Source organism: Orbicella faveolata, unplaced genomic scaffold, assembly GCF_042242905.1.
Source record: "Orbicella faveolata isolate gen_17 unplaced genomic scaffold, um_ofav_v1 contig_25, whole genome shotgun sequence".
NCBI lineage: Eukaryota > Metazoa > Cnidaria > Anthozoa > Scleractinia > Merulinidae > Orbicella > Orbicella faveolata.
Genome location: NW_028301553.1, coordinates 1780331 through 1849628, shown reverse-complemented (window position 1 = coordinate 1849628; position 69298 = coordinate 1780331). Strand labels below are relative to the sequence as shown.

The following is a 69298-nucleotide window of genomic DNA, read 5'->3' as shown; positions in this document are numbered from 1 at the left end:
TAACTAAAAGAATGCCAGGAATGGAAAGAGCGCATCAAAAATACCAAAATGGCCAAGTTTGAGGCCCCAGGAAAAAACGAGTAAGTTTATACCATAGTTTCAATTTTCGGAAAATTTAGAGGATTCGTATGGAAAATGTTGCTGGAGAGCAAGGTCTTGCTCTCCAGCAACATTTTTCCATACAAATCTTCTTGTTCTTTCAAAAATTCAGACCATCATAAAATCTCATTCTCTGATGATGGGGACCTCAAACTTGGCCATTTTGATATTTTCGACATGCTTTTTCCATTTCTGGCATTCGTTAAGTTATAGCCCATAATTTTATGAAAAGTAGGTCACGTGATGGCTTAGCTGCAAAGGGCCTATTCCCTGCTCTTTCCAGAAAGATAAGGGTATCTCTGCTTTGCAGGGTACAACAAGGTGTGCTTAGAGATCTGTTACTGCATTTATAGTCTCCATGGCTGCCAGTAAATCAAGCAATGCTTTTTATCCATAGAATTCTCAATTTTGATGCTTTATTTAATTTACATGTATTAATAGACAAGTCTGATTGCTTTTTGTCACTTTAGATGGTACAGATAATTCAGCCTGACAGACTGTTATATGTACAGGCAAGCAACACTGTTGAAGAAAGAGAATGGTAAGTAAAGAAGCAAAAAAAGCAAACAACAACGTATATATACTTAGCGAAATGTATAGCACATAGCTTAACCCTCAAAATCAGATTAAACAGTTGTCTTTTTGACCGAGAATTCAAAGAAAAACGCTGATAACTCAGGGAGACAATTTGTACCCTAAACGAGGAAAGGAAGTCAAAACGTGAACAGAAATTTTAATGTTTGATAGTTATGACCTGCACAGCCACACATTACCATTTCAGTTAACTATAAAAACAAAGTTATTGTCATATTTTCCAACTTCCTTACAATGGTAATATATTCTGTATTTTGTATTACTTTTGGCTACAACATGATGAGGCGTTGATGGAAATTTTAATAATGTGTTGTTTTATAGGACCCGTGCACTGCGTAAAGTGTGTCACAGCAATCCACACCGAGTTCATAAGTATCACCCTGAAGCCTTTGTATGTGGCAAGTGGCTATGGTAAGATGTATGAGTCTTAATCAAAAGATGTTTCCAGGTGCTGTTCAGTAGAGCCTTTCGTTAGGAATGTTTCCTCTGGCGCTAATTATCAACATCTGCATCTGCCTGTCGTGCTTACATATTTACGTATGCGCTCGTGAAAACAGGCCTTTATTTGAAAGTCTTCTACTCTTGGTGTCAATTATGAGGGTTTCTCTTCACCATTTTTGTCTGCAGGCAGATTATGAAAATGAAGACGATTAGGAAGTTATTGTGATTTACAAATTCATTATGAAATCATTGTAATCAATAGTAAATCAGAAACATGTAGGAAGCGGAAGAAGTACATGAAGTGTTTTTGTTTCTCTTGCAGCTGTAAAGAACGATCAGAGAAAGCCACAGGATGCACACCCATAACAGAGTACGTTCCTACTGCTGATACACGATTAATAATTGAACTTTCTATCATATATGAGTGTCAAAGTCTTATCAATTTACTCCTTAGCATCGGATTGTGAATGTGCAATCTTGGAACGTTTTAGGTTTTCTGAAAACTGGCGGATCTTTTGTTTTCCACTCTAGCGGATAATAAGGTGCTAGATTACTCAGCTGTGTCCTTGCCCACACCTTAGGCTTAAAATCAGTTATACAGTTTTATATAAGACAAGACTTTGGCCCGCAGAATAGGCTGTTTACAGCTAGGGCAGAATACACGAGTACAGAGTGACAAAAAACCTCTCAAGAATCGCTCGAGTCTCGCGCCCTGCATGTGCTTGCCGTTGCGCTTCACGCGCGTGCGCTACGTTAGGTGCTTTGTGCTGGTAAACAGCCTGTTCTTCGGGCTCCAAGATTTTGTCTGTAATGTGTGTCCTACTCAAACCCTGTGTTTTTTTGTTGTATTTAGAGTGCCTCAACCTAAATGCGTGAACGTAGCTATAGATTGTGATCGGGAGATTGAGAGAATACACTCCTTATTCTTAATAAACCTGGACAAGCTGGACGAGCTGCAAAGTAAGTTTTCCCCTTATTGTTTATTCAAAATACCGTACCTACCGGTACATATGAATGATACCCATTATTTTTAAAACTTAATTTCTTTATACCTCAGTTAAATGCGAAAGTCAATGTTTTCTTTTTATTCTTTCTTAAAAATAGTGTACCTTCATATTAACAATACCATTATATTAACATTACCATTATTTAAAACCTTATTTCTATATACCTCAGCTGAATGCGAAAGTCAATGTGAAAACTGTACAGTCGAAGGAACAACCCCGGAAATGTGGAAACAAAAGTTGGCGACGATTAATGATATCCGTTCACACATTATCAGCCTAGAGCAAGAGCACAAACAGCACCGTAAAATTACACATCGTCTTACAAGACATGGCAGCAAGTAAGTTGGAATCAGTGTACATCTGAAAGTTTTATTGATCAAATTACCAGGTTATAATTTATTTAAATGCTTGTCGGAATAAACAAGCAAAAAGGCAATGAAATTTGTAACTTGTCGTCGCCACGTTTGTCCTAACTCAAGTAGAAATTCAACCAGTCATATTTCTATCATCTTTTTGTGCCCAAGTTGACGTTAGATTTAGTAACTGTTTGTTGTCCCAAGTTTATCTCTCGAAATGTCCAGTCCACTGAACTGAGGTGGGGGAGGGGAGATAAATACCTAGTACATGGTGTAGTTTTCTGGCTTCAAATCGGCTTTTATAAATAATAGATGTTGTCTTCTTTTGTTGTTGTTTTCAGAAAATGTCCTTGGGGACCAACTCAAGAATCTCCTGATCCCTTTAGACGTCATTTAATCTTACAATAGTTTATGTATATATATATTAATAATGATGTAGAGGTGTCACATGTCTTTGTAGTATAGTTAATTGTCTGATAAAATAGTTCAAAGAACGTACAACTTAAGCAGGTAGAATAGAACCTTTACACCAAAAGTCATTGTAAATGCAAGGTTCAAAAAGGTGAAGCATAAACGTGCCATTTATTAATTCAATATAGTTACTTTTTAATTTTTACGTCAATGTCTCAAAGTGTTATTTTTTTATGTTGTGAAAGCTTTTTAATCTTTATAATATCGTAACCATTCGTTTGTGTTAAGGTAGTAGATTGAAGTGCTTGTAAAAAGAAAAATGTTCAAGGCAATGTCTACTTAATATTGAATTTTGGAATTGGAATTTATTGAAGCAGTCTAGATAGAAACTGAATTGGTTTTATCAGTCAATTACCGGGAACAACATAAATTAGAAATGTAGTTATACATTGAATGGGTATTTTAATGCAAGATATACACTCGGGAAAAAAGTGTAATATTTTATGATATTTGACTCACCAGGCAAATAACGACGAATATTTTCTTAGACTTTTCAAACCCATCAATTGCTTGGTGTATAAGCATTGTTTCTGGCAAGTGTTTGCAGTGTAAATGCTGTTGCTTCGCTCTCAATTAAACGCCTGCATGTTTCGAAAATATTCTGAAGTAACTCAAATAATTGTAGCAATGTTTCACGTCTTAAATTTTGAAGGTCTGTTGAAGAAAATTGCTTGTAAGTACACAGTTTTGTACTGTGGTAGTAAAGCAGTTTTCATCATCACGATCTGCAAAGCCTCGCTATAAAAATCCAATCCAGTCATGAAACCTGCAAATCAGTGAAGCGTACTACTTTTTGTTCTGTTTGTAGTGACATTAGTGCTTTCTTGGCCCCAAAGCAAATGTAAGGGCCTCGTTACTTCCGAGACTTTTCGGCATAATTCACGAAATAATTATAAGAAATAAGAGATTTGCTGATTTCAGCAATTCTCTGGGAATGACATTCTGAAAACGAAGTTCCTGCAGTTGCGCGACATATAAATGGTACTTGTTTGCCTTTTCCACAGTCCTTTATTTTAATTTCGTTTTACCTGCACTGTATTCTTACTGATTGGCAATGATTATGAATGGTAAGTGTTGCTTTATTATTTTTGTAATATAAGTTTCCTCTTTATGCTAAAACCATCGTGATGTAAATTAGTTGAAACTTTTGCGTATTTCAATGTAAATTATTTTGTTGGTTAGGGTGAGGATTACATGTATTTATTAAGGTCAGCTGGTCACACCAGATTGTTATTTAATTAGCTGATTATATACATTACATCTCATAGCAGAATCAGGCCTTGTGCATCCTGAATTTTCATGTACATAGCTATGTTAATGCTCTGTTATGCAGTGAATGTGATGTAACGAAACTTGTGCTTCATTGTACTTTAGATACCTTCAGCTTCTTGAGGAGAGTTGCACAATTCAGTGAATGCAAGCTTTTGGTTTTGGCAAACGCAGTTGTAGTTTGTAAAAACTGTTTGGTAAATCAAAAGCTCAGCCTGTGTATGTGGTGTTACTTCTGTTTGTGTTATGTTATGGTGTCAAGGGGAATCTTTTTGCACATTAGTTACCTCATTAGCGTAATCGCTTCGGTCCCTGACCCAGCTAAAAAACATACCAACTTGAGCCCAATTTATTAAACACGTTTTATGTGACGCGGGCTTCATAGCCTGCGTAGCAGGCGTATAAAGGGGAGGGAGTGGGAAAAAAAACGGAGGAGGGGGAGGGGGAGGGGAATTCTCTTCCTCCTCCCCTTTATAAGCCTGCTACGCAGGCTGCGGGTTTCAAAACTCAAAATTCCACAAATTAATGGCCTCATTAGCGCTTTTGCCGCTCAGAAATTTTGACCTTTTCTAATGCCAATATCATTACAACATGACACCCAAAGAGTTTCACAAGCTCTTTTAATGTTTGCAGCGTATATCCATCTCTACGCAAGACGTATACTAATCAGGTGAAATGTAAATATACCGTGAGCAAAGATTCCCCTGCGACACAACTCCCTTGTGCTACTCCTGAAGCCTCTTATTGTGGTGTTGATCGCCGCATTCAAAATGTTCAAGAAAAGAAGCCGAAGAACATGGCGTTTATTATAATTTACTTCAGTTGAGCTGGCGTGCTATTTCAGTTTTAAGTAGAATGTTAGTATTAAAAAATGTGAAATCAATTTTAGAAGCCCGTGTTGGGCAATTAAAAAAAACCAACAACGAACTGAGACAGAGTGATTCCCTTGAGCGATACCATCCTTTTAACTCATTTATTCGACTTGGGTACAGGCTAATAAAGAGAAAAAATATATATACGCCCACAAGCATTCACAGTTTTAGTCTACCTTACCCTGGTAAAAACCACACAGCAAAATGCGCAAATCACTGAAGGGATTATTTTTGTCATGGGTTTTGTTCGTCAGCGCGCTCTTTGGTTACACAACTCATCTGCTCATATAAAGCTCCAAACTCGGCTATCGCCATCGTGTGCCTCCTTTTCCGCTCTTACCACATTGTGATGTCATCTGTGATCTCTTACTGTACAGACGCACGGCAACATGGAATCTATTTGTTCAATTGTTTCGATATACTCCCAGAGAAGCTAGCCTTTCATGTTTTTCATGAAAAATATTAGATGGAGGGTTTCGACGCGGCTTTTACAGCGTTTACAGAAATGCAGTTTAGTCTATTCGACACTCACCAGCAGTATACTTTGGTAAACATGAAAATTGCTTATCAACAAAATCTGAAAATGGACAGAGGAAACAAAAACTACGCCGAACAATAGGCCTTTTGCACGATCCGGTCACATGGTACAAAATCACACGTGTTGGGACGCAAGTTGTACAGTGGGACTTCCAAAACAAAGGTAGGTCAAGGTGGACTAGTATGAGTTGCTTTGTTTTGGAGTCCTACGGTGCAACATTCGTGCCAGCATGTGTGATTTTGTACCAGGTGACCGGGTCGTGCAAAGGGCCTATTGAAATTCTCACTGTTAAACTTAGCACCTCCGTGTAACATTTTTCCAACTTTACGCAGAAAACGATGAAAATTTTATGTAACTAGCCGGGTTGAGTTTGTGACGGCATAAAATAGCCTTGAGCGACATTGGAAATTAAAACACCAGTCAGTTATTTCATAACCTACCGATTTTACTGCGTCTTTCAATAAAATGCGGACTCTTAAATTCAAAGCTCAACCGACAAATGCGTTTTTCGCTACCGTCAATCAAATGTTCGGCGGCTCGTCCCAGCTTCCGACTACTGCCGAGTGTGCGGTAATCAAATCGTTGAGCACAGTTCAGACAACGAAACAGTGCTCGGAAGTAGTTGGAAGCTGGGAGGAGCCGCCGAACATTTGATTGACGCTAGCGAAAAACGCATTTGTGGGTTAAGCTTTGAATTTAAGAGTCCGCATTTTATTGAAAGGGGCAGTAAGTCCGTCAGAGGTAAAGGTCAGACATTGAGCGACTCTGAAAGCATAAGTACTCCAGAGTTTGAACACTACGTTCACTGCCCCGAATTTGCTTCCCTATATCCGATGTTTTTCTATTTGCAAAACTCCGATAAACGAACATTGAGTCGGTCGTGATCAAAACGTGTCTCCTCCGGACTACAACGTCTGGCTGTATCAAAATACATGTTCTTGATTGTAAAAACTGCTTAGCTGGATGAATTTGTTACTGTAAACTGTGTACACATCAAACCAGGTTTTATGAGACCCTCGATCTGCAAACGACTTGCAAACTAGCCCAGTGGGACCCATTCCACCTTGTGTCAGACAGCTGCAGTGTTGTTTGTCCTTCGTAGTCGAATATGACCAAAGACATCTAGTTTGTTAATAAATTTCTACGGTGTGTCCGGAGGTGGCTGATGAGACCAATCCGGGCGAGGAAGCCTCTCCCACAGGTAGGGCAGAAGTGGGTAGGGGCTGTGCTGTTAGTGCTGGCGGCTCTTTCCTTGCGTACTGCTCGCTTCTCCTCGGCTCGTATCAAGGCACCAGGTTACGGAGTATTTGCACTGAATTGAACGTTTTTCTAGGTGTATTTCCAATAAATGTAGACGATGGAATTGAAAAACTTGTTGGGCATAAAAAGAAATAAAATGTTGGATCAATGTTTGTTATATATTCACAAGAGAAAACGTGTTTAACGTTTTCAGTCTTTCCTTGTACATTTGATCGGGTCGCACGTCATGAGAACCTGGACACGAGTTGTTCGACTTCCTAAAGGAATGAAGAGCCACTCCGGGAATGTTGGAACCTGGATCCAAGTTCTTTGGATTTCTGGATAACGGACTTCTTTTGCCCATCGCTCATTTTTGGCAAATTTAAATCTTGGTCCCTGTCAAATGGTCTTCTTTCTACAGGCTTGTCTTTATCTTCCTTCTGTCAAAACAAACAACAATTTAAGTTTGCGTTACATACAACCACTGACTGAAATACAGAAACTGTCTCCCAGACTTTACGAGTATAAACAAGTTTCACTTCTGCAAACTGCAAACAATGACGTTTTTTTCTTCGTTTAGCAGTAAATTTATCTGTTAACTTATTGTCCGGACGATTTATGATGGAAAAACAGAGCGTTCTTGTGATGTAATAGTATCTGAGACAACATTTCTTTGCATAAACTTGTAAGCCGGTTAAAAAGGAGAAGATTGAGAGAAACGTTAATATCACGACCTGAAAAAAGAGTCGACCATTTGCGTGTGGAAGAATTACAGTAAAGTTTTCTGGGATTCTATCATCGTGGAGACGTTTTCTCTTACATTAGATTCAGGATCGGAAACGAGCTCTGACGTTTTTGTACGATATAAAACAATTGAGAAAGTTTCGCATGACTTCATGATGGCCATGTTCCTTGGTGATTCCAGGCAAACTTTTGTTCCGTAGGTAGCTATTGAAGACGAAACACTGACAGCAGCTTGCCAGTTTTTCATACCTTTTGCTTTTCAAGTTTCTTGGTGTGCAGGTCCATTAGGGATTCTCCTCTGTGCCGCTTCTAAAGAGGAAAATTAGTTTAAATCCAATATTATACAAGGGGCAGTCAATAAGACATAGTGCTGATGCATACATGTAAAAAAACAGTAAAGCAGAACAAGGGAGGATGGTGTGGGCTATGCAAACATGTAAGGCCCAAAGCCACCTATTGTCCCCACCCCTACCCCCACCCCTTCCCCTTCTGAACACACCTGGATCCTCTACTAAAATAAGGCTTTCATCCTAAAGCTTCACAAAACACAGACCTAGAGCAACTGAACTCTGTCATGTGTCACAAGCGAATCAGTAAGTCAGTACTGTACAAGGCTTACTTCAGTTTTTGTTTTCCTTACATTGTAGTTTTCAACTTGGTGGCTCATATGTTGGTCTCTCGCTAACTCCCATGGAGTCCTGACTGGATCACTTTCATCAGCACTTCTTTTAGAACCTTTGCCACCTTCTTTTGACTGCAAGGGTGACAATCATATGAATACATCAACAACATTCTGCAATGAGTGCGTGCTCAAGATGGTCAACAATAATCTTGTTAATACCCCAACAAGTTGCATCAGAATGGAGTAAAATTATTACAGAGAAATCCCGAATCACTCTTGAAATCAAGTCTCACATTTTCAAGTTTATTCACATAGTAATCAATTTTTGCAATTGCCCATTTCCAAGTTGCCTTAAGCCTCTCTATCAAAGCAAGGTCTGGTGCACAACCATTCATTTGAAAATGAGTTTAATTTCCATGTGAATAAAATCTCATTTTCATATGAAAGGATGAGCACCAAGACTCACTTTGAGAACACGGCTAAAGGTAACTTGGAAATGGCCTATTGTTTATCATCTCCATTCCATAATCAAAATGGATTCCTTTCCTTGGCTGAGTATCAATTTACAACATCACCAGCACTACTGTTGTTAGCTTTCGTTTGAGTTACAAATGTTTTTATTAAGCTTCAAAAATTCCTGTTCTTGGCAAGGGTGTAAATATTCAGATATTTACCTTTCTGGCCTTGTCTGCAGGAGTGTTGGTCCACACTGACTGATCTCCAACTTCAACAGCACGAGCACGGAACTTACGTGGTCCAAGACCTGTCAAGTCACAAATCTACTAAGAAGTGCACAAACACTCACTGCGTGGTTTAAATTACAATGATGTCTGCCATGCTGCACTGCTACTCCAAAACCTTCGTTTTGTCTTTTATAATTGCAAAGTTCTAAAGAAACTTGTACTATTTACAGACATGATTAGTAGACTGTGCTGTTATAGGAACCTAACACACCAAGACTATAAAGTGCTGCAGGTGTAGGGTGTTGCAATATTGCATTGTCCCTATGCACTATCTTGAATGTAGAGTACCTGTAATCTGTATGATAACTTCTTGTATTTTGCATAGACTACAAGCTGGCAATATAGGTATGAAGTGTGTGCAGAGAGTGTTATGTAACTATCAAGGTTTTGTTGTGTACATAGAAAAGTAATTTTTTTTTGTGACCCGATAGTTATAAAATTTTGGTATGGCATGCACCATGGATGCTTTTATTGACGAATTCATATCAATTACAACTAAATTGTTCTTTTTCTTGATCCTTGATTTATAATCCTGCCCTGAATAAGCATCCCTTGAAGATAATATTTTACTACCACTTACCAAAGTTTTTGCTCAAATCTGGGGGAAGTTCTGTCATCCAAGATTCTCTTTTAGGCTTTGAGTCTTTCTATGAAATTGAGAAACTCAAAGTTCATTCAAAACAAGTTAACCAATTTATTTAGCAAGTTGTAATTTAGTCAGTAACTGTGTGCAGTCACTGCCTTGTTTAATCATACCTTGCCTGTCATTTGATCTTTCTTAGCCTTACTTCGAGCCTCTATGTCCATCTTGGTCCTTTCAAATCCAACATCCATCTCCTGCAGATTTTCACAAAAAATTTCTTTAAAATACTGTCTTAAAACCTATTAGTTAACCAAGGTCTGCATATATCAAGCTTTGAGAGACAGGGTGACCTTATACTTTAATTCAGAAGGCAAAGTGTTGGAGTCTCATTCAAGCATTGTAGATTTGAGCAAGATCCTTACCTTTCAAAGTGCCATTTTTCCACCCAGGAGAATTTATAAAATTTACCCTTTGTAAAACAATAGTATCTTTTTCTGTCTTGAGTTTTACAACCTGGATAAAGTTTGTTGATTTATGGGACCAATCAGCTTGTTTAGTATTTACCATTCTGAGTAGTTTTTGCCTATTGAAGCTATTTTATTCACTGTTTTGCTTATTTTCTTTATTTTTTGGCAAATAAATGACTGGTTGTTGTGCTGTCGTGTTGTGTTATAAAGTTCTTACTGCCTCAGCTGGTGGTGCCGGCCCAATGATATCTTCCTCTTCATCGCTGCTGACATTCTTTTCATCTACTGATTGTAAAATAAAGCAATAAATAAAAGATGCAGGCCAAACATGTTCATCTGACTGCCTACATTTTAATCTAGGCAACTCTGTAACTCTCTCCTCTGTAGAGACCTCTTTCATGCTACCTGGCTTGACCATGTAGGCTGGTAGTTCTGTGGCTGGGGAGAGGAAATAATGGAATTGCACCTTCCCACTCCCATTTCACTTCCCCTCCCTAGGGAGTCTGTGAGGAGAGACTGCGACTTGGCTATTATTAACAGCTCTCTATTTAGAAAACTAACAAATACAGTCACCCGTACAAAATGCAGACTACAGACTCGGTATAAAATGCAGACAACTCTGTAACAAGTGTCCCACAAAGAAATTGACAACCCATAGCCCAATCAAATAGAACCATGCATATTTAACTAAAGACTTATAAGCTTATATTTATAAGTTAGAGCTTGAATGATTGCGCAGCCAAGATTCCCTTCAACTGACAATTTTTTCGTACAAACCACTTGATGTGTATGCCCTGGGATGTTCAAACTGTGGAGGTCTCATGGGTCCGATGACTCTTGGTCTAGAAACACTTTCCTCTTTTCTCTGAAAGCCAGGAGGCAAAGCTGGTCCATAGCTATCACATTCATCACTGTCATTGCCTTCTGCTTGAACTAATTGAGATCGTTCATAATTCTCGTCTTCTTCATTAACATTTCCACTCTTTTTAACATCTGAGTTCAAGTTTTTGGCTAGATGTGGTGGTAGAATTGGACCAATCTCCATGAAAAAGATGTTTCCAGTTCAAATGAGTTCAAAAATGAAATGGAAAGGATATTATAGTCTCCTTATATCAAGTGGTAACCTTCCAATAGTGAGACCGCTGACAACAGAAAATGGTTCATATTTGTTCCCAGTCTCTCGCTTATCGGCATATTTGAAGATGGCGGCCTGATTAAGGGTTCAGATTGAGCGATCAGAACAGTCCATTATAGTCGGACATCAGCTGTAAAATGCCTCCTAAAAAAGGAAAGGGTGGTGGAAAACAAGATAAAGGAAAAGGAGCAGCAAAAGGCAAGTCTGTTTCATCGCTGGAGTAACAACAGAGTTAGATCCCTAAATGAAATGAAATGAAAACTTTATTAATTTAATTAACGTGTCGAAGAAGTCTAGCTGAGGCTAAAAACCCTCTACTAATAGGGGACACTTAAAGTAAACGAAATAAATTATTAAAATTTAAACACCTAAAACCTGACTATTTACAATACATGAAATTTAACTACCTCATTTACACTACATTAAAAGACTGAAATTTAACTACCATATTTAATAATCATCTTTGGACGAAACAGAGTCTAGAAAAGCTGTCTGATCTCTCAAATCACACGCTGTTAATACAAACAGTTAAAGAGTTTTTCTTTTTGTTTGGGACACTTTCATTCTGATTCTTTAGGGGGAGGGGGCGGTGAGGATGAGGGTGCAAGTGGAGGAAAGACAAAAAAAGGAGGAACAGCAGTTAAGGTAAGCTTATGTCAGCTCTAACAATGATATTTCAGAATCTTATTTCTCGTCACCATATCATCACAATTTCAAGCAAACAGGTGATGAGAATGATGAATATTATAAACTGGGGCTGTTGTCTTGATGTACATATACCACTAAATTATCAGAACTAAAAAAGGAAAAAGAAAGGAAAAGTAAAATTTCACTGACGTTCCCTTACCCTTGACACTCAGGTGCGGCATATTTTATGTGAAAAACACTCGAAAGTTATGGAAGCTATGGCAAAATTAAAGGATGGACAGAAGTTTAATGAAGTTGCTTCAGCATATAGTGAAGATAAAGCAAGGCAAGGGGTATGTACATGAGTTATTTGAACAAAGATGTGTACAATGTTCATGACTTCTTGGCTATAAGTCAAGTGGCTCACAGAACTGTTACTTTCACTAGTTTCCGTAGTCCTCCTTGGATTGGACGTTAGATCATTATTTACAAGTTATCTTTCTCAGCATACTGTCAGTTTCTACATTTACAGAGGCTTGACTGTCATACCAGGCACAGCGCAGTGATAAACAGTGACCACTTTCAATTTTTATGTGTGGGATATTATGTCTGGTACAGTGAAACTAAAAGTGTGACGCTAGCATTTTAAAGTTTGACCAAATCATTGTAATCCAGTTTTGTCCTTTCCACCATTAGTCACTCACCCTTCCTAAATATAGATTCCATAATCATTTACGAAAGTGAAGAATGATCATCACAGTTAATTTTCCAATTTAAGCAAATGGAAAGAAGAAGCCTGAAAAAAAAAAAAATCAGGGCTTCAACGGGATTCGAACCCGTGACCTCCGCGATACCGGTGCGATGCTCTACCAACTGAGCTATGAAGCCAGACATTGGGAGCGAGGTCAATTAGTTGAGTTCATATCTTCCCGTGAGGAGTGAAATGATGTGAAGTTGATATGAAATAATTCATATATGAACTGCGGTTGTAGATGAAAGTGAAGAATGATCATCGCAGTTAATTTTCCAATTTAAGCAATTGGAAAGAAGAAGCCTGAAAAAAATCAGGGCTTTTCATTTACAACTGCAGTTCATATGTGAATTATTTCATATCAACTTCACATCATTTCACTCCTCACGGGAAGATATGAACTCAACTAATTGACCTCGCTCCCAATGTCTGGTTTCATAGCTCAGTTGGTAGAGCATCGCACCGGTATCGTGGAGGTCACGGGTTCGAATCCCGTTGAAGTCCTAATTTTTTTTTCAGGCTTCTTCTTTCCAATTGCTTAAATTGGAAAATTAACTGCGTGATCATTCTTCACTTTCATCTACAACTGCAGTTCATATATGAATTATTTCATATCAACTTCACATCATAATCATTTACATTGAGATTACTCTAACCAAGGCCACATGACAAAATTTTCCGGAAATTTAATGAATAAAAATCTTGGATTTTAACAATAGTTTTCCAACAAATTATCCAGTAGTCAAGCTGTACATTACAAAGGCAACAGATTTGTGGTCATTTTGATTAGTAACCATTTTAAAACTTTCAAAATGCCAGTGGTCAATTTGCAAAGAATTTGCTTCAATGGGCTTGGTTGGGGTAGTTGAACAGTAAACCTCTGACAACTACTGACACTGTCAATTTTCTTTATAAAACTGTTGTGTGGTTGATTTTTGACTGAACTTTGTTTCATTGCCAATCAGGGTGATCTAGGATGGATGACAAGAGGATCCATGGTAAGAAACAAACGTCAGAATAATGCTTATCATTATTTTTAGACATGAATGTTACAAGTGCAACACTAAAATTTGCCAATTAGTGACATAACTTACAATATTTCCTCACAATTTACATTTACAGATATAATAATATACATGAAAAAATTACTCGATTCTGATTGGCTGAGAGCAGTGCAGTTCAAGTGTAACACCAGTGCAAAAAGTGTAACATTAGTGCAAAAAGTGTAACACCAGTGCAAATTATACATCGTAACTCTAGATTATGATTGGCTGAAAGAAAATAGGAAATTTTCTAAGCCAATGATATCATATAAAATGAGGACGAAAATTTAGTGCAGAAACTTTGAAAAAAGTTTTCTCGAAAGAGAAAAAATGGCTTCAAGAAAGGTCTACCGGTATTTCCTCCACACAAATTTTTTTTCATGTTTATATTATTAATAAGTAATCATACGGTTTTTCTCGTTCAATTTGGAATTAATTTGCACTTGTGAGTTTTTAAAAAAGCTGAAATTGCACTCGCCAAAGCGGCTAAGGCAATTTCAGCTTTTTGAAAAACTCACTCGTGCATATTAATTCCAAATTGAACTCGAAACCGTATGATTACCTATACAAATTACAGCTTTTTTATGTTTACAGTGTTGAAATAACATGTTTGGGAGTAGATTAAAGTTTTGACATAAGCATTCCCTCTCATCAGGATTTCGAGGAACCATTGTACAAGCTTAACCCGTTCACTCCCTGTGAACCTAAATTTAATTTTGATTTGTGAGTCCATTTTGTTTCTCATTTAATAGGTTGGTACATTTCAAGATGCAGCTTTTGCCCTGTCCCCGAGCTCGGTAGATAAGCCAGCTTATACAGACCCCCCAGTCAAGACACAGTTTGGTTATCACATTATTATGATTGAAGGAAAGAAATAACAACTGGATTTTACTCTTTCCTCAACAAAAATATTCTCTTAACATGGAAAAAGGCCAAGTTTTGAATTTGTTACTGCATCATTCAACCTTGAAAATGAACTGTCTTCCAATTTCGTGAAAGATGGAAACTCTTTGCATTTCTGACATGGATAGATTCCAAGTGTTTCCCATTGTCATCACCAAATCAAGGAAAAAAACAAACATACCCAAGGTGATACCGGGCAGTGAAGTAAATGGATGTTACCTTTTTATTTTTTGTTCAAGAACTGCCTGATGCACCACTAACAATTTTTTACTTACTTATGTTAAAGAGCACTTTTATAATGATGGACTTAAAACTAAAACCAAGAAAAAAAGTACTTACGTCGGAACCCATCACAGTTCTGGCAAATAGTTCAGTAACCTTTTCCCGCAGTCTGGTGAATGCGGGAAAATAGCGTGAACCACATCGCGGTTGGTTTTGTTCTAACGCCTGATTGGCTGTTTAGAGCAGAGCACGATTCGTCGGTCACTATCAACTAGCCAACACACAAAATCAAAACTATCGCTAGCAAAACGCTCTAGGTTTTTGGGCTCGTGTTGGAATTGCCGCGAAGTAAAAGACATCAATACAACAGACACCCTAGGGTACAACAGACACCCTAGGGTAGAATTAACTGTCCATTGTAGAGAAGTAGCCATTGCGGGCAGGTTTCAATAGCCATGAACAGTATGGATCAGAGCACAGTCGTGACGAAAAATCTTTGGCATTGTGGAGAGGTGGCCTTGTAGGGGAGATTCGACTTCAGTTTGTTGTATTCACTATTGTGAAACGTAGAAACTGTTGGAGCTCGTCTCATGAATTAATTAAATTCAATCTTGTCCGGTCTATCTTTTGAAACTCTGACGCCGTTTAGCTGTACCCTCTCTGTCCCCTTCCGTTCCATCCTTTCGCAGGCTGGTACAACTCATTTTAACTTCCACTGTAAAAGAACGGAACAACAAGGCTGCGAAATAAGAAGATTTTATCACTTGTTTTCCGCTTAAATTAAACCGGATGATCGGTGGCTGTGTGCTAGAAATGATTCTTATCGAATTCAATCTTGAGCAGAAATCACGAAAAGGAAATGAGCTGTTTCAGTCCCAGTGTAAAACATCGTTATTCAAATTAAGCCTCAACAGGAGTACTGAATAATTAGTTTCGAATTAGTTTATATCCTAGAGTTGGATTGAAACTTATTTCTTCGTATGCCTTCCGGGTATTTTGGTATACCGTAAGTTCTTCACTTAAGAGTAAATTTTTCTTTTTTGGTTACCATTCCACCTTTCTATTTTGCTGGGAACGAAAGAGCGTGGCGCATTGTTTGATGATATTTTATATTTCACCATAAATGTTATGTGCAGAAGAAACGTGCGCCTCGAAACACACAAATAGCCAAAGGGTTGAATCAGGGCGGAAAAAGGCCGGGTACATATAAGCGCCCTGGTTGAATCGGGCGCGTGGCGTGCGAGGAGTGTGCGCGAGCAGCTTGTTATTTTATCTCGGCTCGAGTTCTCAACGCACATTTTCCGCGCGTGCCACCTGGAACTCATTCTAAGTTCGTAATTGGTCACACGAAATTTAAATTTAATTGCAAACTTCTCGATTTTGCATTGATTGACGTGCTTACGATGCCCAATGTATATACAAAGTCCACAGGAAGTCATTTCTCGGTTGTGCTACTTTTTGACAATATTGATTTAGTTTACGTTAAAAGAATAATGTATACTGTTTAAAGTAAAAGCAATCTCCAAACATAAAAAGGCACAGAAAATAAGGATCAAATACTGCCTTCAAACAAATTGCAACTAATGGACCAAGCGTGATGTTTTTGGATAATTACTGTTCACTGCGTGCTTCGAATGCCGACCTAATCCAACGCAAGCAACGCAAGTGTCCATTTTTTAAGAAAAAAAAAACCAACACACGAGATGCATGTATGAAGTTGAACAGGAAAGTATACGTTTTTCGAAATTGTTCCCCAACTCTCCACACACTGATTTGATATTAGAGCTTCGGGTTAGAGCCAAGACCTTGTTCTTAGAAAAGGTACGTTACTCACCAATCAGTGCACATTATTCTTAAAGCATTTTAAATGGATTTGACAAGCTGCTGCTGGTCGAAAATTTCCGGAGGTCAACCTTAACCTGCTAGGAACAAGAATGCCATTAACGTAAAATAACAATATTTTTAGTGGTTTAAGACTTACACGCAAACTGTCCATAAAGAAGTTTTCGATGCATATGAACTCGCTTCTTACAAGGACGATAGCTGGAAAAAAATTATTTGACTTTTCGATAGACGGTTTAAAAAAGCTTTTTAATTACGTGTGTCTTGACATGTTCGTTGATTAAATCGCTATCTGATCAGTTTTCTCAGTCAGAGGACGTGATCTGGTTCAAAAATAAAAAGCAAAGAAAAGTCATTGCAATGTATTTCCTGTCACATTTCAATTTATTTGGTTACAAACAAAAACAAATATAAATTTTTAATTACCTAGCCTGTAGCAAGTTATTAAGTCTGAGCACGAACACAGTTTGAACTCATATTCAAGGAAACATAATCTTTAGTTTTCAGTTCCAGAATTAAAATAGGAAAAGAATAGTGTGGTTTAAGACTGCAGTGACATTCAACTTATGACCTGGCAATCAGGAGAAATCAGTTTTATTCCTTGTCTTCAACATTTCTGGCGAAAAAAGAATCTTTGCCAAAGGCCTTGTATTATCGAAGTTAAAGTGATATCTTATCCAGAACTCACGCGGCGAAGAAGAAAGAGAGGGAATTAGGTTGGAATATCACGACCTTCCTTTTGAAAAAACTCTTGAGGTGATTCTTATTTTTCTTGCCAGCGGAAATAACAAACTGAATCATCGTAACTAAAATCATGAACTTTCCACACTTCAAAGCTCCATGGTCCACGGTCAGCACAACCCTAGGCGGTAATCTTGCTACCAATTTTAACACTGATATATATATATATATTTTTTTCAAGTTCTTTTCATCTCCGTTTATTTTTGTATCAGAACCCGCGTCGACATTTCCATTTCGTTGTTAACATCGATTAGTTGTAAAATTATTACTGAAAGACTCTGGTGTGTTCTGTGCGACTGCGATAAGTCACTAATAAGTTTTCAAATTACCGCTGCAAGTTTTCTTCCTTTCTAAAAGAAAATTATTTATCTTCTTTGAGTAGCTTTTGCCTCCCTTTAATTGTTATGTTTTGTTAAATGAAATCACAAGTCGATTGCAGTCTCGCTTGGTTTCTAATTCTTTTTTTTTTTTTTTTTTTTTTTTTTGCTTTTGTCATCTTGTGAAATATAATGTAGCTTTTTTTATTTTTCTCGTCAAATACGCGATAATGATTCCATTCCGCGACAAAGAATTGAACCGAATACGCCTACACGAAACTCTATCCGGTGTGGCGGAAAGTCCACAATAACCAGCTGTTATCGCCTAGCTTATACCTCAAAGCCGGTGTTGAATGAAAACAAAACAAGCAATTAAAGTCGCATGATGCTTCGAACTTTCCATCTTTCTTCTCTCTTTCTAAGCTGCAGCAAACGGTCTGCTTTTACATATTCCTTGTACCTTTCATATGGCAATAACTTTGATGTTTTTATATACTTTTCTCAGGTACCCGTACTTTTCTCTTACTTTATTTAACCACGCACGCGAAAAAAAAAAAAAGACTTTAAAACAATGATCGATAGAAGATCTTGAAACTCGTAAATCGATATCTGTAAATTCTGTGAACATTGAAAATGTCAGTGTGTTTTATAGGATCAAATCAAACGCGGATACCAATTCATGGCTTGAAGATTGTGCGACTGATTAAAACCTCCAGTCGAATAAGTTTGGCAGATAATCGTCTTTGAGGCAAGGTATCAATGGCCATATTATTTTAAAATCCTGAGATACAGGCAAACAAGAGTGGAATTAACAACAAAATTCAGACGGATTTATTGATTCCGGCTATGTCCCTGTCATTTTAACTCGAAAAAGTTTCCTTCTGAAATTGACATCTACAGAACGAAAATAATGAGACTTAGGAACTATGTAAAACTAGGGTTGATTAGGGAGTCAGTATTTGCCATTCTAAAGCTTATTGCTCGATCTAGTCAGTTATTTTAAACCGATGTCAGCAGACCGTAATCCGCATTTTATGACTATCAAGGTAATGGGAAGCCAAGCGAGAGTTATCTTTAGGTTCCATGCAAGAAACGATAAAAATTTGAATTTGGAATTATCCTTTCAACCCCAATTTTTATTCCTCTTTTTCGTTAAGGCAAAATACTCTATTTAGGACAAGGGTGAACCACAGAAGAGTGTCAAAAACTGATTCATGAAAACGATATCTTTTTCCTTTATTCGAGGACGACAGACTTTATAAGGAAAAAAACTCGACTTGAAAATGAATGGAAAACAGTCAATCAACAAAATTGGCATATGCAGTTTTCGGAGGGGCCCTGCATACATAAAAAGCTAAAAGTTAAACCAAAGATAATTTTCGGTCACAAAAACAAAGATAATTTTCGGTCAAAGCTATTTTTTTTTTCATTTCACAGTTATACACCTCAGTTGGAAGCTACAGTTTTCCATTTATTTATTTAGTGTACCATTAACCTGAAATGACGCGAAAGTCAAGTATTAGATTTTATTCGTTGGACCACCATGTTTGTCTCAGATTTTAGCACTAATCATGCAGTTAAGGAATGACACAGAAATCTGTTTTATCCGGTATTACGTTTCCTTTATAATCTGAAACATCGTCATTCTGCAGTTAATCTGACCGATCTCAACTGGAGCTATATAGAGTCTAAAAAAGGAAATTTACTACTTTACAATCAGATATTAGCTTACACCGACACGGCTTTGAAAAAAAGGATTACGCTCCTAAAATAATTATAATTTTTCTATTATTTCCAAGAAACAGAGCCTCACCGGATGCCATGTGATGAAAGTGTATTATCAATTCACGAAGTTGAAATATTACAGGCGTAACTGAGAGCACCTGATCTAACTTCAAAAAATTCGAAAATAAAGTTCTTTAGGATATTCTTCTCGGTTTTCACTCTACAGAACGGATTCGAATTCTCTATTTCGCCGAGGAGAAAAAAAGCGTCTTTGATTCCTAACGCACTTGTGTTGCAATGTTGCATTTTCATGAACATTTAACAGTGTTCAATTAATCGTACCGCTCCAGCAAAACACATGAAGTAAGTCATTTTTTCAACCCGCTCTGTTTTTTGGCAGCTATCAATGATAGTCTATGATGAAAATAAAGAACTACATTGATTGTGTCTATGGGCACATAGACGAAATAAGGAACAAAAATTATGTTTAAGTACTCTTGCAATATTGAACAATAAGAAAGACAGTATTTTACAACTAATGCACCAAGTATTATGAAGTTTCTGAATAATTACCGTTCGGGATTTTTAAAGGCTTTGAAAGTAACCTTATTCATAAAAGTTCACTTAATGAGTTGAAAATAACTAATTGGAATTGTGTTCATTGCGCTAAAACACAACAAAACCCTCCATGCACGCTAACTAAAATCTTTACGGCACGATTAAAATCTAGAGATTTCTTGAAATGCGCGTGTAAGGTTTGTTTCATGATACTGCTTGGTGTGTGTGACGAGTCAAATTGACATATTCAAACAGGATCCTCTCTCAGTGACAAGAGAAACTGGGAAAGAAAATAAAAATTAACTTTCCCGCTGACAGTTCAGAGAAGCTTTGTAAATTTCAATCAAGTGTTCTGTCATATTGTTTGACCAAACCACTACAACTGCTCTATTGCAGAAAATTATGTTTTCTCTTTAAAATTTGTGCTTCGTGTAATGTAACTCTTTAGCTGGATAGCTCACCTTAACATATGCCTTTACGCGCACAAAATCGGTTGTTGAATATTCGCCAATAGAAATGACCAGTTAGAGGTAAGAAAAAAAGGGTGTATTTTGCGGGGGAGTTTGTTTCCGGGGATATTTCCAAGCGCTTTCTAAAATTTATAACACTATCCTGACAATCTCGTCACTGTTTCCCACAAATTTATTCACAAAAAGACAGCTCTTCCGGGGAACAAAACGAAATATGAAGAGAAAAGTATTTTTTAGTATTTTACACTCCGTCGAATGTAACTTACGCAACATTATGGCAATCGTGCTCTCTCTCCTATTTGAAAACAGCAAATCTGAACTTTGTCAGATGCAAATAAGAGTAAATTCTTGAAAGCTTTTTTCGTTTCACTTTCCCAAAATAGACGCGCGGGACCAATTTACAATTAAACAAAATAAATAAAATTGTTACAACACGAGGAGATAACCACGTACTCAATAGGAAAAAGATCAAAATATGGCGGGATGTGTCATTTTGAGGACTTTAACGCCCCGCAACCATTCCTCAGGAAAGTAACCTGTCACTGTTGCTATGGTTTCCGCGGTAAAGCTGCTGCATTAAAGGGTTTCCCACTAGACATCTTCATAAGAACAACTTTCCGGTCATTATAAAAAACACGTCAGAATACGTCGAAACTAACCAAACAGGACCATGGTGCTTGTTTGCACTAGAAGCACTCGTTTGTGGATAGCCAATCCCCTCTCCACACTTTCATTGGTGAATAATGTAAGTCCAGCAGGGATAATTAGCAAGTTTAGTTTTGAATTTTCCTGAAGCAAGTTTGAACCCCGAGAGCGCTAGAAAGGAAATGACCGAGAATCAAATCTCTTATCTGTTGAAATCATTATAAACTCGTTGCCAAACAGCTGTACTTCAAACATTTCACCGACTCATCACAATATAGAAACTCGATAATATACACAATTGGTACAAAAAGACGGTTTCTTTGTTTGATCAGACAGACAAAAAAGACTGAACAGGTCGAGGATATTAAGAGAGCTCGCTTTAGTGAAGACACAATTCTACTTCAAGATTGTCAGCCAGCCTTGTGAGGCCAAATCAACCCAATTAGAGAAGCAAACCGCACGAGTTTCCTTTGAAATTTTAACAAGACAAATTCGTTGGCTTTCTCCGATCTCAGCACCTTTCGATGCGGGCTTTCTCCCAACGTGCGAGGGAGAGCTGTTTTGGAGAGGAGCCTCGCTAATGCACGCCTAAGACAGCAACTACATTCCAGCTGAAACACTTCAAATTTACTTTAATCTCGCCGTGGGGTTTTGTTTTCTACGCAACCATCAGAGGAAGAAAGTTAAGGTAACTCTATTGTCAATTCTGAAGGATCCAAGAGTGTTTATTTTGTTTTAGTGGCTGATGTAGGCGTTTTTACGCGAAACGGCTCAGTTGGAGGCGAAACAAATAACGTTGTCTACCGATACATTAGTAAAAATTTCGATTTTAATTCACTTAATTGCGACACTAAACAAGAGAAGGCGCCGCGCTCTTGCCGACAGGCTAAAAGCCAGCGCTCAAGGATACAAACACTATCGCAGAAGATTGAATTGGTGAAAGCACAGTCCTTCCATCAACAGATGCTTAAAAAGTACTTCGTGAAAGAATTTAGCATTCTGTCATTGAGAAGATCAAGTTCCTGTTTCCTTGAGAAGAGTTAGTCATCTGGAGACGAGAACAAGTGTCACACAAAAAAAACAATTTTTCATTTTACACGCTGCCAACAGAGCCATCGTGTAAAACTTATCATTCAAACAAACTGAGACGACCTAAAACCTAAAGCTTGAGGGCTGAAGCCACGTCTAAACTATACGTTTTGCTTGTACTACTTTCCCTTGGTGAAAATCATCGCCTTTGGCAACTTCAAATATTGTATCGTGATTGCAGACGGCGGATTCGTTGATGTGAAGCAAGTTATCGCTGGCCTCAAAGATAACTCGACTGAATCAAACCTGCGACCACAATCGTGTTAATCGACACCACAGTTATAAGAGACACGTTGTTTTACGCCGCGCCAAAATGACGACGAGTTTGGTGAACAACGTCTCTTACTTCCCAAACACAACGGCTACACCTCCTTCTGTGTCCGGTGATGTCACAGCTGACACGTATTTCAACCCAGTGTTCGATGGGCTGTTGATTGTCCTAAGCGTGTTGGTTGTCGCCATAAATCTGCTGGTTATTTCTCTGTTCTTTCACAGAGAATATCTGCAGACAAAAACCAACAGTCTGCTTATCAGTCTGGCCGTGTCCGATCTCTTGGTTGGCTTACTGGGGATTCCACTGAACATTGCCTGCAACGCGTTCCTAGAGGAAGGAGTGTGCACCGCCGCTGCTCTCATCTACCGGTTCATTGCCGTCTCCACTATGTACCACATTCTCGTTGTAACTTTGGAGAGATACATCTATGTCATGTATCCCATGAAGTACATCAACATCGTGACAGGACCTCGGTTGCTTATGGCTATAGCTGGCCTTTGGCTCTTATCAATTTTCTTCTCGCTTATTCAACTCGCGTGGGAAGACCCAACGAAATTCTTCGAACCTCGCGACCAAGTCTGGCGAAACTATGCGCTGGGTTATAACATCTTCGGTATCGTGTTCACTTTTTTTCTTCCAGCTGTCTTCATGGCCATCAGCTATGTACGTATGTTCATGGTGATCCACCGGCAAATTAAAGAAATCCGTGGCCTTTACAACACGCGTAACGGAGTAACCGCAAACCAGCGAGCGCCGATCGCAACTGAAGCTCGTGCTCTGTTCATCTTTGCTCTGATGTTGACTGTCTTCATAGTTTGCTGGCTGTCTTTCTATGTGACCGGCTTTCTGATCTTTATGATGGACTTAAGGTCGCTACCCCATAAAGCGCTTATGGCGTTTGATTATATTCGTTTTGCAGTGGCGTTCGTGAATCCGATTTTGTACGCATTTCTCAAGCGAGATTTTTCCAGGGCTCTGAAATCTTTCTGCAGAAGAGATGGCGTGCAGCCCGGCGAGATGGCCTCGTCAAATTCAATCTCTCGCTTTCGCACTATCACGATCAACTTCTCACTGTCGAGATCTTCAGACATGTACAGAGATTAGAAATACTAAAGGGTGTTTTAGCATATCGGGCTCTTCCGCGCGAAGCCATGGTTTGGGTGGTCTCCAACCAGCAGAACTAAACGACTTTGAAGGAGACTTGTTGAATGATTTGTTTCCGGGAAGATTCACGACAGCACTTCAACGGAAAGTTGCGTCTGACGGAAAAAAATTAGCAAATACGAGAACGGAATAAAAACTGAACTGAAGCAGTACAAGCAGTAGTTTCACCTGATTAATACGAGCTTGTGTAACAAACACATTTTCCCCGTGTAGTTTCTCGTGTGCGGATGGGTGGTGATAATCGGCTTGCTTTTCTTTGGCTAGTTGATCAGCTCACGCACGGAACACTGAAACCACAAAATAAACTTTGACTGTGAACTTTGCAAAATGCGGGATCTCCGTTCGTTTCAAGTCATGCAATGCATATTGGTTTGACAAACATGAACGATTGTACCAGCCCCATTGCCGCGCGAAAATGGGCAAAAAAACTTTAATGAGGTAACGAAGTGTCCTCCGTCACAGCGGCGAAACATGGTGGTATGTGTGTTTTCTCATTCGCTCAGTGAAGGTCCACTATAGGAAACAAAAAAGAAACCTTTATAGTTCGCAGTTGTAAATTGATATCGTTCAGTGTTGAAAAGTGAATCCAATAAGACATCAGCATTTATGAACATTCTATAATATAGAGTTAAGGGTGCGAAAAACAGTTTAGATGTTTTCGATTTTTTGTGGTAGAGCACAAGGATAACATCAGACACAGTCGTAAAAACTGACCTAAATTTATTTGAAAAAATTTTCAGTGGCTACGGTTGTTAATTCCGGTTTCATTGTGCTAAGATAAAACAAGTTTTCTCTCTGAGGGATGAAAAATGACTTGTTTACGCTGTAAAGGTGTGATTATGTTACGGATATCGAGTTAATTTTTTGTGTTTTCCGGTAGTTTGCCGAAACCCCAACCGCGAAACACACAAAACAGAGCTGCAGGCAGCCAGCCTTTTCCATTATCAAAATTGACAAGTCATAAAACAGTACCAATTGCTGGCGTAATTCCTGCCTGAATTACTTTTTCAATGAAGAAATTCTTCAAAATAAAGGACCGCTTTCCTTTGCTTTTAACAGTTGAAACAAAACGCGTACAATGGCAAACATAACAGAAAGAACTAGAAAAAATATTGAATTGTTCTTAACTTTGCAAGGTGTGCGACGTGTGTTTGCCTATTCCTTGTTTTATTTTCGTGTTATTTGTTTTCCTTCTAACACAAATAGCAGATTTTTAAAAGCTTGCAGTTAATAAGGTTGAAAAGATTCAAGTGGCACCTATTCCTAAGTGTACCGAGTGGAAACCTGATAAAAGTTTGTTATTAATGCTTCGCTCTAATAGAAAACTTATTCGTTTTCCTTCAAGAGAGATTTCTCATGATAAAAATTCTATATCTTTCTTGTCAATTAATGGAAATTTTGCGACACTTCCGTTCGCGCCTTGGCATTTTACATAATTTTCAAAGGCAAACAAAACACAAAATTTAAACTAAGTCGAAAAATCAAAATACGCTATACAAAACAGGATTCTTTATTGAAAGAAAGCTCTTCCATAGTCTGAAAACTAGAACTTGAAATGTTACTTTTAACAGTCTTCTTTGAACCCTTCGAAATGATTTGATCAAGAAAGACCAAACAAGACGCAAAAATATATTCGTATTTTAATAATGACACAAGTTGGTATTCTCTTTAAAAAATATAATGTTAAAATGTACAAATGCAACGTATCTCTCAAAAGGTGTCCGGTTTTTACCGTCTCCAAAATTGCCTGTAAATTAAAAGGTGATGTTATCATAAGAAAAGCCATGACTTCTCGGCTTCCTCCTGAAAAACCAATGAAAAGGCTATGCAGTTTGCGGGCTTTTCATTCGAGGGAAATCAATGTAAATGTGTTTGCAAGATTCTCAGCTAGGTAGTGTAGCATGTAGTGTATATAGTTCACGGTATTTTCACGACTAATGTAAACTGTTTTTGTGTCAGATTGTACAGCACATGTTACATTGAATAAAGTACAGCAACATCAAGCAAGTCATGTTTTAACAACAGCTGAATCAATAATCGTAACCAACGTTACGGCGCTTTTACTTAACGAATTCGTCGATGAAAAACAAAATAGCGACATAACACGATACTGGTCCAATATTTACACATGACCGCATATTGTTTCGGATGAAGAAACCATTATGAAACGAACGATCCGTGAAATTATCATTTCTTTTTTTACTCTAAAAGGCTTTACAATTTTCGCAAGTGGAACAGAAAGCAAAGGAAAGAAAACACGGCTGCACGATTGAAACCCGTGACTCGATTTCTGAACGCAACAATTTAAAATTGAGCTGACTTTTAAATTGCCAACTAAAAGCCATTGTCGTCCTCATAGTCACTTGGATCTCTTGGCCGACAGAAAAAAAGTCGATTGATCAACTATGGTCGTGTGAAACAATCGTTACAAGCCGTTGAGACTTGACCACGGTCCTTATATTTTGGGGCATTTTATTCACGATGAAGAGGAGGCATATGAGCAAAGATGTATATTACTGAGTCTCTATATTATCATTTTTCTAAAATGCATTCTTCGCTCAATGCAAAAAATGGCTGCTTGACTAATGGGGTCCACGTGTCCGCGCTCCTTCATTTTCAAACACTTGAGCTTTCAAGTAAAGTTCAAAAAATCTTAATCACCACAATGAACAGTGAAAAAGATACCCTCAGCTTTGAAGTGCCTTTCTTTTGTTTCGTTTTTTTTTTTTTTTTTTTTTGCCTCTTTCTGTGGTTTGACAGCGGTCCATCATCTTTGAAGCAATCTGTACCACCCTCCTCACCCATCCCCCTCGTCCCAGTCCACCACACTCGGAGTTGCTGGCATCGGGTCGAGCACTTGCACTCAAAAGTGAACGGAACTCTGAGGAGTTAAACTCGTGAGCGGATCTTTGTACATGAACGAAAAAACACCAGCGATTACGTGAGACGGAAATTATGTAAATGACGCGTTTTTATTGTAAATTACGTTTTAATAACGTGTCATGTTTACGAACGATATGGATATTAACCTAACTTAAACAACAATCTTATACAATTCTGAACCCTTTCAAAGTTTAAATACAATAATTTGGCAATAAAATAATTATTACATCCCTAATAAACAATGTAAACCCGCGTTCGATATTATACGCCTTGGTTTGGTGTTCCATGTGAACAATGTATGCGAAGTAAACCGCGGCGAACTTACCACACACCACATGACTGACCAGCTGGAGGTGTGTAATTCATTTAAACAGCAAAAAAACCAATACGAACCTCCCAATAAAACAAAACATGCGCGAAAGGAATATTCAGTTTGAAAAAGGACAAACAAGCGAGGAACCTCATTCTACATTACGTGAAATAAAATTTTAGTAGATGTTCTTGCACGGCAAATTAAAAAAACAAATTTACAAAAGGCAATTATTCGATCTTAATTTCAGCTATCTAGAAAAAAATTCAATAAATCACATAGTATATGTGCATGCATTTCATCTCAGCCTCATATTGCCATCCACCACTGATGTTCTCACCAACAAAACCTATCAGTAACTCTGTTCCCCGCCAAATCAGCTCTTCAGTCGTCACATGACGTCATCACATCCTTGTCGTCATTAGCAAGGGACCCTCTGGGTACTCCTGTTCGTCGTCAATTTGTGGTCCTGATTTTGAAGCCTCGCCATTCTGTTTAGTTTCTTCGCTTTCAGCCTGTAACAAAAAGAGAAGGAACATGCTGAGTTACTGAAATCGTATTTCTGCCCATCACATGATCAAGGTTAAGCAGGCAGTGATGACAATTAGGAAACTTATCTTACATAGTCTCAAATTTTCAAAAGTAATATTGGTTCATGTCTTGGCTCACCTTGTTTAGCTGTTGTTGTTCGTCCTGTTTTCCTTCAGAACTTTTCCTCGTGCAATTTGGTAAACAGTAATCAATTCTGAACAGTAGACGCGCGTCTATCTCGTTACCATCATGATTACCTTGAACACAAACAACACTGTCAAACACTTACAACGGAGATTCCATTAAACAACACTGTCAAACACTTACAACGGAGATTCCATTAAACAACACTGTCAAACACTTACAACAGAGATTCCATTAAACAACACTGTCAAATACTTACAACGGAGATTCCATTACACTGATCGAACGAGTTAGGATACTTGCTTACGCAAAACAAGTTGGAATACTCAAACGTGACTGAGTCGAATGATGGAAAAGAAGACGCATTTCCAAATAATTGAAGTTATATCGCTTGGAAAATAGTTACTTCCCGCCTACTCTTTTTGCAATCCAGTATGAAAACAAGCCTAGCAAGTCCCACAGGTGTTATAGCGATTCAAACAACTTCCTATGCTTTGGCTACACATAAGATTTGTTTAAAGTGACCGAGAACATGACGTACCACGCCATAAGACGCTAACAAGAAGTCCTGTGATATACGTTACTGCAAAGCACACGGCGCTGTACCATAACCAGGATATTCTGAACAATATAAGACCTTCATACTCCTTTGGTGGCGGAGCACTAGTGAACGGAACAAATAACAACAACGTAAGTATGATTCATATATCTACCAGGTTCTGATTGCCGTGTACTTTTTGTTTCTGAAAGCCGGCAAACTCAAATAAGTGAGCATGGCCCGTGGGCCATGTAATAAACTACTTACTAACCTAGCTTGCTCGAAACGTACTGGGCGATATTAGCCCTTGGTCGTTTTTGTGCGGATTCCGTTACGCTCAATCCGTACGACCACGAACTCGGGCCAATATTTCCCAGTACGGCCCTCACGGTCCGTTAGTAAGAAGACACTATTGCACTCTCTTGGATAAAGTGCGAGTCGTTTTTTTGGAACATTTCTGACGCAATTCCAATTCTTAAAATCAAATTAAAAACTATAGTGGTACGGGAGTACTGGGTCTAGACCTTTTTAAACACGCGTATCATTAAAAATGAGCATGAATAAATTCTTTTCTGATTACGTCTGTTCGGGGAGCGGTCATGAAAAAATGAGTTGGATTCTCGTTAATTTACGGTGGAGTACATTAACGTTTATCCCGTCAACATGGCAACATAACACATCAAAAGCAAGTCAGAAAATCAGAAAACTTAATAATATTTCCTGCTAAATTATAAGGACCTCCCTCCTCAAAAAGAATCAATTCCGATAGCCTCTTATTACTAATGGTATTGCAATGGCTTCTCACCACTAACTAGAGCATATATTGACTAACAAAGGTTTGAAATGTAACAGTTCATGTAATAGAGAAGGGCAGCTACGTTGTGTTGCTATTCAACATTAGGAACACATTGGGGAGCTTACGTAAACCACGACGACGGTCTCAGAAGTTGCTCAAGCTAAATATGTAATGCCGGCGTTCAATTGCAAAAGGAAATAGCAAAAATTATCCGCCGTCGTTCGCGTTCTCTAAAGTACGCAGAACTTTGTCACTCGACTTTGTTGTTTTCAGAGGACGGCAAAGAAATATTCCAAGATTCATAACCCACGTGCACAGCCAGTGTTCTACTCATTAAACCTTTTGTTTGGTGACGTTTTCGTTGCCGTTCCAGGCGCAATGATTGCATCAAGACAATTGCGAAATTCGAAGGTAAAATATAAATTCATTTTTCACTAGGCGTTGTCCTCGGGGTCGCCGTTGTCACTGCTTAAGCTCCCTAAAATTATACTCTACGGAGAAATTAGGTGTCATTATAAATGTACCTTGTTGAATTAACTGTGCTGTTAATGGACATAACATTGACTTTACAGCCCTCCGTGGAGAGAGGGGCCTTAGTGACGGGTGGGGGATACACTTTAGCACCAATACCTATCCACAGACCAACAGCAAAGCCAAGCGATAGACCGATATACACACCCTAACAAAATGAAACACACAACAATCAACAGTGCTGGTCATGACAGGAAAACTACAACAAAGAAAACAAAAACCAAATCTTACAAAGTTAATTATTTACCCTTGAATGAGCTCGCCGCGTGAACATTCCAAGACAAAATGCACCTACAACAGGTCCACCAACAACACCGAAGACGCTGTAAAATAACTGCCAAAAGAAAACAATAAGCCGCAATACAGCACGAAAGGTCCGGTACAACTGGACAGTGAAAAAGATGCGGAGTACGTGGACAGTTTTTGTTGAATAGAATACTGTATGTGATTAAAGCAGGTGCTACAAACAGTTACATATATGTGTACATAGAAACATTCATTGGTAGAATAACAACTGCTTTGGCCAAAGTATATAAAAAGCGAATTCATACAGTTTAAAACTGCCATTCAAATTATCAGGAGCAGAGTGTGCAGTTTTGTTGCTGTTGTAAAACAGGAATTACATTAAAAAAAGGATTGCATTTGACCCAGAAAAACCTTGAAATTAACTGGCTGACAATTAAGACCTAAGGTTGACCTCCAAACTCCCCTTTTCGAATTTATATAATTATTTTTTTTTTGTACTTTTGAATTTGAATAAACTTGTATGTAAGGTCATGTAAACATCACGTGAGGTCATATTTAATATAATTTTTCACGTAACTGTGATTCATGTCACACCTGTAGAATGGCACCCAGCCTAGTGGCAAGAAAAGACAGGCCAATAGTCAATACTCCAAATCCAAAAGCTGCAAAAAAAATGCACACAAGGTTGGATAAGTTACAACCCAGAATAATCACCATAACTGGTATTGTTAAAATGCTGTGTACGGTATTATACTGCAAGAGGACAGTTGGAGCTGGTCTGGATCATACCAGCCTTAGAGGAGAACATTCCGTACTGATGTCCCTGCTGACTAGAGCATGATGTACAGGTACTATTCCAAATTGGTATCAAGTTTGGCTATCAATTTTTGTGGACAAGGAGCCACCAATCAGAGCCAATATTCAAGCATGGACATTTGCAAGCCAAATCTCAGGCACCTGCTTATTCAGGTTTATCAGGAAAAATAAACATCTTATGACACTGTGTAGCAGATGTTTCCTTTCCAATTTCCAGGCGGGGAGATCAAGAAAGCGACCAAGCAAAGGAATGTGCCTGGGGTGAGCATAAAAGGAGGAGAAGTGGGGAGGGGGTGAGCAAAAAATGAACTGGGAGGGGTGCTTATTTTTTTGCACTCACATGCAGTTTCGTTCCCTTTGCATGCTTTTGCAAATAAATGAACACCTTCAATGCAGGCTACCATCTTATTTAAGAATGTTCTCAAGAAATTCACTTACCTAGAAGTTTTGAGTACAATGTAGCACGTATCTCAGAGAGCTGCATCTGTCTATTTCTGCACCATGGCCTGATAAAGTCTTCCAACACGACGGCTGCTAATGAGTTTAGACCTGATGACACCGTACTAGAACAAAACAAGGTAATAGGTGCGTGTATAAGACTAAGAATAGTCAACAAAAGAGAGTGACCAATAAATCGGCATTGGCAAGTGTTAGAAGTAGATGAACAAGGCTGTGGTCTTGGAAAAATTACAAGGAGCTCAAAGGTTCCTAACCCTGAAATCCTGGTGCCAAGCACTTAAGCTCGTATGGTAAAAGTAAGCTTTTCCAGTTGCCTGGGACACCCAGGCACTTCTAGAGCACAGCCCTGATGAGAATAAAATTATAGTATAATACCTGAGAGTCCCACTGAAAAGACAGGCCACAAATAAACCAGGTACTCCATACAGTGATCCCAACACATGCATCACAAAATATGGCAGGATCTGTGGAACAACAATGAGCAACTAAGATGCATTCTTTGTAACTCATCACAGTGGAGGTTTTTCAGCTATGTTTTTCATAGTTGATTGATAGCCATTTCAGTTCATAGGTTTTTACTAAGCTCCAATTACATGTAGTTAATAGTTACACTGTAGCAAGGTTTCAATTGTATTCTACTGAGGTCCATGCAGACCAACTCCTTCCATTCTGTGAGCTATCAATTTGTATCAATCTCGCCCCAACCTATCAGAAATAGTTTGCCCTGCATCTAATGTAGACAATGACATCTATAGCCGTTTGAGAAGATTATACATGTATTAATAAATATTTATTATATGGCTTTGGCTTGTGGCCGATATAACGCGCGCTCTGATTGGTTAATTGTCACTGAATTGTAGGGCATTATTCTCCCGTAATGCCCACGGGCCAATTACAGATTATGCAAATTAGGAAGAGCCCGGTTCTGAAAATTCAAGCGCATTGAAGCGATGAAAGCCGATTAAAATCAGTACGAGAATATCAGTAGCTAAAAGTTTAGGCATATTTCTTTAATAAAATTTATATAGATGACTTACTAGTGAAAAACAATCAAAGTTTGCCTAGTCTTAAGTAAAGCTAAAATCGCTAAGTAAAAAACACCATCGACAGATCTGCCATGCATCCTGAGCAGAACACCACAAAGAAACTTATAAGTTATTATCTTAGTCACAGCAATTACCGAAGTATTGAACTCCGTCAAAGTTCTCGTCAAATAGATTCCCTCGCTTTGACACAAGCAAGTGTAAATCAGCTTCCAGGATCATCAGATGTAAACAATCGGGCGGTTTCTGTCGGTAGCAGTGTTTCTGATAACTGCAGACGTTCACAAGGCTTGAAATGTTCATCCATAAATCCCAGAATGAAGAAGGCGAAGATATGTTGTCGAAAGCAAATGCGAAGATCGAGTTAAGCTTGTTTTGAGCAGTGCATTCTGAAGCATTAGTATTTTCTTTCACCAAAAAGACGGTTGGTTTGGACAATTTTGAAGCACTTGCTGTCTTTTCTATATGCGTTGACGTTTCGCCCCAAAAGTCGGAAAAACTTCCCCATAAACTTGTGGTACCACGATACTAAAATACGTTTTTGAGGCTGTGACAGTGACTTTTCCGTAAAGAAATGAGTGTTTTTAACGGAATACGTAATACAGTGGTGAAATTCACTGACTGTGTAGTTTTGCCCTAGGTTTGAGACGATGAATGAATCGGTAAACGCGCGCATCGCCGGATGTAAATTGACGACTTCCGCTCGAATGATTTTTCTCTTTATTGATGAGCCATATAATAAACAACTTAATAACCTCGACCGTTCGGTCGTTCCGGGAAAATCTCAAACCTTGGCCTACTGTATTGACCTTGCTATCGCTCGGTCAATACGGCAAGACATCAGTTTGAGATTTTCCCGTAACGACCTCACTCTCGGTTATTAAGTAGTTAGTATTAGAAATAATTACGTTAGTTTCTATTCTACATGTTAAAAATAAATTTGCATCCAATTTACCTGGTCACCCTTTTTGATGCGTTCAGCTGAGATGGGGTCACAGTCAGCGTAAAATGCATAAATCACACATCCACACAGAGCACAAAGAGAAACAGCAAATATACTGAGAGGCAAGTTGATCCAAACAGCACTGCACAAAGAATGAAAATGAACAGATTAAAATACCACTTACAATCAGTAAGCAAAGTTCTTTGCTAAAATAGTGACCTTAAATAAGGTAAGTTATAAAATAACTGAGCTACTACCCGCACTCTCAAGTGCCAGTTGATAGGTGTGTTTCTAAGACAAGAGTAATTATTGTAAACACGGTTGGGACGGTTTAGATTTGTGCATATATTTGCGAATTATTTTATAAAAGCAGTAGAGCATTTTCTCCATGTTCACATAGCCTCATCTAAACACTCAGGGGACTGGGAGAATTCTTGAAAGTTATGCAAACCTGAGACGTAGTCAAGGGTTTGCATAACTGTCTCAAATTCTCCCAACCCTCTTCATGTTAGATGAGGCTATGCAAACAGGGTAAAAGTGCTCTGTTGCTTAATTGTTATATGACAAGGTAGCCTTGATGTAAATCCAAGCATTCTGGTGGGTTCTTTCTCATCAATGTGCAATATGCAATATGAACAACAACCTTCTAACCTAGATTGGTCAAGCAGTACTTGGGAACACTGGCCCTCAGTCATTTGTATACAGACCTTGCTCTGCTCGGTTCACACTACATGTACTGTTTGTCCTATTCTGCTGAGCTTCAGAGTTAATTCATTGTTTTGAAGTTGGTGTTAATTTACATGTATTTAAAAAAATGTGAACATTCACCGTTTTGCCTCCTTGTTTGACTTGGCGGCCAAGAATCTTTGCACTGCAGTTTGATTGACAGCCCAGAGAGGAAACAAACCAAATGCTCCCCCAATGATCAGACTCCATATTGACAGGCGCTGAGTAGGATCTGGGTTAAAACTGAAGAAAGAAAATATTATTAATTAAATAGCTTATGACAGATACAAAACAGCTACACTGTAGCAATTCTCTGACTGTTCCTTAAGTATCATTGATATAAAGTTAACAATTTAGATTGTTGAACAACTTAGAATTCAAGAAACAAATATGGTGTAAGAAATGTTATGTGTTTAAGTGTTCATTCCTCTTTGATCCAGTCAGAACATAGCACTGTTCATCAAGACAAGTACATATCATACATTTTGTCAGCATAGTGGTGCAAAGATTGGTTAACTTATTAAAACTGGACAGCAGGTCAAGAGATCTAAATGTAAGAGTGGTGTGTTTTTGGAAAAGCCGGAATCCAGCTTTGACACACAGGGCCTCTCCCCAGCACAGATTATAACACAATGAGTGGGTAAATTAATGGTGAATTGTTGAGGCATCCTGGAAAATGCCACCCAGAGGTTAAGCCTGGGATAGACACAAGCACCTAATCCAAGAAGGGTAAATGCAGTGCTCAATACTTCTACTGCTTCATACTACAAAGACCAGAGTTGCTGCAGTGTCAACACCAGTACACCATTAGGCCTCTCAGCTTTCTTATTCATTTTCTGAGCTACTAGTTTACACATCATCCATCTTATATATTGCTTAACCCACTTTATATTACTTTTTGTCACTAATAATACATACATTTGATTTTCATTATTTATTTTACATTGCAGTCCCTACAATAAACTCGTACATTACTTAATTATTTAATTTACACTACTGCCTCTCAGCTTTCACTGTCAGGTCATTGCATAAACTTACTCAATAAACTTCAGTCTTTGGCCTTTCTCCAAAAGATCAAAGACTTTTCCAAATCCCCCAACTTTGACTGTGCCGACAATGAGCACTGCAATTAAGCCACCAAGCATAACTATGGCTTGAAACACATCATTCCAAATGACAGCTTTCATGCCTCCCTGGAAAGTAGCCAAATACAACAAAATAATAAATAATTAACAATTCTTATACATAGATGTAACATATACACTGTACATTCCAAAATAATAGAAAAAAAAAAAAAGAACTATAATAGAATTCAAAGATGTTACAAACAGCAATCACAGATATCACCATTTGCTAGCTGACAGCATGTTTGTACAAGCTGCCCGAGTCTATTAAGATAAGGCTTGGAATAAAAAGGAAGGAATCTGTTTCGACATGTACATGTCATTTTTTTGTGTACTTCATTACTCTCAGGACCTTATTTTCATTAAGAAAATAACTAATGAACACAAAATTAGCTTACAATGGTTGTGTAAAAAGTACAGACGATGCCAATGGATATAATGGAGGCCCACACTGGAAATCCTGTCACTGTGGTAAACAAGAAACCAAAACATGAGAGTCAGTTAATATTAACAAGCTGAGATGAGTTTAAATGAATCAATTACAAGCATGCAACAGGATACTGGCCTTAGTATGTTAGGTTGACATGGTAACCAATGCACAAGCTAGGGGGATAAAGTCTGCATACGAGCCAAGTGGCTCATCAGGGCAGAGCTTATCCCAGTTTCAGTGGCATGAAGCAACTAGGAGTATTTCTAATCCCCCCTGGATGGGATGCTAGTCCATTGCAGGGTTACCTCCAGCATTAAATTTACTGGTATCCATTTATACACCTGGGTGGAGAGAGGCACAATGAGAGTAAAGTGTCTTGCCCAAGAACACAACACTGTAATTGTACCCAGCTAGGGCTCGAACCCAGACTGCTCGCTCCGGAGTTGAGCGCACTACTCATGAGGCCACCGTGCCTCCCATGATAAACAAGCTAAGATAGCTAATAATTAGTTAACTTCTATGTACATGGAATTCACCCTTCTGACATCATGGAAAGCAATATAGTTGTATCCGAAACACTTGACAATCAAGATAAATTAACCAAGGCTATTAATTGCTACACAAATTACCTGCTTCCAAAGCTATGGCTGGGCCGTAAACCACAATGGCCATATACAGAGACTGCAAAAGAAGCAATCACAGGGTAACATTTTATAATGAAATTGAATTACATTTGCATATTAAAAATATATATTTCAGTGTCGCACCAATTAAACAGAGAATTCCAAATAAAAGAATGATGCATTTGAAACTCACAGTCTGGATTATAAAACACAAACTTCCAATGTTACGAATTCCAGTGGAAAACCTCTTTTCTAAGTACTAAAACAGAAACGTTATTAGTGTGACTTCTTACAGGCATGACACCTTGCATGTCTTAATGATCTCAACAATAATACCAGCTGGAGCTTTAGTCCCGGGTAGGTCCAACCATGCTGGAACAGCCAAGTGTTAAAGCCTGGTGAAGCCCTGGTCTCCAGGTTCCCAGGTTGGGTATGGGACCAATTTATCCAGCCTGTGAAATCTTTTAATGGGGACTTATGTGTGGAGGGAGACTATGGGTGGGAACACAGGAGTAAAGGGGACAGAAAGCAGGACAAGAGAGGTCAGGAAGGAGAATTTACAAAGTAGTGGAAACTGGAAGAAAATGAGAAAATTAAAGCTACAGTACACTGGTGACTGCACTATTTTTTTTAACAGAAAAGGCATCAAGAGGTAGGAACCACTACAGAGGTTGGAACTGGGGATTTAGGGAAAGAGAAGGGAAAATTTACCCCATTCCTGCCCCCTACTCTATTATATATCATATGTCAGGTTTGTCACACACCTTTGAAGAAGGTAGCTATTGTTAGAGTATACATGGCTTATATTTCCTTTTTGTGTCACAGGAGACAGACAAATAGCACAACAGACAAGCTGGCCAAGATAACCTGGCAGTTGGCCACTTTTGACTACTTTGATACAACATGGCTCAGGGGTTAGGGAGCAATTCCAGTGATGAACATGCATGGTCATGCATGCAATTTGTAAAGAAGTTCAACCACATGAAATCCCAATAATCAAAACACTAATGGTACAAATTGCTTCTTTTAAAGAGATGAATCTCCGCAAACAATATACAGTTGGAAGGCCTCTGAGGTTTATAACCCAACATTGTATTACTCCAGATAAGAATAGGGTTTAAAGGTATACTGAACTTTGCAAATATTATAGACACTGGACAAAACGAAATAAAAATAAAAATAAAAATAAAAAGGTCCACAAGGATGTAAATATATTTCAGATCAAAGGTTGTTTGTAACAAAACCATATTTAGACCTTGTTACTGCTTTGCGTTCCCGCTTTCTCTCATCAAAAGACTTAACTGGACTTTGGTCAATGATTACCACGTGGATTAATAAATTAGCTAGCGAGTAAAAGAAAACTCTAAAAGTACAGAAAACTGCCAACTATTTATTAAACAAATCACGAAATTTTCTAAAAAGTAAAAATTTGACGATTAATTAACTAGTAAAACCAAAACAAAACTGAGTTGAAAAAGGCCATTCATATTACTCGTTTTTTTTTTTTAACAAAAATCATGGGTTCATTCATCATATGCATGCGATGTTTTGACTTGACAAGTTACGCACTTACTTCATACGAACTTGAAATGTCCACTGCACGAAACACAGGAACAAATATCAGCGCCACAGATGGGAAAAGAATCACGTAAGAAGCGATAATAAGCCAGTATTGTGTCCCGAAGATGTAAATCTCCGAGGGAACACCGAGAATTGTAATCGCAGACATGAACGATGCCAACAAAGACAGCGCCACAGGTACAGCCATCATACCGCGGTTAGCGAACAAAAATTCTTTCGTTGTTCGCTGTCTTCCCCCAGTAAAGGCATGGTATATTCCAATGAAAGTTGACAGGAGCAACATAACTCCAAAAACAGCAAAATCTACTTTTCCAAACTGTGCTTTTCCCTCCATAGCGCAAGTCGTGACAAGCAACTCAGCAGTAGAACTCGGTGGTCAACGTGCTATTGGTGTCTGGTACGTCATGTAAATGACTCGGAATAGTATTGCGCTGGTAACGGTCTGAGGCGTACTGAATATTTATGCTACTTTTCGCGAAAATTCGAGAACTGTATTTCGAGAGTATTAATTTTCGTCATTCCTGGAAAAAAACTCCACACAAGTGATTTTATTCCAAGCTTTTGCCATAGCTTTTCTCAAATCCTGGTTCGAAGGCCTTGTTTCACTACAAGGAGCCAACAAATGGAAAATTGATGACTGCACAAAAATTGAACAACTATCGACGAGCCCGTGAAGAACATTTAAACCCGTGTACTGTTTTTTTGCATAATCTGCTGAGTTTAATCGTGTTAAATTTTTGCGCTCTTTTTTTCGCAAGTGTAACGTCGTGTTAATTTTCGCGATATTTTTTCCAAAACGCCACAATATAGTACGCCCAAAATATTGTTTACAATAAATTATTTGCACAGGCGATTCAGTTTCTCATCAAGTAATGGATATTGACAGGGCATAGCACGATTAACTGTCCCAAGTAATTGGAACCCGATGTACTGAATACTTTTTGTGCGACGTGGGTTTAAGAACGGATAATTTTACAAAGAGTGCAAGAGCTCATTGGCGGTTGTGCCAACCAGAAATTTGGCAGATTTTGAAAGCTAGATTTTTCCGCGAATATTAACACCTAAAGAACATGACCGACAATTTCACTGATTTACTACTGAAGTTTCACAAGCTCTTTTTAATCTTGGAAGTCAGTTTGATTCTGAAGATGACTTCCGCTCAGGTTGTCGAAACGTCATGTCACTAACAACAGGCGATCGCACAAGACAAAGTACTGATACCCCTGGTTTCAGACCAGTAGCTATGATATGAAACGTCAGTGACGAGTTTACTTGAAATAATCTAGGTCCGCACAGAAATTAGTCGTAACTAGACCCATGGTTGTGAGTTGTCTTTTTTTTTCCGCGGTTTTCTTTATTTTGTTTGTTTTGACGGCAAACTGCTTCCCCATAACAGATCGATTACAGATGAATTGGGTCTCGATTTGATCAGTAGTGACTTTCTGTCTGCAAACGAGTCTTCTCAACATGTGAAAACCGATTTCATCTTCTATTTTTAAATACTATGACAGTTAATGACTACCACTAACTTTGCACGTCTGTCATACTTTCATTATATCTGGGTTATTGGCCGAGAAGATGCCGGAATATTAGCCGAGTTCTTAGCGTGATTAATTCATATCCAGCCATCTCGACCGAACAAGCTTGGTCAATAAAGGATTTACTATATGGGATAAAAAACACCCAAAAAGTTATTCGCGTTTGATCGGGACACGAGCGTACGCAATCCCGAGCTGGCAATATGGTGCCGTCTTGTCCGCTTTGGTAGCCAACCACGGCGCAGTATTTGGTTCATCACGGGGCTAGCCATATAATAAGAGTTCACATAGACGTCTTGTCTCCATTCTGCACAATAAGATTGGTTGGTGTCTAAACATCTGGTGGTTAGATGTTAAATAAATGCCAAGTGACGGGGATTTGAGCGCGGCTTATTGGTTGTAATGCTATTACTAGAATTAAAATTGTCGCATGTACGTGCTCCTAACAGTTCGCTCAATACACGTCAGAAGGCGGAAACTTCGACAGATCAGAGAAATGCGGTGCAGGGCCTTTTGCCTCTTCTTCATCATTTTAAATGTTGAAGTTGCTCATCCTTTGGATAAACGAAATGACTCTTGTGTGAAGTTTCATTGGAATCGTAGGTTTGAATTCGGTTTTTTCTCCAAGGAAAACCACTCATTGAAAGGCTACGTTCGTAATTTAACAAATAATTGCCTTCAACATCATTCAGCAGTTGGGACAAAAAGTTGTCCAGCTCTTTCGGTGAAATTTCCGTTGATCTCTAGAGATCCAAATATAACGTTGAACAAGCTGCATAGACCTGTCTTGGCTACAAAAGAAGCCTCTACCAACACTGCAAGTCAGATTCTGCGCGCGTTTGAGAAGATATGGCAACTGTTCATTCTCTGCCTAATGGCTGCCATGTTATCAGGAATTCTGATCTGGTTTTTTGTGAGTATTTTCAGAATTATATATGGCATATAACGGATCAGTCTTTAAGTAAACTAATAAGCGTAGGTATAACGTTATAGACAATAAGATGCATAAAGGTTTGTGGATAGGAAAGACGCGGCTAAATGGACCACTTTCAAGGCATGGAAATAAAACCAGTAGCGTAGTAACTCTGTCTTTAGTTTCAGACACTGCAAATTTTACTAGCACTTGTTTCAGTCAGATATTTCCCCAAGCAGTGAACAGTTAAAATGAAGACCTAGAATTTAATGTAAAGCTGTTCTTCAGCCACGGTAGATATGCGTCATTCGCAATTCTTATGTCAAAAGAACTCGTGTGGTTTTATTTATCCACTGAAAGTTGCTGACGAAATTCAAAACAAGGGGAAACATGTGTGGAAAAGAAATAACATGGATAGAAAAAAACTAAGTTCTTACAAGAATAATAGAAAATATATTAATAATAAAAATTTTTATTTTAATACCATCTGTTACATTTATAAGCATTTTGTTCTCCATTTTTCTCCAAGAAAAATTCCAATTTTTTTAAGACTTAAAACTATATTGAGTTTATTAGGTTGGTTTGTTTACACCGTGAAAGGAAAATAATCTACGCTTTTTTTTTCAACAGGATCACAAAGCAAATTCTGGACACTTTCCAAACTCATTTTGGAGCGGCATACGGGAAGGTTTGTGGTGGGCCATTGTTACCATGACAACAGTGGGGTAAGAAAATCAATTTTCAAGTATATATAGAACCTGTCAATATCTGCAAGAATAATAAGTAACATTATGTTCTACTCCCCTGCCTCGGTAATTGCTCTCCTTTGTGTATCCCAGAGTTTATTATTCGAGCCAAGAAAATTCTAACTTTGTGTTCTGCCCGGGAACATCAACAGCTGAAAAATTTACTTGCTGACTTGAATGAAGAGTGCAAAATGTCAACAGTTTTTATTGTAAATCAAATTAGCATATTTGTTTGGTAGGTATGGTGACAAGACGCCGCGGTCGTTCCTGGCGCGAGCCTACGCTTCACTGTGGATGATAATAGGAATGCTGTTAATGTCAACCTTTACTGCCCAGATCTCCTCGTCCATTACGGCTGATGGACTGAGTCCTTTAAACGAGATATTTGGAAACAAGGTATAAGATATGTATTTCATGGAACATTTGATTAATGTACAAAGACAAGCTAGAATTCTAAACTAGCTAACAACCAAGTGCATCGAAGTTCTCTTTGTTATCCTGATTTTTCAGATACTGGCATGTGTAATCAGCTTTTTCATTATTATTATAATTTATCCATTTTATTTATTGCACATAAGTTTCAATTTGTCAAACGTTTTATGTGCCCTTAGTTCGGGAGAGCGGTAAATCCCTACCTTTTCTGCATTAAATAAATGAACTATTCAGTATTTCATCTATGTTATCTCATTCCCTGACTGCTCAAAGGAAGAGCAGCTGATAATCCAGGAATGCGGTCTTCTTTGCTGCGCTTGTCCCTTGGCAGGTAAAATCCGGCACTAATGTGCAGTATAATATAATATGAAAAGAAAAATGGCGCTATGATTCGATAAAACCATTCTCGTTGCAACTGAATTTGACCATGCCTGTGAAGTAGCCAGGTGTAGCTAAGCGCATTGACCACTATAAACAACAGCATTGGAACTGTTGTTGTGGGCCAGAAAAAATGTCACAGATGTACACAGGCTCGGCCGGATATTTAATTTGTCCCAAAATACCCGGCTTGTATAGAACGGTTTTCATTTGGGGGTCGAAGAGTAATTAGGTTTGCATCACTAAGTTTCACAATTGGCTTAAAAAACGGTTCATTGGTTCACTGTACGCACGAGTCACATCTCCCTAGCCTCATTTAAACGTTTACCACTTTAATTACAACAGGGCTCTAGATCTGTACGACGTTGACAGCATAGGAACCTGGAGAACAATCTGTCCCAGGTTCAACACAGCGAGGTCTCTTCTGTGCCCGCCGTCGTGCTGTTTCTAGCGATTTGAACTTCTGTTTTGTTTCCTTTTGACTCTTCTTGTTTATATATGAGTAGCTTTAGCTACTGAATTTTGTTGTACTGTATTTTAGTTAGGCGAAGTTAAATAAATAACTGTATTGTCTGTACATGCGTCCTTTGTGATCGGCTAGATATATTACTTTGGTTTGGTTTTACGACACTCGATTGAAAATCACTCTATACCGTGTATTTATTGCAGATTGGTGTACCTTTAGGAAGCAAGAGTTTCTTTCAGAAATACTGCTACGGAGCGGAATCAGTGATAGGTATTAATCCAGTTATTGAGTGTTTTCACTCAGCTAACTGTGTACAATGTAGCAGTTCCTCGCGTAATTCACATTATTCTCTATTTCGGAATGAAACCAGTCTAAATATAATCTTAAACTGAGATTTGAATTTGGTTACACTGGAAGCTTAATTTCAGAGCGTGATAGCCACGAAGGGTGAGCAGGCTCATGTTGGAGCACAATCGCGCGCTGCGTAGCCGCGAGCGCGAAATCGAGCGGCGAAGCCGCGAGAGACGAGAAAGTGGTGCCTCTTCACCAGACTTCTTCCCGCCGGATCGCTTTGCTCTTCGCCGCTCACGCGCGTGACTCAAAGGTGAGCTTGGTCGCAGGCTAGTTGTGGCTCATCAACCACAGTAGAAATAGCATTCTCTCTTCCGTGGGGTGTCAACGCCAACGTAATGTGATCACTTGCAAAAACGGAAAAATGTGGGCAATTACTCGGTCTAAAATGTCTAAGACGGCAGTGTGATTATTGGAATGACCGTAGCTTATGTTTTTGCTACATTTGTTAATTGCAGAATATTCAACTGAGCGTGAACTCCTCACAAGCTTGCAGAATGGTACTGTAGATAAAGTCTGGATGTTTGGCTGCCAGGCTAATCATAAAGAAATAAGTCCAGATTTCACGATCGTCAGCGTTCTCGATGATGACTTTATGCGGCAGAAACCTACAATAGGAGTAAGAGTTCAATTCTTGAACAGAAGCTACTTCGATCAAAATTTTACCGAATGTTTGGAAATGGATGGTGACGATGATGATAACGATCGTGATGATGATGATGATGATGATGATGACAATCTATTCTGGAAACAGGATGTAAGAAAGCATTGTTTAATTTTACTGACTTCATTGCTTTTCCCTTGCGAATTTTTGTCTCATTTGCTGTCACCCAACGTTTCTCCGATCCATAGTCATCATCGAAAAGTAACAAAAGGCTTGGATTGTCAAAATAGAACATTTAAATAATAATAACCGGCTTAGATCAGTAACCTAGATACTTTAATCGTATCTATTACAAACATTCCCTATTTGACTGGTTCTCCGCGCGTGTACTTGTCACGTAATATTGGCGCGCAATCCCATGTTTGTCCAATTTTAGAGGTGTCCAATAGGCCATTTGCGAGTTGCCTTTTGCTTCTGCGTCAAAACGAATCTTCGTGCAAAACCAGTCATATGAAAATCTGTTTCACTTGCACGTTCACTTTCATGTGGTTTTAAATCAGAAGCGTAATGTAACCCTGAAATGGCTTATTATAACTAGTTAGATATCTATTTTCTGTCTTTGAAGCTAGTCGGTCCACACGAATGTACACTCCTAGATGTCACAGTGCATTTGCTATTTAGTACAACTCCGCACATAGAGTAAACAAATACCAAGGGAGTGGAGGGCGTGGAATGCTGGGGCACTGCTGAAACCAAGGGAGTGGAGGGTGTGGAGCGCTAGGGTACTTCTGAAACCAAGGGAGTGGAGGGTGTGGAGTGCTGGGGCAATGCTGAAACCAAGGGAGTGGAGGGTGTGGAGTGCTGGGTCATTAGCCCCTTTGAATTTGGCTTTAATTCTTCGTTGATATCGGAGATGTTCTGAACATGAAATTGCGGTTGCTCTGTAGGTATTGCCTACCAATTAATCAAAATGATTTAGATTTCTTGTTTGTGTTTTTTTTAGTTCCGCTGCCTAAAAGACCATAGCAGAGGGAAATACCGTCAAGATGTGAAGCGGGCTTCATCTACTCGCCGGTTGGGACTCATCGATCATGTTCTGCTGGCCTGTGGCGCTCTGATCATCATCTTGTTGACGATAGGAGCACTGTGGAATGTTAGCATCAGAGTCAGACACATGGAAATCACCGCTGGTTTGTATCTTAGATCTCAGCCTTCAGATGAAATAGAATAGCCCAGTTTCGAGTTCGCCATGACCGCTCAATAAAAGCACTGAAAACGCATTTGCACAGGGTTAGCCTCGACCTAAAAAAAAATATTCACAAATACTGGCGGGAAGGTGCCACAAATTTGAAAATTAAACAATACACAGAGCTGTAAACAGGCCATCTTCTCGCTGGAATTTGTGAACATTTTACTTTAGGTCGAGGCTAACCCTGTGCAAATGCGTTCTCAGTGCTTTTAATCAGCGGTCATGGCAAACTCGAAACTGGACTATTACACTCATAAATAATTAAAATGACTTCAGTTTTTGTTACCCATCACTTAAGCCGAACCTTTTACTTGTTCTCTGTCATGTCTGAGTCTCTTCAGTCATGATATGTTCAGCACAGATGAAAGTCGTTTAGGGTCTTAAAATTCCTGCACGATCCAACAAAAACGTCCGTTTGGAACAAAATATGCATCAGAACATTAACAGGTGGCCATACCTTTAAGTTGCTTGAGTAATTCCCGTCTATTTCATTCTGTAGTTTAACCTATGACAAAATCTCAGTTGTTTCATCTTTTGCTGTCTTATTCGGCCCCATGCACAACAGACAAAACGCCACATGACTTACCCTATCGTTTATTCTTTCCCTATTCTAAATTAAATTAAAACATTTCCCTATAAATTACGTAGGCTGTGTTCACACTTGATGTCCGAGCAATGGTGCTTGGGCACCCGGCACAAAATGGTGTTGCGTTCAGACACTGGGAACTCCAAGTACTCAAGTACCATCAAGTGCCCGAGTACAAGGTCATGATCGAGTTCACGGGCACGGGCACGGTGTCCGAATTCTGGTGTGTGTACCTGGAATAAAGGTGTGTTCACATTAGTGCAAAGATGGAATCGCACTGGAGCACCGTGCTAGTCACCAAGCGTGAACATAGCCCTAGTGTCATCACTGAAGGTGTAAGGGACAAGAAATTGGACGAAGGGTATCTACGCTATCCTCACAAAAGATAAATTCTCAATTGACAATTAACTGATATCTTTTATCAGGTAGCTTTTTCATCGGTACGCACGTGCACCATATTAAAACCTCTGCTATTACTTATTAATAGTATAAACATGAAAAAATTCGCGTAGAAGTGCCAGAAGATCTTTCTTGAAGCCACTTTTTCTCATTCGAGAAAACCTTTTTCAAAGTTTCTGCACAAAATTTTTGTCATCATTTTACGTGATATCATTGGCTTAGAAAATTTCCTATTGTCTTTCTGCCAATCATAATCTAGAATTATGATGTGTAATTTGCACTGATGTTACACTTTTTGCACTGGTGTTACACGTGAACTGCACTGCTCTCAGCCAGTCAGAATCGAGTAACTTTTTCATGTATATTATTAATTATTCTAACACATTAAAATTAGCTTTTGTTTGTGATAACAGTGAGTAAATCCCAGGCGAGGTAACATCAGATAGCCAGGACTGGTAACGCCCCGATTAACAGTTTTCATCTTTATATTTCAGGTAATGCTGTTGATGTTGAAAAGGGAGTATGGAACATCGAACTAGGAGTGAAAACAAGTGAACTGCAAACGAAGGAGCTGACTGTAGTTTCCGGCTGAGCGTATTAAAGGAGCTACGCCATAGAACGCGCATCTTAAAACTTTTTTAAAGTTTGTTAATTGTAATCCGTGTAAATCTTTCTCGGTCGTGACCATCCTTATTCATTTTTGTTTTTTAAATTACAATTTGAAGTCATTCTGTCTTAGGAAATTATCTAAAGTAATCAGAAAATGACTTAAAATGTCGTGACATTGCTGCTTTAAGAACAGATACATGTGAAAGTAAATGTATTAGATACTTAATTGCATGTTTTGTAAATAATTGCTCATCCCTGCAAAGTGGGTTGAGCTAAATCGGTCTAGATACGCCCATAGTCTTCCTTGAAAACTCTATCCACGAATGGCCTCGCGCTGGTGTATAGACGTTTTGTTGGTTTTCCAACATCTCAGCTAATCAAATCAAAGAATATCAAGCTCTCCACGTGCACTGTACCAGCTCCCGATTATGCTCTGCTTCCTTGACTTTGATTAGCCAAGCGATGGAAAAACCAACAAATTGATGTCTATCTTGAATTTCAGCCATTCGCTGGAGTCGCGCCCAACGAGATGGTTCAATTTCAAGTTGTGGACAAAAAAAAATACTGTTTGGTGGTAAAATGTGGGGTAAATGAAATATTACTGTTGCACGTACTACAATTTAACATAACTAAATGACTACTGGCAAACATTGCTGTTTTCAGTAAAACTTTTATTTCTCATAGCCTTCAGCAGATCACTCAGTTCATTTAAATCGTTCAAAAACATTTCAAGCGAACGATGCCCCTGCATAATTCACTATTAAATAGATTTACTGTCAATGTATTTTCTAAGTATTGTAGTTTGTGACCACTGTATTTACTTCTTATATTTAATACTTTCTAGAACCTTAGCTGGAATTTGAAATAATCTTGTTACCTCTAATCGATTCAGTTAGAGAGAGTTCACCTGAAAAGAGATAAACACCTTAAGATTTTCAGGTCGACAGACTTCCTCCAATAGCCAAAAAAAGAAACTACACATTGCACGGCAACAAAAGCACACAAATACTTAGCACAAGGAGCGGCCTTTCACTCTATCTACGCCACCATTCATAGCCTTGCATTCCAAATTCTGTACACACAAAATTCCGACTCTATTCAATTCAAATAGAGGAAAACATCTTTGTTTCTCTTCCTCAAAAATAATTTCTCTACCCCTGAATAATTATTGCTGCAACCGAGTTTCATCCTTCTTGTTATATTATGTACCGGGGGAGTTGATTTATTTTTTCTGTACAGCACCGTTCGAAATTATTCAAGGTTTCAGTCATATTATGTCAGGTGTACAAAGATGGAGCTTCAGCACGATTTGAAGTCGCCTAGGACAACACCCGTCAGAGAGCCCCTAATAATGAGTTCCTCTCAAGTAGTTTGAAACTGACTGCTAATAAATTCTAGCGCAACCCAGACCGACTATCAAGTAAACGCGCAATCTGACTGGCTTGACAGGGTTTTTTTTTTGGGGGGGGGGGGAGGGGGGGGGGGGAGAGTTGATCAACAATTAACGGCGAGTTTGAGTTTTTCCATGTCCTTACTGGTTACCATACATTTCTTAATTCTGACAATTATTGATAGATCAAGAGAATGTCCGCAAGCTTGTCTTCACTCTCGGGACAGCAAAGCTTCAGGATACAGGACCACGTGTTTACATCTCATCGCACTGCTCTGCCTTGTTCTACAAAGCTGTTTAACACATGTAAATGAAGTGGTCCACAACAGTCCTGTATCGCGTCACGCCAAGCAGCTGACTTCAGGATCCTTGGCCTGGCTGTGTAAAGATGGCGACCAGTTGGATGATCAGGATCACGTCAGCATCTGATTGACCGACAGATCTCTTCTCTACACCAAGAGTTTCCATGGTGATGTCAGTTACAGACACACTCGTGTCATCTGTTCACGAATAACTTGATGGCGCCGCTCCAGTCAGCGGTAACCAGAACCTCTGTGGTGAATGGCTGACAGCTTGAGTCGGGTGGAATAATTAGCCAGGGAACTGGGGCGAACATTGCTGCAGTTACCACAACCGCGTGGGCTTGAAAATTAGAAAGTAAAAGTGATTTGGTTTTAGCTAGGTAACCGCCATTTAATGCCTTAAACTAAGAATTGGTGCGTGAAATCGAATCTGAGCTTTAAAAGAAGGAAATTTGGTGGCTCATTCACCTTACAGAGGCGATAGACGGGATTTAACTGTTGAAAATGATAAATGTGTCTGCTTCCTCAAAATTTGGGAGGAGTGGGAGGGGGTTCGCTTTTATAGCCAACCATTCTAAACTGGCGCTGCGCTGTAGCAAAAGGTAACATGTTTTTCTATGCTTACAACCCTTTACATGCTCTCCCGTTCTTGATTTTCCACGACTGGCATCGTTAACACATCCTCCAGAGCCGGCTCTACCGACTGTGTGTGTTGCTTCTTATTCTGATCAATTCATCACTGTGACCCTGGTCACGTGTGTTCAAGTTGGTACTCTCTTCTGACACATAATTTCATACGGTGAGAGATTTGTCTTCAATTTCTTGTCTTACCTGAAAAGCTCTCATAAAACTCGTTTTTGTCTCTCCTCGAGGAAGGAAATCCGTGTTGAGTTCTCCAAATGTAGACAAAATGATCCTCTGAACCACAGATGACATATTGACCATCATGACTGTAAAAAAAAAAAAAAACTTAGTAAGTTAGGATTTCTGTCTACTGGTCGCCATACATCCCTTTTGATGCTGATACGCTGTAAAATATTATCACTACTTTTTTAATTCTCGCTACACTTAATTTGCCCCTTAATTTGCTTTAATCTTGTTCCTGGTCCTTTGACAAAAATCAAATTTGCCTTGAAAGGACTTTTCAATTACTGCTGATAGAAGATAAAGAGTTTCTTGTTACTCACCTGAAGCTCGCTTTGATTTGACTGCTGGAATTGACGCAACCTTTGTACTTGCAGTTTAGAGAATTGTCCTTCAGATCATAAAGTCTTATTCGAGAATCATTTGACGTGATCAGAACCTAAACAGGCAACAGGAAAACACGATGACTTCAAGAAAATATCCACACCTAAAGTATACCTGAAGTAATAACTCGATTTTAAGGCAAGTTTATAAAAAACTCGACTTAATAGTCCAGTGACCTTATCTTCTCCAGGCATGGGTTCAATACCGCTGATCTTGCGCCCGCGAGCCTTCTTGTTTCGTCCAGCCCGTACTTGCCATTGAGTATGATACTTGAGTCGCTGATGAAACAAAACAGAACTAAATGAGCAAAGACACATGTGGATTCCCTCGCATGTAATTATGGCTTGCTGACATAAAGGAATACGAACCACAGATAATTTAGAGGATGAGATTTCTACCATGTTGCCTATTAAGTAGCCACTTGTATCTCTGGGTAGAGAGAGACACCCTGACGGTAAAGTGTCTTACCCAAGAGCAAAACACATTGACCTCGGCCAGGGCTTGAAGCCAGAAGCTAGCATACTTTGAAACATTGTGTGGCCCAGGATTACCAGTCCACACCCGTGACCAATGAATGTCCAGAGTATATTTAAACAAGCAAAGCCTCAGTCATCTCACCTCGGTTTCATAGAAGATGCATCGTCCATCATAAGTGCCGACCACAGCAAATTTGCCATTCAAACAGAAATTAGCTGCAGTAATAAGGTTACTTCCTATTACGAGAAATGAAAAGATAGATATATTATTATATTATTATATTATTACTGCTGCTGAATTGCTGATCTTTTCTTGGAGAAGTGGTCATTTGACTACAGCAAAATTGCAATTTCTCAAACCTTCCAATATTTATACCAAAAGTCGTTTCCCTTAAGTGTGTTTTGCAATTTTAACTCCTAACATTTTCTCCCAACTCCCCCTAAATATCTTGAACAATTGTTGTTTCCCTTCAGTGTTCCAGAAAATAATCTGAATTCAACTGCACTTGATTTTACAACTACATGTAAGAGAATTATTGACAATATTGCTTTATGAAGATTTCCCCAAAATGACAGAGATACTTGTCATCATGGTAATAGACCAATTTCGATATATTAAAATTCAGCCTAAAACAATAGACCTCAGTATGAGGCTCTGGGGAATAGCTACAGAGTTTGTGAGGTTTATTCCCGGGAGCCTTGTGTTGAAGTCTGTTGTTTTAGGCTGAATTTTAATATATCAAAATTGGGCTTTTGCACATAAACCACAGAGTAATTAAGCCATCAGAAGACATCAAACAGACTTACCAGTTCCTTCAAGCTCATTCCACAGTGCCACCTTCTTGTCTGGTATATTCCACAGACGGATTTTACCATCAAGTGAGCCACTTAAGAAGTAACGATCATCCTGTGACACAAAACACAACATACCTAATTATTTGATATTGCTCGTGTTACACACAGTTTGCAATAGCACTTTTAGTATTAATTAGTCGCCACTCAGCTGTGTTCTATTGGAAATCGGTGAATCAGATTGGTTCTCTCATTGTTTTCTATTTGCTGATAGACACTGATCACGCATGCTGCTCTTAAAACAGAAAATTATTCCTAATTTTAGGCTTGAAAATACACAAAATCGTAGGACTGCTTTAGAGTGTCTACTGAAACAATTACACTACTTTCCCTTGCTTTCTATGAGTTATAGTCAACTTAGCTACACCTCATTGACCATTCACTCATAGAAAACTTGGGCTCATAGTCTAATTGACTGATTTCATTGATGTCATTGCATGGCCATGCGTTTTCAAGGGGTAATATCTACGTAAGCCTCATTTTGTAAAATTGTGTTGCACACCAGCAGGTTCTTTATTTTGTTTTCAAAAGAAAAAGTACATGGCTTAACAGATTTAAAAAAAACAAAAGAAGAGGGTTTCCCAATGCCACTGCAAACTAAAATCAATATAAGGTGTCAGAAAGTTACAGTGAGAACTGAAATCACTTTGAATCTTTGCATCATTGTACCAGCTGTAAGTAGGATTAATGACTTACCCTGGGATGGAAACAAATAGCTGTAACAAAGTCGATATGCTGAAAACAGCACAGACATTCAGATCTAGAGATATGCCACAACCTGCAGCAAAATTCAAGCAAGTTGTTAGTTCCTAAGTCGTCTTGACTATTCCATAAACAATTCAAGAACGAAGGACTTGATAGATTTAAAACAAATACTCCTTAGGAAATAATAATAATAATAATATTTAATATTTTCATAGTGCAAATTAACATATATAATTATATAATCAAATGCACTTTACAACATATACAATCATAAAAAATAAAATTAAAATCCACTTTAGTAAAATTTGAAAGGATCGAATAAAAAATGTTAAAAATTGCATCTGCTACTTGATAGTAGACTAGAGAATGTGTTGACTCAGATGTTTTAAAAAAGGGAGGTAACAAAGTTCAGATGTCACTTAACTTGTATAATACCACATGTGAGAGTACCACAAACACCAAAACTGAGTTGTTCTCCACAAAAGCACTTTCCAGTGCATGAAATAACTAGACAAATCAGTTACTGTACATTAAAATATAATCACACAGCAATACCTTACAGTCTTATCCATTGAGGAGGACAGCAGGAAATAATTCTACAAAACAAGATATATGACCAAATATGAGAATTCTGCATCAGGGACCTACATTACAACTACAGACAATTTTAGCTTTCATACCTTGGACCAAGACAAGTCCAGCACATCCCCAGTGTGCCCACAGTAGGTACACAGAGGTGTTTTCATATAAGGGCCCAAGTCCTCATCAACAGGGGCAGCTGGCTCCTGAAAGACAGGTTAAAGTGCACACCTTGAAACAGTTCACCAGTTGTGATCATACATGTGTAGAAAATCTTTTCACCATTATTTTTTCATTATTTTACTAACATACGTAAATTGGCCATGCCTATTTTTTACTTTATTGTGTAACTTGAATCTACATATTGCACCAAGGAACATGATTTTAAAAAATTACTAAATTTTCAAAAACATTCAAATTTGCTGCCATTTTGTTTCACCATTAATTTTTGCATTAGTCTAATCTCAGTTCAGAGCTGTGATGTAGATTACCATACATGTGACTTCAGACTGAAAGTAAGCAAGTTAAGTTCTTCAAAGAGAAATGTCTTTGAGTTCACTCAGCATGGCCAGATCACTGCCCCCTCCAGTCTGAGTAGGATTAAGACACCATGACTAACCTCACTATCCTCACTGTTTTCTGTTTTGTCCTCAACTGTATCTCCTGTGTTTTCTTCATTGGATTTTAATGTTCCCTCCATTTCTGAAAACTCATCTGAGTTTTTGTCACGGTCAGATGATGAATTGTCACCTTGAAGGACAACATAGTAAAATTTTAAAACATTTGAAACAAAGATTACAAATGCTGTCTGAGACTTTTCTAAAAAAGGTATGCACCTTCAATATCCTTAACACAGTCTAGAAATAAAAAGACACCAAATGAAATGGTCTGTAGTATCAAAGAGCACATCAAAATTAATTGCTTTTATCAAGGAATATTTAAATTTTAATTTGAAGGGTTTGGTGCCATAACAATGACCCATTCTGAAAGCGCACTTGTCAACCTTCCTCAGCCTGCAACATTATTAAGAGGAGTTTTCATGTACAATGGGTGTGACATTACATGTAAAAAACTTTATTTAAAGATTGAATTCTCACCTGTTTTAGAGTATTTTGCTCTCATTTCTTCAAAATAACTCTGGGATTCTTTGAGTACCCAAACTCGCTGCAAATCAACACAAAATGGAGACCAGGTTACGGATGTACATTTAAGTACAAGTTAGGCTTTTTTTTTTTTTTTTTTTTGCAAGGTGACACATTAAATCATTAAGTCACTTGTTGAATAAACAAGACTCTAATCTACGCACCACCATGTGATCCTGGCCAGCCGTAGCCTGTGAGATAAAAGAAAAGTATTTCATCTAAGTGGACAGGAAAGAATACTTGTGAACAACTGCCAAAAACAAACATGTATCAATAGTACACCCACCATGAGTCTGCCACAAAGAGTGAATTTTATTGTCCAAACAGCTCCCTAAACAAAAATAGATTGCAAGATTTAGCTCAAATTAAGTCCAGAGGATGGCCTGGGTCTGGTGGTGAGGTGTAGGCAAGGCCTGGATACTAATTAGATGCATTTTTTACTTGTTATTATTTCAGATTGAGGACAGTGAAAAGCTTGGACTGATAATTTGATTTGAGAGGGAAGGGGAGGAAAGGGTAACCAACATTTATTGAGTGTTGCGTTTGGATTTCAATTGGGTACATGTATGTATTAGTGACTCTGACCAGATGTACATACCACATGTTCTCCACTAAGATCCTGTAAAATTCGCAGCTTCTCAAACTCAGCGGGACCTTTTCCATGGCCAGACTTGATCTGATAACAATTAAGATGAAAGCACTGTTACTGCAGGGTGGAAAAGGTAGGGATACCTCATTTCAGCCAAGATGGACAAAGGTGTGGTTAGTAGAGAGTAGGTAAGGGAAAAGAAAGGGGGCACAAGACTATGCTAAAGACATTTCTTGCAGTGTATATAGACTATTCGACAGCAAATAAAGTCATTAACAAGGAGACATTTTGAATTACTACCAAATTTTCAGAGCTACAACCATAAACACAGGTGTGTGGTAAATCAGAAATGAGAGCTGGGACTAACCTTGATGAGAGGGGTATGAGAATCCTGAGGAGTTTCTTCATCACTTGAAGAACTGTCATCTTTACGCACTAAAAAATATTACACACAAAATTAAAAGCGTTCATTTAGCAAGTCTGAGTAAAAAATCTTTAACAGGGATAGAGGTTTACCTTCTTTGTAATTCACACTCCCTTTTAACAGTCTAACCCCAAATCTATTAAAGGTGTGTACATAATACTTAACAACAAGCATACATGTACCAATATAAATAATGCCTTTGCCTTGTCTTGCTTCCCAATCAAGAGAGAAATAAGAGCAGTTTGGACGGTGTAAGTTGTATAACTCATGTGACATGAAGAGGACTGAGTGAGTATGCTATGCAAAGTTACTATCTCAGGGTATACAGTTTCACTGATCAAACCAACCTTTTGCAGCTTTGTCTGGCTTTTTCACTTTTTTACCGAAAAATTTCTTCAGCTTTTTCCTATAAAAAAAACAGGTCACAGGAAATGAAGCACATTATAAGAACAGAAAAAAAAATTCCAAAATCCACATATTGACCATCGATTTAAACAACAAAAAGACATTTTTATGCCTTACGTTTTCTTTGAAACTTTCCGTTCAAGTCCATCTTCATGATCTTGGTTTGCAAGGTCTGGATTGCTAAAAATGAATTATAAACAGTAAATTTAGTAAATATCTCAAGAATCTTTCTAGCTCTAGCTGTAGAGGTTTCATTGACATTTTTGGCAGGAGGGCAACTAGTTTTCACAGATGGGCAAAAATTTTAGAAGTAAACTTCTTTATGAGAAAAACTTTCCTCTAGCTGGTCAAACCAGGCAAGCAAAATCTTGCTCACAGCCAGTCAATTTGCCCAGTGCCCAGCCCGTAATGAAACTCCTGGCTAGCGGAGAATTAGGAATGAATGCTCTCAAACTAAAGATTAAAATGAAATTGCTGTTTATTATTGAAAATGGCAACAATTTGGATCCACATACTGTGATGATTTATTTATTATACTACATGGCGGTATGTAGTTAAAGGAAGATGATTAATTTTTCCCAACAGCATTTATTTTAATTACTCAGTTATTCAGGTTAATAAGATTATATTGGTTTACCTTGAATACTCAGATGTTAATATCATGATCTGTAAGGCTAGAGGGTTGGTACATTTTGGCAATTTTTCCTCTGCAACACTTAGGGGTACAGCTTCTCCTGTGTCAAGGTTCTTTACCATAACTTGCTCCAAAATTTCCTGCAACAGTCATACAAAAGCTGTGTTAACATCACCTAAGAAGGTCAAAATAGTTGTCCACAAGCTATCCACATGGCTGTGTAGAGGTATTGCACACATATTTTTTACTTTTGCAATGCCAAAAATACCACAGATGATTAACATCTCTATTTTATAACTGCAAGGTCTCATTACACATCCGTGCTCCTGACCTGAAGCTTTTGAAAGGAAACCTCAGTTAAGAACTCTGAGGTTTCAATGTGCTTTCCCCAAGCTCCATGTCACATAACAACAATGATATCAATGCAATGGCCTACCAATTAAAGAGTGAACAATGTATTCTCCATAACACTCAAACTAAACATTATATGTATATGGTAAAAAATAATTATAACAAGCTTCATTTTTAAATATTGCAAATTAAACAACAGAAACCCCCTCTTAGGTCAATAGAACACTTACATGTACTTTATCAAATGAACTTAATAAATATAAATAAATGAATAATAAAAAAATATTAAAAGAACTGACACATAAACTTTTTTAGTTGAGTCATTCAAGTAAACACTGTCTCAGTATACCTTGAATGTAAATTTGCATGGAAAATAAATTAAATAACAAAAAAATAATGATCTACTTGATATGTTGATCTCATCAACAATATCTCACAATATACTCACAATATCTCACAATATACTCACAGTATCTCATAATATACTCACAATATCAGACAGGGGTCTTCCAGAAGCTGACCTGTATCGTACCAATCCATGGTGAGATCCATACGGCTGATGCTGCGAGAATGAACTAGCAACAGAAGTAAACGAACCTGCAGAATTCTCCAAAATACCATTTGATATACCGCTTGCCACACTACCATAACTTCCTGATCTTGTGCTACCAAGGGAGACAACACTGCCTGACTTAAGTCTAGAATCTAAATTTAATGCCGATATAACTTCCGTAGAACTTGCTTTTTCTAACACAGTCTTCATTTCTTTGTTATTTGCATCAACATGAATGCTGGGATCGTCTTCATGAATATCGTTTGATTGTGATTCAAGTTCTTTGGGTGCGTTTTCCTGTTCATTGGAAAGTGCTGCTGCCTGAGCAAAAGCTTCCACTGGACTTGCTGCTGCTTGTTCAGTCGGTGTTGTAACAGCTGAATCTGGTCCAGGACTTTCTGAAGGTGTCGGTGATCCTGGTGTCTAAATGGAACAACAAACGAGATTATAAAGAAGACACCTTTCAGGCCATTTCCTGAAAGTTCTAAGGACAGTGTATGCTTTGTATTTTGGTTTCATAACTGCATGTACTTTTAACCTAAACAGTTGGTAAAATTTGTCCCAATACATCTTCAACCTTCTGGTCAAATTGTTGATGCATTGGATTCCTAATCAAGCACACTAGGGCTATTACAGGGGCAGATCCAGAAAATTCAGACAGAAGGGGTACAAGGCCCCCCCCCCCCCCTCCCCCCACCCAAAACCAAATGAAAACTTCACTTTCCCTGGAGAAGCTGCTTATAGAATTTCAACAATAAATGAATAAGGGGGGCTGCAGCCCCCTTCGCCTCCTCCCCTAAATTTGCAGAAGTGTGGCAGCTCTCGTAAGCTTGTAATTCTCTTCATTGTTAGCAGCTGTTATTGTTTTAGGGCTAGGGGCATTGTTTCGGTTGTTTGTTCTATTGTTCTCTCAAAGGGCAGCAAGCCATTCATGTGAGACCTTACGAGGGCTGCTACATCACCCTAAATTTGCCCTGCATTGTTATGTGTTCTCACATATCATTGTCTTTTCCTACTTATCAGCTGGCAAACTGTTTGGGTAACCTAACAGCACTGTCACTTGAGGGTGGTAATATACAATTGATTAGCAGCTCATCTGGTCAAGTGGTAGCAGAAGACACACCTACATAATGATTGTAGATCTTTGATGTCACAGAAACTAAGATTTTAATAATAGCAAGCAGTATGGGCCACTTTGACCCGAGTAACTGCATGAATCTTACATGTACCACATGACTACTAACCTGTAATTCTCCTTCAGCTTTCTTTTTCCTTTTCCGCCTTCTAGGTGGAGCCACTGGAGGAGTACTTTCTTGCTCTATGCTTTCAACAACATCAGCAATAATCTGACTAGCATCTGTTTTGGGCATTGTCAAATCTGTCTTTTTCTCACAGTTATGATGTTGCTCAACTTCTATTTCTCTGTCAGTTTTCAAATCTGCATCACTAACTTTCGACTCACTTTCTCCTGAATGAGCCTGAAACATGCTGTTGCTGTCAGTAGCATGATTTTCATGAACAAATTTGGATTCACTGTCATTGGCTAAAGAAGAAATGCCTGATTCTTGTTTTTCTTGTAAATCATCAGCTGTATTATTCAAAGCTGTACTTTCTCCACAAGTCTTGACAATGTCAGTCTTGTTTGTTTTATTGACTTCAGAAGCTGTCGACTGATTTAATTCTTCACTTGGAAGTTCAGGTTGGTCTCCAGAAGAAGTGTCAATTGTACCACTCTCAGGAGGTCCATCCACAATGTCCTACAATAAGTCAATAAAAGATCAGTCACAGAAATACCTCTTAGAAGCCTTTTGGTGCTAAGTTTGAATGAAATTACCATTTCTAGTGAATAGAAACATCAAGAAAGATTGCTCAATTACGTCAAAGCTAACTTAAACATTTCTTAGAGTTTCATTTAGATCTTCAAAATCAGTCAAGAGGCAAATAAAATTAATTACTACATCAAATAGACAACAACAATTCAGAAAACCAAATAGCTATTAAAATTTAGTTGGTAATAACAATTGCAAGTGAGAATTTTATTGCAACAATCAAGAACATGTTTGTTCAATGCCTTCAAAACAACATACAGTGTATTGGGGTTCAACAAGTCATCTACCTTCAGAGGACAATCCCTGTAGGAGGTCTATAATTTCTGAATGCATTTTTCTGGAAAAATAACTGTTCCATTTGGCATTCAACCAAAATTTCTGCATTTTTGGGCAAAATGTAAAACTACCTTTAACGTCAAAATATTATATTCCTGCCAAGATGCTCTATTGATTTTCCATATTTCCACATGTATTGGTACATTCTTGCACATATGCTTACATCACAACCATGTATAGTGGTAATAATATATGTGCGCCACTTTTCAAGTGCCTTGTACTGCAGTCAAAAACAGAGTCATTCCAATTAACTGCTACTGACAAGAAAAATTAAACCTGGAAGTTAGAGTTGAGTGGCAGCTCTCGTTAAGATTTTAAGGAAAGTTTCTACACTGCTAATTGTTTTGAGTCAGTTGTGACAAGTGGTTTTTATTTCGTTTAAAGAGCGATGAAATTGCACAGAATTACATAAGTTGCTCGCCAACTTGTCAAATGCTGACTGTGCGAATACAAAAAGCATGAAAACAAAACCAGAAACTACCTTTTGTGCAATGTTTACATCGTGCTGTGCGCTGAAAAAAAGAAAAAAAGACAATAAACCACAAGCTAGTTAACAAAAATTGAAATAACTTTAAATAAGCTCAAGCTTTTAGAAAATGAAAAGTCCCTGTGGAAGCGGGATGAAATAATCGTGGTTTTGAGAGGAAGAATTGCTCGATAATCAGATATATAAAAATTAAACTAACGTAAAATTCTATTGTTCAGTTGAAATTTTCCAAGCGTAACATGTACAGATAGAATAATTACATGAGTGAGGGGAAAAAATAAAATATTTACACCAAACGACGTTCATACGAGGCACTTTTCGAACAAGAGCAGAGGTCGGAATGAAATTGGTACACACCTTAAATCTGACGTGAAAGACCCAGATAAAGACAGCTTCTCGGGAGCATCGAAGAATTCGTTATCAGAATCACTTTCACTCTGCATCTTTCCGTATTGCAGACGCAAACGAAGTCGAACCACCGAATTGTAATAAGTCTGTCAGGTCATTGCAAAAAAAAAATTGCAGCCATATTGGAACCTCGCCTCTACCCAGAACGCTTCGCTTCCATCTGGAGATCAACAATAGAAGACGTAATTTGATTGGTTAATTTTTGGTACTGCAAGGCAAAAAAATTAGCAGCTTCCCAAAGTACGTTTTCACAGCGAAAAAAAAAATTCACGACAGTAATGACAGTCATGAACCCAGAAGCAAAACGCAGTAAAACGCAGAAAAAATGACGACCTGAAAGACCTGGCCATTTGAAAGGAGTTGTTTGGAAATATGATATAACACATGTTTTGATTGGTCATAGGAGAGTCAGCCAATCATCAGAGCTGATAGAACACCAACACCGGATATTTTTCCTGTCCGGTCTGCGAAGGAGTACGATTGACACCACTCGGGAGGAAACCAACCTTCTAAATGCATAGTTTGCATGGTTTTCTTTAGCGCGGAGCCCACTGAGAATGCTCTTTGATAAGACATAGCAGATATGTCCACGATTCAAAGGTATTTCCACGGCAACTGACCTCCCTTGGTAGACAATTTGTTTGGTTCCTCCCTCTGCAAGCGGAATGAATTGCTTGCTTTCGACACTCACAATCTCGCTCGAGTAACCATGATTTTTACTTAGTTTATTACAGCGTAACCAAGGGTTAGAAGACATTGTGATAACCTTACTGAAGCTTTATATGTTCTGCCAAAAATATACTTTTGAAACGTAATACTTTGTTTGGCCTGAACTGCTTTCTTCATTCCAACTAAGGCTTATTCAATTCATTCTTAATGTATTCAGTTTAGCCGTTGTCCGTTGTGCAAGTTCAGGTTCGACCGTCGTTGGGTATCTAGGAAGACCACAGGCAATCTAGTACGGGTCATAATAAACACGATAAGAACAAAAACACGCTTGTGGTTTACCAGCAATCTTTAAATGTTATATGCTTAATCATATGCAGTATTAAATTAGGCTTGCAGTGCATTGTACCTTAATGAAAGCTTGAATTTTAATTAGGTCTTTATTTAAGTTTAATATATCGAATTAGTTTTATTAAAATGACAAAATGTGATTGGCTGGTCTCCATAGTCAATCTTTGTCTTTTTTTGCTTTTCTATAAATAACTCGACAGTTGAATCTACACCTAAAATAACTGGCACAGGTTAACAGGATTGAGTGTATCCTTTGTCCTTTGTGTGTTATATTGGCCTGAGTGATTACTTTGGCTTTGGTGTTATGACACTAAACAATAAAAAACCACTCTATGGTTTGAAATCGACATGGCTGTATCAATCCAGCCAACTTTCTCTATGTACATGTCTGTCTCTGTACTAAAAGAGATCCAAGTACATGAAAGGCATTTTGGGATATGAATTTTACGCCAGATTACCATAACCTAATTTCACTGGTGTCATGAAAACCAAACCTAAGCTTTTTTGAATGTTTCAACCGTAGTCCAGTAGATGAATATGGCTTCCATCGACCTGATGACTTTGATTATTCAAGCTATGAAGAATTTATGTCAAGTTACATTAGGATCCTGGCTAGAAGAGCTTCAAGGTGGGACAGCTTCCTGAGGGGTGTAAATAAAGTGAGGAAATCAAGACGAGGTAAAACAACATTGTAATACTGACGCTTAATTAAACATGATGAAAAAATGTCCATCGAATATTGATGCAGGCCAATATGTCAGTCTTGATATCTACATGTACATGTACATTTTGTATTGTCAGTAGGATTTTGTGACCCTCTGTATTACTGTAATTTCCGTATGTGCATTGCTGAACCCTTAACAGTAACACTTGAGCCATTGACTCCACTTGATGTGGTTTTTCTGAAGTGTTATTCTCTGCTTTGTCAACTCTCAGTCAAGAGGTTTGTCAGGAAGGGAGTTCCATCTGAGCTCAGGGCCCAGGTAATTAAACAAAAGTAATGTGTGACTGTATATTCAGCGTTTAATTGGGATCATGTGTACATTGTACTAAAGGCATCCGATCGATTGATACTCTCAATTGCTTCCCTTGATCGTCATCTTGATGGATACTTGATCGACATCCCGATCTATACTCGGTCAACACTCGATCAACACTTGATCAACAGCTGGTCCATAGTTGGCCGAGTGTCGACTGACAAGTTCATATGCATTGATCAAAAATTAGTTGACTGCCGATCAACCATCGAATGAGATGTCGATCGAGTGTCAACTGAGCTTTCAATGGAGTGTCGATCAAGTGTCGATCTAGAGTATTGATTGAGGGTATCGATCGACACCCGACCACAGATGCCTTTAGTACACATGATTCTTTAATTGCAGTGAGGTTCAAGTAGTCATTCCATTATGGTGAACAGGTTGATAATGTTACTGTGTAGAGATTGATTGATATTAGGTCAAATATTTTTGAAGTTTGATACAAATGAGTGTAGGCTTCAAACAGGACTGTCCTGATTTGTTAGCTCACAAAATTCTCCTTCATCCTGTCCTTATCGTAGTAGGACATAGAACTGTTTTCCAAGACAAGTCAAGCCAGCTAAGTGACTGGCTACGTTGATTGTGTAACTAATGCTTTATCAAGCGATCAGTTGTTGTAATATTTTTTACCAGAGATGCCTGAACTGTGCCTTTGTGGCAGTAGTGTAGAAACTCAGGGGTTTAGACACAATTGCATTTCTTGCTGCTGTCAATTTAGGGGAACAATATTCGGGTTAACCTTGGGGAAAAGAAACAATCAACAAAATAGATCAGTTTCCTAAGGGGTCTACTAACTTGATGGAATATGGTAGCAAGAATCGCAACCATTATTTGAGCAAAGTTCAGGCAAAGTTTAAAGACTAAGTCAATTCTCAATCAGCATAATTTTATGTAGTTTGAAAATTTCATTTGTTTACTACATGTAGGTAACTGCATAACCAACATTACCAGTTCAGTTTTTCTGTGCACATAAAGTTTGGGTTTAACTTCATTAGCTAATTAGTTAATAACTGAGGATTTGGCTTTTTTCAAGGTATGGGTAGACATCAGTGGAGCAAGAAAGAAAATGAAGTTAAACCGTGGTAAATACCAGCAATTAACAGGAGATAGTTCACTGGATGAACAGACCTTGCATGCTATACAGACAGGTATATTGACTCCACAGTCAGTCTATACATATGCTCATCCATATTTTTCAGACTTTTGTTAAATTATATTGAATTATGTTTATTGTTTAATTAATCTCATTTTTCGTTTGAACATTTTCTCTAGATATTGACCGTACCTTTCCTGATAACATTCATTTTTCCAACAATCAAGCTGACTTGAGGCCTGCTTTGTACAATGTTTTGGTTGCTTATGCAAAACACAACCCAAGGATAGGTTATTGCCAAGTAAGTGTTAGCATGCTGTTTTGTGAGTAGGATTTTCCAGATTGAATATAATTACATGTATTCTGTGTAGGAAAGATCATCTTAAGCTGTTGAGTGCAGTTCAAGTTAGCAACTCATCCCTTTTGCAAATGGCCGTGCAAATTATGTCTGATTTAGTAAGGCTAGCTATCATCAGTCCTCATCGCGCTATCGGATGCACAAGGCTAGCTATAGTAATCAATAAAATTAGCCAGTCGGAAAGCTTCATGGCCAGCCCAGTAGTATTGCAGCAGGTAAAGTTGCTTAAGTTTGCTTCCAATTGTTACATTGTGCAATAAATCACTTATTAACCAAGGGACTGTTCTGGGAGAATGTCAATCCCGAGTCTTCTCTGTATGAACATACTGCATGTTCTTTGCTGCGAAGACCTGGTCCAATGTTCTAGATATCCATGGAGCCTAAGCTTGTGCAAATGTGTGCTACAGTGTCTAAATAATTTAGTAAGTTCAATGTGCTAACTCAATGGCTATTGACTTAGGCTTACACAAGTATGGTAATGATTCGATTTAGTGCCCGGGATGCTTAATTATTTATGGTACCTCAAGGGAGGGTGCTTATTCAAGAGGGGTGCTTGCTCAGGACAGAACACTCTCTTCTTTTTGGAGAAACAACCAAATGTTCAAAACAACTATCTGAGAAAAGAAACGATAACAACATTACATATGTGAGCAATTAAGGGAGATGAACCTCCATTGATATATACTCTGACGGTGTTATAATGTAATTGATAATATTGTAATAGGGGCGCTTATTAGAATGGGGGCACTTAGTTGGAATAGGGGTGCTTATCAATAAAAACACATTCCAAAAGGGTGCTTATTTTGAAGGAGGGTGCTAAATCGAATCATATTGTAGTATGTGATTGGTTATGTTTTGTTATTTCAGGGTCTGAACTATATAGCTGGATTGATGCTTCTCATTGTTAGAAAACAGGAAGTGGCTTTCTGGCTTTTGGATGTTATTGTTGGAAAGCTTTTGCCAGGTATTATTTTTATTAAGTGTAGTATTACGGGGGAGAAAGATATTAGTATTACAGGGAAAAAAGACTGTTTTTACATGTGATAGTACACTAAGGTGTCATCCAAAACACCCTGCCAACAACAGTGTAGGACAAATTAAAAGAGCAAAAACTTTATGAAGTGAAGGTTGAGCATTTGATTGTTGTATTAAAAGTGAAGTGAGTGGCTGCCTTTTGCAGATTATTATGCTAAGGACATGTTTGGACTCCAAGTTGAGCAAGAGGCTCTACGGGAAGTAGTCAGGTATGGTGTATGTTCTGGAATTTACATTCCAACTGATAAATATTTAGTTATACAGTAATTGTTTATTAGCAGTAAATTATCTTTGCAAAATGCATGTACAGTATGTAGTGTCACGCAATCCTAATCCAGTTTGTATCAAGAATTTTTGGGAAGGATCATTTGTTTGCTCATTCTCCCCCCCCCCCCCCCTCCCCCACAGTGGGGGCGAATTACACAAATTACATCATGAACACATGCACACAGTTCCATATTTGCTGTATAGATTCGAAGTGTGTATGATTTCTGCAAAGCTGCATGTATTTTGACCCACTAGCCTTCGACAACAAACAAGTAACTAAAGCCTGTGTTATCAGGAAATAATGTTTTGTAGCTCGGCGATGACAAATGGCCATGACTTGTGGAAGGAAAACAAATCTTCTATGTAGCTTGGCAAATGGCCATGATGATCCTCAGATCAGTGCTCAGAAAATAAGTTTTCCAATTTATAGCTCAGCAAATTCATTGTGACCAGGATTGGTTGTCAGGAAACAAACTTTCTGTGTTGTGTAACTCGCCAAAAGGCTGTGCTTTGTGGTCAGAATGGCTAATTCACCTTTTTCATTTGTGAAAACAAGATGTAAATTCAAGCAGTGTAAAGAAATACAAACACAAAATTTGAAAACATTTGGTGATGCCCTGTCTCGCTGGGTTGTTGATCAAAATGTAATTTTATCAAGAAGTGTCGCCAACAGTTTAAGTGCCTTTCCTGGAAAATATTGTGTCCAGTACAAGTTAATACTTAATTAACACTTTTACAACAGGCTTCAACTTCACATGCAGATTGTTATCTGTCACTCGATCAAACTTATTTTTCTATCAAGCCATTCGAACGCCACCAAAGTAGACCAAACATGCAAGGTACACATATGAACGCACTGCTCTAATCTTTGATTACTACTAGTTTAAGTTTGCAAAAGTATTTGACATAATAGTTGTTATATTTTGCAAGTGGTGCTATCTTGATGATTATGTGGGGTTAGAACTTTATTATTTTATTAACACAGAGCCAAGATGCCAGATTTGTTTGAGCATATAGATAGACTTGGTGTATCTTACACCATCTTCTCTACGAAGTGGTTCATTTGCCTTTACATCGATGTACTTCCAGTTGAGGTAGGTATAACAGAAAATCATGTTCAAGCAATCACTAAAAGAATCTAAAGTAATTTATGATGCTTGTAACTGTGGCTACCAGGAGGATTTCCATCTGCTCCGCCACCCCTCCCTGATGGGCTTCTAGTGCAACTTGGGTTACTTCCTTAGGTGTTAAATTGGTTGGTCCTCATTTAATATATACTTGGGTAGAAACATTTAATATTCAAACAATTGAACAATATATCTATTTTCTGAAGAGCTTTTTATGCACTTTTTTGGGAACTGATGTTTACATGGATGTAATTTACTAGATATTTTAGGCTTACTAAAGCAACACCTTATTATAAACCATTTTCAGACAGTGCTTCGCATCTGGGACTGCCTGTTCTATGAAGGATCAAAAGTGATCCTCAGAGTAGCACTGACAATGATGAGTCTTAACAAGGAAAAGCTGCTAGCTTGTCATGACTTTGCTCAACTGTGTACAGCTATGAAGGTGAGAGGAAAAAAGGATTTTGAAAAATCAATTTGTCTTAAAATCCACTTTCAGTGTTTCGTGCATGGCCACCATCTTTTGACATCCCAGCTCTTGACATGCTATGTAACCTGGCCCATGTCAAAAATGTAAGCACAGCTGACATCTTCATGGTTGAACTCAACTTTTAGTCATGAAAGATGGATTTATTTATTGCCGGACAATTCCAAGTCTAATTAGACAGATCAGATCCCAAAACAACATTAAAATTCAAAAAATAAATTTAGAATGAGCCATTGTGGCTCACCTTCTCCAGGTACATGTAATAATTAGGCAGAATTTGGTCATTTAAGGGCCCATTAACCGATCTTTTTGAGCCATTGCTAAGGAAAATTTATTCTCATATAACCTCATCATTTTTAGTTAGTTCAGAGTTATTTCATGTGTTTTAACTTTTTCATAATTAGTAACACTAGTGATGATGTCATCAGGCCACGCCCATGGTCATGTGACTAATACTGAAAAAACGCAAAGGCTCCCAGACAAATTACTTTATTGGGATTTTTTTCATTGATTTGATATTTTAATTTAAATCCTCATTATGCTATGCATAGATTTTGTTTCATTTCTAAAAGGTCAGATTTTGAGAGAATTTCAAAATATTAAAAAGTTCATAATTTTCTGAAAAAAGCATGATTTTGAAAAAGGAATGCATTGCTGTCTTTCAAACGTTGGCTTTTATTGAAATCTGTCGAAAAAGGCTGGATTTAATGAAAAACCGCGTTTCGTTTAGCATTTGAAGAAACCGAAAGTGCGCCCAATATACATGGGAAGTTACCTTATCAGTGCGTGCGCAATTTACACTATCAGCGCACATGGGTAAGATCAAACAAAGCCACATGCAGTTAGTTTTTCTCTTTCTATTGCTCTTGTTTTCCTGTCTTCTTCTTATTTTGTCTCTGCTTGTACTTTTTTACTTTGCATCTTGTGAAACACAAAGAAAAACATGTAAAATGTTAGCGAATTTGGAAGTTATTGAGTTGTTTTTATTTTCCGCGCTCAGGCTGACATAAGTAACCGGAAGTGAAATTTCACCTCCTTAGCAACGCTCGCGAGTGCGTGCATAAATTGGTTAATGGGCCCTTAATGCTGTGGTTTGGCAAAGAACAGCAAAGAAATGTACCAAGTGAAGATTTATAACCCACATACATGTACTCAATCATTGTTGTGTTTGTTAAGCCTTTTGTTTCATTAGAATTAGTGGCATTGCCTCTGCTGTTGCCATTGTGATTTGCTTTTACTCCCTATTCTGATCAGAAATTTGGTGTTAAGGATTTCTTGAATGAGTTCAAGCCTTAACTTTTGAGACATCTAGTCACACAACACTGGGACACTTCCTGAAGGGGAGACTTGGTTTGTGGTCCTTGGCCCATGTAAACGCTACATTAATTTTGAATATTTCCTTTTGTTAACTGTTAGGAAATAACTCAAGGACCTTCAACAATGGACTGTCACAGATTCATGGAGGTAATGATGATAATGAATAATAATAATTGTAATAGTTTGTTTATATAGCGCACACATCCATTATTTGCCATAATGATGATAATGAATAATAATAATTGTAATAGTTTGTTTATATAGTGCACACATCCATTATTTGCCATAATGATGATAATGAATAATAATACTTGTAATAGTTTGTTTATATAGTGCACACATCCATTATTTGCCGTAATGATGATAATGAATAATAATAATTGTAATAGTTTGTTTATATAGTGCACACATCCATTATTTGCCGTAATGATGATAATGAATAATAATAATTGTAATAGTTCGTTTATATAATGCACACATCCATTATTTGCCGTAATTATGATAATGAATAATAATTGTAATAGTTCGTTTATATAGTGCACACATCCATTATTTGCCATAATGATGATAATGAATAATAATAATTGTAATAGTTCGTTTATATAGTGCACACATCCATTATTTGCCATAATGATGATAATGAATAATAATAATTGTAATAGTTCGTTTATATAGTGCACACATCCATTATTTGCCATAATGATGATAATGAATAATAATAATTGTAATAGTTTGTTTATATAGTGCACACATCCATTATTTGCCATAATGATGATAATGAATAATAATAATTGTAATAGTTTGTTTATATAGTGCACACATCCATTATTTGCCATAATGATGATAATGAATAATAATAATTGTAATAGTTTGTTTATATAGTGCACACATCCATTATTTGCCGTAATGATGATAATGAATAATAATAATTGTAATAGTTCATTTGTAAAGCACACACACCCATTATTTGCCCAAGGTGCTTACAATTGATTTAGCATATTCCTTTGCCAAGTTTAGTTGCCCATTGTTTCACATGCAAAAACAATCTATGTTTGCTTTTTCCATATGAAGCAACAAACATTGTATTTTAAGAAAGGGCTAAGTGCTGTACTCTTATATTGTGTTGACTGTTACAGACAGCATCAAGAATTGTCAAGCAGACTTGTGACAAGTCTATATTTACAATGCATCAACTAAATGATATTGTCTCTTTTCAATATAAAATTCTCAGATTGAATGACAATCAGGGAGTAAAATCAATAACGGTTCAGCCTGGGGTCAGACCTGAGTTTCAGCCAACTCCTATTTGAGAGGGGAGGGGTTGGTATGTGAAGGAAGGGGACTAGGAAGTTGAGAATTTTCTTACTGGACATACAAATTAAATATATTTAAGCAGAGATGCTCAAGAAAACAAATTAAGACAAAGGAAAAAATATAAACCAAAATGAAAGAGCAAACTTACTTTGTTTTTGTCTCAGTGCCTTAAATCTAATAACAGCTGATGTCTTCTATAACGATTGGAAAACATCTGTCACAAATGTAAAGCGGAGAAACATGGGATTTTCTTGACTGGAGCAGCAGTTTTTAAGTTCTGTTTCCTTTTGATTTCTTTACACAGCATGCTTTTGAGATTCCTGGCTCCTTTTCAAGAAGATGGATAAAGGAACTGCGTAAAGCTGCAACAGAGAAAATAACTGCGGAGCAACAAGCAAGGCAACCACGGACATAAAAACGATTCATACAAAATTAATATGCTTTTAATAATAATTATAATTCTGTTATTGATTTTCTTGTCGGTTGGTCAGTTGGTCTGTTGCTGGTTTTCTGTTAGAACATTGCAAACATGGTACATGGAGAAAATTTAGAACTATTAGAAGTTTTATAATTTATGGGTCAATTGAAAGTGGAATTTTTTTGGTAACTAATAGAAATGTTACAATTTGATGCTATTCACAGTTTATCAAATGGAATACAACAGATAATTAGATCATTTTTATGTCCACTGAAACTGAGTTGGAACATATATTTTCAAATTTAATAATATATCATCATATAAGAAGTTACGGTGATGTAACAATTTTGGACTAATCGGGTGCCCTTTATAATTTTGTTACAGTGTAATACAATTTGGACAGTCTGACTTGGTTCTAGAAATTTAATTTAACAATTGTGAATAACTTATTTGCTTGAAATTAGAACCTCATTCTAAAACTGTGACACTTACAATGTGAGGAGGATTTTTACTGTTTTGTTAATGACTCTGAGATGTCCTTCAATCATAAGTTAGTAACCACGCACGAATTTAAACATATGCTAAATTTAAACACTATGTTAAATTGGAAATAGAAATTTAAAAAGTTAACCGTCGTGGTTCACCTCAGTTCTCTTTGCAACGCAGAATTTGGTCATTTCACGTTGTTGTTTTGCAGAGGACGACGAAAACAAAATTGCCAAGAATTATAATGCACGTGCGTAGCAACTGAACTGGCGTTGCCATTATAGTTTTCTTAAATTCCCTATTAATGAATTGCTACTCACTTGAAACGAAATTTTTACCTTGAAAGAGATTGTATTCTTGACAGGTTTTAAACAAAACCAGGACTTGCATACATCACTCAGTTAGATTTGTACTTTCTGTGCGTTTGGTCTTTTTTAACAATTTTTTTTTAATTTGTACAAAATTAACAGATTTAATACATAATTGCTTTTATGCTGGTTCACCTGGTTGTGACTTGAAAGTAAATAAAATGTGCAGAAATGTGGTTGACTGAGCTTTGTGTCTGTGGATTACCCATGTAAGCATTCCTGTACCATGTAGTGCTGCTGGAAAGATGCCTGAAGGTTTATTTGTTCACGTTTTCTCCTTCATGTTGATTGAGGTCCAAATACGGTGCGATGGACCGCTACACCAGCGACTACCGCACCCTGCACTCTCCCGTTCATGCTTTAGTATGGATAACATATAGTACCACAGGGAGCATAAGCTAGCATAGAATGAGTAGGATGAGAGTAAATAAAGGAAAAAAATATACAAGGACTGTCTAAAGCAATGTCGGCGTTTGGATTGAAACGCCGAAAATTTTAACGAACTAATATCAATTAAGATGCCGTGCTCTAGGGGCAGCTTACGGATTGTTTGTCTGAAAATGAAAACATCTTAGCACCTGGAATACAAGATCTGTAATTACGGCGTAGCACCTAAAACAAAATCCTATGCATCCATATATAAGCGTACCACTGAATATATCAGTAAGCGAGAGAACCTCTGAGCAGGCAGGGGGAGCATTGTTTTCTTAACAGTGAA

General features: G+C 38.0%; 8 protein-coding genes and 1 long non-coding RNA gene across 10 annotated transcripts in view; 5 read left to right on the top strand and 4 right to left on the bottom strand.

The window, feature by feature from the left end:
- The window catches only part of LOC110040591 (ras GTPase-activating protein 3-like), a 17022-nt gene extending 11858 nt beyond the window's left edge, over positions 1 to 5164 (top strand). The window contains exons 21-26 of the mRNA XM_020745844.2: positions 570 to 640; positions 1015 to 1104; positions 1457 to 1504; positions 1988 to 2094; positions 2311 to 2479; positions 2839 to 5164. Coding sequence (XP_020601503.2) covers positions 570 to 640; positions 1015 to 1104; positions 1457 to 1504; positions 1988 to 2094; positions 2311 to 2479; positions 2839 to 2905 — 552 coding nt within the window. The 3' untranslated portion in view covers positions 2906 to 5164. The remainder of the gene's footprint in view (positions 1 to 569; positions 641 to 1014; positions 1105 to 1456; positions 1505 to 1987; positions 2095 to 2310; positions 2480 to 2838) is intronic.
- A 14-nt stretch (positions 5165 to 5178) lies between these two features.
- Positions 5179 to 11226, bottom strand: LOC110040062 (GPALPP motifs-containing protein 1-like). 2 transcript variants are annotated; one of them, XM_089294818.1, is made up of 8 exons: positions 10823 to 11226; positions 10263 to 10330; positions 9752 to 9832; positions 9576 to 9642; positions 8927 to 9015; positions 8271 to 8384; positions 7880 to 7939; positions 5179 to 7326 (listed from the first exon to the last, which is right to left on the bottom strand). In XM_089294818.1, the coding sequence occupies exons 1-8, from the start codon at positions 11088 to 11090 to the stop codon at positions 7165 to 7167; spliced, it is 909 nt and encodes a 302-aa protein (XP_089150944.1). In that variant the 5' UTR covers positions 11091 to 11226; the 3' UTR covers positions 5179 to 7164. The 2 variants fall into 2 exon arrangements, with proteins under 2 accessions (XP_089150944.1, XP_089150945.1); XM_089294819.1 differs by having other exon boundaries at positions 10263 to 10327.
- Positions 11227 to 11243: 17 nt separating this feature from the next.
- On the top strand, positions 11244 to 15347 carry LOC110040593 (peptidyl-prolyl cis-trans isomerase NIMA-interacting 4-like). The gene is made up of 5 exons (XM_020745846.2): positions 11244 to 11378; positions 11758 to 11825; positions 12041 to 12160; positions 13524 to 13556; positions 14354 to 15347. The coding sequence occupies exons 1-5, from the start codon at positions 11318 to 11320 to the stop codon at positions 14477 to 14479; spliced, it is 408 nt and encodes a 135-aa protein (XP_020601505.2). The 5' UTR covers positions 11244 to 11317; the 3' UTR covers positions 14480 to 15347.
- On the bottom strand, positions 14725 to 16861 carry LOC110040594 (uncharacterized). The gene is made up of 2 exons (XR_002295680.2): positions 16708 to 16861; positions 14725 to 15441 (listed from the first exon to the last, which is right to left on the bottom strand). It is a non-coding gene; the product is annotated as an uncharacterized LOC110040594 (long non-coding RNA).
- A 915-nt stretch (positions 16862 to 17776) lies between these two features.
- On the top strand, positions 17777 to 25558 carry LOC110040596 (adenosine receptor A2b-like). Its single transcript, XM_020745849.2, has one exon. It carries the CDS (start codon positions 22427 to 22429, stop codon positions 23489 to 23491), a length of 1065 nt encoding a protein of 354 aa, XP_020601508.1. The 5' UTR covers positions 17777 to 22426; the 3' UTR covers positions 23492 to 25558.
- Positions 25559 to 26504: 946 nt separating this feature from the next.
- Positions 26505 to 37681, bottom strand: LOC110040595 (sodium-coupled monocarboxylate transporter 1-like). The gene is made up of 15 exons (XM_020745848.2): positions 37268 to 37681; positions 35888 to 35953; positions 35701 to 35752; positions 35040 to 35107; positions 34556 to 34710; positions 33620 to 33760; positions 32804 to 32933; positions 31181 to 31269; positions 30785 to 30909; positions 30125 to 30192; positions 29532 to 29618; positions 29278 to 29432; positions 27961 to 28082; positions 27414 to 27532; positions 26505 to 27259 (listed from the first exon to the last, which is right to left on the bottom strand). Exons 1-15 carry the CDS (start codon positions 37607 to 37609, stop codon positions 27149 to 27151), a joined length of 1830 nt encoding a protein of 609 aa, XP_020601507.2. The 5' UTR covers positions 37610 to 37681; the 3' UTR covers positions 26505 to 27148.
- A 1544-nt stretch (positions 37682 to 39225) lies between these two features.
- Positions 39226 to 46330, top strand: LOC110040577 (uncharacterized). Its single transcript, XM_020745826.2, has 7 exons — positions 39226 to 39726; positions 40357 to 40451; positions 40712 to 40868; positions 41952 to 42018; positions 42558 to 42856; positions 43707 to 43893; positions 45432 to 46330. The coding sequence occupies exons 1-7, from the start codon at positions 39244 to 39246 to the stop codon at positions 45527 to 45529; spliced, it is 1386 nt and encodes a 461-aa protein (XP_020601485.2). The 5' UTR covers positions 39226 to 39243; the 3' UTR covers positions 45530 to 46330.
- LOC110040576 (WD repeat-containing protein 44-like) lies at positions 46197 to 58580 on the bottom strand. Its single transcript, XM_020745825.2, has 22 exons — positions 58206 to 58580; positions 57843 to 57873; positions 56441 to 56953; positions 55134 to 55619; positions 54296 to 54432; positions 53776 to 53838; positions 53601 to 53659; positions 53197 to 53264; positions 52839 to 52916; positions 52527 to 52571; positions 52405 to 52431; positions 52196 to 52262; positions 51718 to 51848; positions 51200 to 51304; positions 51075 to 51115; positions 50511 to 50592; positions 49770 to 49869; positions 49105 to 49199; positions 48663 to 48764; positions 48426 to 48541; positions 48070 to 48188; positions 46197 to 47578 (listed from the first exon to the last, which is right to left on the bottom strand). The coding sequence occupies exons 1-22, from the start codon at positions 58289 to 58291 to the stop codon at positions 47433 to 47435; spliced, it is 2697 nt and encodes an 898-aa protein (XP_020601484.1). The 5' UTR covers positions 58292 to 58580; the 3' UTR covers positions 46197 to 47432.
- Positions 58581 to 58691: 111 nt separating this feature from the next.
- LOC110040578 (growth hormone-regulated TBC protein 1-like) lies at positions 58692 to 68756 on the top strand. The gene is made up of 11 exons (XM_020745828.2): positions 58692 to 58856; positions 59797 to 59951; positions 60210 to 60256; positions 61344 to 61458; positions 61583 to 61704; positions 62629 to 62725; positions 62942 to 63005; positions 64049 to 64157; positions 64498 to 64635; positions 66094 to 66141; positions 67613 to 68756. The coding sequence occupies exons 1-11, from the start codon at positions 58840 to 58842 to the stop codon at positions 67721 to 67723; spliced, it is 1023 nt and encodes a 340-aa protein (XP_020601487.1). The 5' UTR covers positions 58692 to 58839; the 3' UTR covers positions 67724 to 68756.
- Positions 68757 to 69298: the final 542 nt, after the last annotated feature.

What these genes read in the sequence shown, in the direction of transcription:
- LOC110040576 (XM_020745825.2), bottom strand. Translation starts at nt 58,291, where the DNA reads ATGCAGAGTGAAAGTGATTCTGATAACGAATTCTTCGATGCTCCCGAG. An exon ending in CTCTTTGTGGCAGACTCATG is followed by an intron (nt 52,432 to 52,526) that starts GTGGGTGTACTA and finishes TTTATCTCACAG; the next exon opens with GCTACGGCTGGCCAGGATCA. An exon ending in CTATTTGTTTCCATCCCAGG is followed by an intron (nt 49,870 to 50,510) that starts GTAAGTCATTAA and finishes TTTGTGTCACAG; the next exon opens with GATGATCGTTACTTCTTAAG.
- LOC110040596 (XM_020745849.2), top strand. Translation starts at nt 22,427, where the DNA reads ATGACGACGAGTTTGGTGAACAACGTCTCTTACTTCCCAAACACAACG.
- LOC110040578 (XM_020745828.2), top strand. An exon ending in AGTGAGGAAATCAAGACGAG is followed by an intron (nt 59,952 to 60,209) that starts GTAAAACAACAT and finishes GTCAACTCTCAG; the next exon opens with TCAAGAGGTTTGTCAGGAAG. An exon ending in CAAGGATAGGTTATTGCCAA is followed by an intron (nt 61,705 to 62,628) that starts GTAAGTGTTAGC and finishes TTGTTATTTCAG; the next exon opens with GGTCTGAACTATATAGCTGG.
- LOC110040062 (XM_089294818.1), bottom strand. Translation starts at nt 11,090, where the DNA reads ATGGAGATTGGTCCAATTCTACCACCACATCTAGCCAAAAACTTGAAC. An exon ending in CTGCAGACAAGGCCAGAAAG is followed by an intron (nt 8,385 to 8,926) that starts GTAAATATCTGA and finishes TCACCCTTGCAG; the next exon opens with TCAAAAGAAGGTGGCAAAGG. An exon ending in ACCAAGTTGAAAACTACAAT is followed by an intron (nt 7,940 to 8,270) that starts GTAAGGAAAACA and finishes TTTCCTCTTTAG; the next exon opens with AAGCGGCACAGAGGAGAATC.
- LOC110040595 (XM_020745848.2), bottom strand. Translation starts at nt 37,609, where the DNA reads ATGGAGGGAAAAGCACAGTTTGGAAAAGTAGATTTTGCTGTTTTTGGA. An exon ending in GTACTTTTTACACAACCATT is followed by an intron (nt 34,711 to 35,039) that starts GTAAGCTAATTT and finishes GCTACTTTCCAG; the next exon opens with GGAGGCATGAAAGCTGTCAT. An exon ending in CGCGGCGAGCTCATTCAAGG is followed by an intron (nt 29,433 to 29,531) that starts GTAAATAATTAA and finishes TCATTTTGTTAG; the next exon opens with GGTGTGTATATCGGTCTATC.
- LOC110040577 (XM_020745826.2), top strand. Translation starts at nt 39,244, where the DNA reads ATGTACGTGCTCCTAACAGTTCGCTCAATACACGTCAGAAGGCGGAAA. An exon ending in GAATTCTGATCTGGTTTTTT is followed by an intron (nt 39,727 to 40,356) that starts GTGAGTATTTTC and finishes TTTTTTCAACAG; the next exon opens with GATCACAAAGCAAATTCTGG. An exon ending in ACGAGATATTTGGAAACAAG is followed by an intron (nt 40,869 to 41,951) that starts GTATAAGATATG and finishes TATTTATTGCAG; the next exon opens with ATTGGTGTACCTTTAGGAAG.
- LOC110040593 (XM_020745846.2), top strand. Translation starts at nt 11,318, where the DNA reads ATGCCTCCTAAAAAAGGAAAGGGTGGTGGAAAACAAGATAAAGGAAAA. An exon ending in AAGGAGGAACAGCAGTTAAG is followed by an intron (nt 11,826 to 12,040) that starts GTAAGCTTATGT and finishes CTTGACACTCAG; the next exon opens with GTGCGGCATATTTTATGTGA. An exon ending in GGATGACAAGAGGATCCATG is followed by an intron (nt 13,557 to 14,353) that starts GTAAGAAACAAA and finishes CTCATTTAATAG; the next exon opens with GTTGGTACATTTCAAGATGC.